Raw genomic sequence first — 72,089 nt, 5'->3', positions numbered from 1 at the left:
CTGAGTCAAGACCGCCAGAAGGGGGCGCAACAGTTCGTTGATAACCGTGCTAGCCATTTCGTGGTATGTTTGTTCAACCATTTTATTTTGTAAGTTATTATGTAAGTTATTATGTTTATTTTATTGAATATGATGATTACTTTTTTATTTTATTTTTAGGAGACCTATAATAATCGGTTGAGGGAGAGATACGGGGACGATATTTTGACCCATCCGAAATTTGATCCAGATTTGTGGATGGAGGTTGGCTCCTCAGGTGGACCCGATAAAAATCTGGTTTACGGGCTCTCCAACACTACAGCCGACAACTTGCGGTCGACCAGTAGTGTTTCAACCGTTGGGAGCTCCCAATCAATATCAAGCTCCCAATCTAAGGAGTTTGTGGCCTTGCAGCAACACACGGCTCAGCTCACCGAGAAATACGATCACCTATCAGCGGAGTACGCACAAATCAAAGCGTCTCAAGCACATCAAAAAGCGGAGTATGAACAACAAAACGCGGCTTATGAACAACAAAAAGCGGCTTATGAACAGTTTCGCGAAATGATTATGAACATGGCAAATAGTGGAACATGTGCGCCTAATCTTTTTTGGCCGTATAACCACCAGGCTCCTCCAGGATCTCCTCCTCCTCCTCTAGCTCCACCTTTATATTAATTTGTAATAAACATTATTTACCTTTAAAACTTCATTTAATATTTTTCTTGAAACATATTCAGTTTGTAATGAATATTATTTCACTTTGTTTTTTTTATGTTTAATATAAATTTTATTTGCATGATTGGTTTGTATTACAATTAATTTATATAGTTTTATATTATATATCCTAAATAATTTTTTAAAAAAATTCAGAAAAAAAACTATTACCAAGGATTTTACTGACGGATTAATTCGGTCGGTATTTTAAACACTCACCGACAGACTTACCGACGGAATTAATCCATCGACATTTAACAATAGCTGCCACACGTACCGATGAATTTACAGACGGATATATTCGGTCGGTATTTCATACACTCACCAACAGACTTACCGACAGAATTAATCCGTCGGCATTTAACAGTAGCTGCCACACGTACCGATGAATTTACAGACGGATATATTTGGTCGGTATTTCATACACTCACCGACATAGTTACCGACGATTAGTGTCCGTCGGTAAATCACAATATCATCGACGGAATAAAAATCCATCGGTATATTTCAAGCGGGAATTTTTTTTTTTGGCGCGCAAATTACGTCTGTAAAACTATCGGCAAATGGTTTTTTTGTTTTGCCGACCGATATAGCGATAGAAGGGGGAATCACCGACGAAAGGAAAGCCAACAGACGTAATCCGTCGGTGATGACGTTGGTAAAAAAATCACTAACGAACTTCTAATCACACACCGACAGAATATTTCTGTCGGTAAAACTATGAAATCTTGTAGTGACTCTCTTTCGATTTTTTTAAACACATATTAACATGGAATGTGTTACAATTATTTTTATGGATCAAATAGACAAGGTAAAACCCGTAAAAAAACTTGAACATGTTAAAAACATAACCTAACCAAAAGATCTATAATTTTTAATTTGAATGTTGGATCGTTGTCAAATTTAGTTAGGAGATTTTACAAGCCTAGTTTTGTAAAAGTGTCAATCATTTTAACCAGTCGAGGTTTGAACGGTTTTCATATAAAACCATGAAAATATTATCTTTTTTATTTTAATTATTTTCCTAGTTAATTTTTAATTTTAATTACTTTTTCTTTTTAGTTTTGGATTATTATGGTTATGTTTGTTTTTGCTTTTATATAAATAGTTGGTGTGATATTTTTGTATTTATTAAATTATAAATATTTTTAAGAATCTCAATAATTTTAAGGCTCGAGAATCATAATTTCTATCATCCTATACCTTGCGTCACACACACACATATTGGAATTTGTTTGAGATCGTAGTCATCAAACTATTACGAGTTCATCGCCACAACACTATTTCGATGGAGTTAAGCGGAACCTGAGCTAATTAAGTCTTATCGAAGCTCCTGAATAGTCACATGGAGAGACATGATCGCCCCCTCCCCGAAACTGCCTTGACACATCACCATCCAATACAAAGATTATGTCAAGCAATCAATTACTAATGGGCAGGACTTTCGTTGAGAGAGAAGCAATCATGGTGATTATCTGATCATGTTAAATCAGCTTTGATCGATGGGCCATATTTTCGTCACTGGAACCTGCAAGCATAGGTGATAGGCATGGTTAATTTGGTGCCATTAGCATACCAAAATAATCCTAACCCTAAATTGTTAGAGATAAGAAGTTGAAGGATGATTTATGAACGAAGAGATAACGTTAGCAACTATGGAGTTTATGATTGAATCGCCTGAGAGGTCGGCACATACAAGAACCACTTTTTGGTGATTGTGCGGCAAGAAAAACACCTTAGTGCATCTTTACTTATTTTTCATGAAGATGGGCGCCATTTTTATCAATTGACACCTAAAAAAGTCGTGGGTACATTTGCTTCTCCAAATTTGGAAATTTATTATGGGTTTGCTTCCACTATATATATATATATATATAAAGGTTTTGACATCAATTAATTCCATAAGAGCTTTAAAAAGGCAGCACTTTTTTCCCTGCCAAATATGTCAAAACCAACAAAAATAATAACTCATTGCTATTTAGCCTATTTAGTAATGCATTGGTAATTATTGTTCTCATCTTTCTATAGCTATATAATAGAAAATATGTAAATTAACACTTGTTTACTTGTATATATCAATTGGTGCATTAATTAATTTTAGCTCCAAGACTGTAATGCTATCATCTCTTCTTGAATGTATATAGCTGTTTGTCTTGCCATACAATTCTTTTTCATTGATGGTTTTATATTTAGGGTTTGGTTAGTAGTTCAGAATATAAAAGATGGAAAGGAAGATGACATGTTTCCTTGTACTTTTTTTTATCTTTTTAACAAAATACATTTCTGTTTTTTTTCTATGTATCTATTTTATCTCTAAATGAAATACAAGGTATTATATGCCTGAATTTAAGGATTATCCTGAATTTATAGGAAGTATATAGGATTATCCTGAATTTAAGATGGTTTGAAAATATGCTTATGTTGGCTTAAAGAGCTAATCTTGCAGCACATGCAAGAAGCATGAAAGTATTAGCAAGCTAGTCAAGCCTACCAAAGAGAAAAGAGAGAGATTAGTCAAATATGGCTTGCCTAATATCACTTTATTAATGTTTCTTACAATTATTATTATGCTTAGTGGTAGGAAGCACAAGTTCAACTTTGCTCTGCCTATTTCTTGGAGTTCCCATGTACACTGGTTTCGTTCTTTGCACTAATTACATAATTGAGTTCCACTTTGAAGCTGGTGGAATTCCTACTCATACATATTACTGACCTGTCTCATCCCCCACTCACTATGTTTATGTAAGTGGCCATTTTCTTTCCACCTTACACAGACATCTTCTTCTAACCCTTATGAGGTCACTTCCTGTCTGTCCCTATTCTGAGGAACACCTACACCAGCTTCATCTTTCATTTCCTTTACTTACATCAACTCCTCCACCTGATTCATTCATGAAACTTCCACTGTGTGCTTCCCTATCTCCATGCCCTTTTTACTAATATTAGCTCATGGATAAATAGCACAAGCTGCCCTTATCAAATATGTAGAACTTGGGCATTCACAAAAGACTCATCACCATTATTTTTCCCATTTCAATTCGAAGAATCACCACTGTGTTTCTCTCTAGAAAGGCATGCTTTCTGTAATTTTTGTTACTATTTTAGCTAGTGGGTACATAATTACAATTCATTTTTTACCAATGAATTAGTTACTGCATGTGCTCGTAGATGATGATAATTATCAAGTGAGATAAATAACAAATGATCATTAAGAAAAAAAAATATTAAAGGGGCATTGGATTTCAACAATACAATGATCATTTTTTCATTCTCAATAAAAAATATTGGCTTGGCTATAAGAAGCAATACAGTTTTTTCATAACATGTATTGGCCATTAATACCATATTAATCAGGGATAGCTCGATCTTTTTATATTTTTAAAATATAATAAAATAACTAAATTACTATTAAAAATAAAATTTATTTAACTAGTGTCTATAAGATATTTTGAGTTTTTACCTTTTAAAGTATAATATAATGACTAAATTATACTTAAAAGCAAAGAAAAAAATTGAACAGGCATCCAAGGGCTTTTATGTATTTTTATTTTTGGTTTTTTAGTTATAATTAAGTTGAATGAGGAGAAATTTTATATTTTAATAAATAAAAAATATTATTTTAAAAATAAAAATAGTTGGTGCATGCAACGCCCGTGCTTTTCGGGTAGTGCATGCAGTGCCATCCAAGGGCCAAATGCTAGCTTCCAAAATGAAATTGAGAGAGATGTATCGTGCTCTTCCCAGTGATGGGATGTGTGTCAGTGGAAGAATGACGGTATGGCTCCGAGTGACTATATTTCTTCTCCTCATTTTCTCTTTGATCACATTAGGTTTCGTAGATGCCCCTCAAAATATTAAATGTGTCCTGTGAATTTGTATTTGTATAAATTTTAGCCCTCATTCTTTTCATTACTATTTGTTTTGTTTTTAATGCTTTTTAAAGTTGATTTTATTTTTCAATTTCCTCCCTCGGTATTTGATTTCATTTAACTTTTATATTCAATTTGGTCCTCATTCTTTTTATTATTATTGTTTTCTATCATTTTTGTCATTCAGTATTTTGATGATTTAGAATTTTACTTCATGATTTTTTTTTCTATGAGGTAATTCTGGTCTCACTTGGGTCACAAATTTTTAAAATTAGCTTTATTTGACTTTAGTTTTTTAGGTCATTTTTAAAATTAATTTTTTTTATTTCATCCTTCAATATTAGGTTATTAAGCCTTAAACTTCATGTTTCTTCATGCTTTCCTTTCTATAAGGTTATCTTGATCTCATATCCTAAGTCGCAGGTTAGTTAAGTTAATCAGGGTTAACTCAGAGGATTTTTTAATTAATTTCTTAGTTTTGTCTTTCATCGTTTAGTTTGCTTGAAAACTAACCTCTACTGTTTTATTCAATCTCTTTTGTAAAGGGTTATCTTGGTCTCGTAACAGAGTTGTGAATATTGCATCCTGACTTGAGTTAGGTTTCCTTTTTATTTTTTTTAGTTTTAAATGATTTTATTTTTCTCTTAATAAGTTAGGTTATCATGTTATCGAATAAGATTGTTGAAAACTTTTAAAAATATTTAGAGGGTATCTTTTCATAATATTGGCAAGTGTTTGCTTTTTTTTTTGTTAGTCATTTTCATTTTTTTATATTTTTTTATTGTTATTGGCTTGCATTTGTAATCATATTATTAAATTAATAAAGCTTATTGAATTCATTCGAATCAATGATTAGGGTCCTAGATTTCTCTTACTCCTTAGAACATATCATCATCATCTAGGTATTTTTTTTATGTTAGGAAAAATTTAACCCGATCTATAACGTAGTGTGAACAACCTAAATAGTAAACTCTTACTAGGTAAAGGTGTAAAACTTTGACCTTTTCTATGTTAGAATTTTTCTAATATTTTGATATGTAATTAACAACGTTTAGATGAGACACTTATCCTGGTTAAACCCAAAATCATGAAGTTTGGACTCCAATCAACCATGATAGGTTCTATTTTTAAATACAACAACTGGATGTGCATATAATAAAGATAACCTATATAATTTTCATTTTTTTAAAATTACATTTTAAATAACCATCTTGTTAAATTAGTGAGTGATCAATACCCACTAAACTTTCACCCATGAATTTAAAGTTAATTTAAAAAACAAATTAAAAAAATCACAATCATGAATGTTCAAATCAAATTTGTGAACTATCTAATATATTTAATCCATGCGATGTTAAAATAGATATCTTTCCTTGTTATTTATTAAAGTTTAAATCCATGTTAAATCTAGTTAGATTGACCATAAAAAAAATGAAAATAAAAATAAAAATTATATTGGAAGTGAACACGCATTAATTAATATAGTTGAGAATGAGTAGGAGACTTAACTTATTAGTTAACTAACCATTTGTTATTCATATGTGTATGGCAATATACAATAGTAAGAGTAGAGATTACAACACTAGAGTAATGCCTATAATATTTTTTATACATATACATTCTATAATATGCCCCCTCAAGTCGAGGGTGGAGGATCGACTCGAAACTTGAAGCAAAAAGCAGTAAAAGAAGCAGTAGGAAATGACTTAGTAAAAACATCTACAAGTTAATCATGAGATGAGATAAAACGAATCTGAATCTCTTTCTTCGTAACCTTATCTCGTACAAAATGATAGTCAACCTCAACATATTTAGTACGAGCATAAAAGATAGGATTAATAGATAAATAAGTAACACCAAGATTATCACATCAAATGATAGGAACAGAGATAGAAGGGATTTGTAGATCTGTTAATAAATACTGAAGCCAGATAACCTTAGTAGTTTCGTCTGCTAAGGCTTTATACTCAGCTTTAGTAAAGGAGCGAGCAATTGTGTGTTGTTTGCTTAATTTCCATGAAATCGGAGTTTGACCAAAGAAAATAAGGTAACCACCTATAGATTTACGATCATCAATACTAATTGCCCAATCTGTATCCGTAAAGCCATATAACGCAAAGGAGGAAGTAAAGCCATATAACGCAAAGGAGGAACTGCGAGTGATATGTAAGCCAGAGGTTGTCATACGCTGAAGAAGATAACGCAAAATGCATTTAATGGTAGCCCAATAAAAATTTGTAGGAGCATGCATAAACTGACAGACTTTGTTAACAACAAAACAAATGTCTGGTCTTATAAAGGTGAGATATTAAAGAGTACCCATGATTTGACGAAACCATATAGATCATAAAACAAAGGATTTGGTAGTATGATAACTTTGGAGGTAGAGATAGGAGTATCAACAAGTTTACAAGAGATTATATCGGCCCGAGTAATGTCAAGTGTATATTTATGTTGTCATAACATCGACCCATACCGGTGAACTGAACCTCAATGCCCAAAAAATAATGAACGGTGCCTAAGTCATGAAGCTTAAACTCTGAGCTCAATAATTGTATTAAACAATAAAGTATAGTAGAGTTGTTACCAATAAGCAAAATATCATCAACATAAATAGGAGATAAATGATATCAGCACCAACAGATAAGATAAATAAAGGGGTGTCAACCTTGGAAGCACGAAAACCAATAGAGAGCATAAAATCACTCAAACGAGTGTACCAAGCCTGTGGGGCCTGTTTTAAACCATATATAAACTTATACAACAAGCACATATGAGAGGAAAGAGCAGAATCAACCAAAACCTGAAGGTTGTTTCATGTAGACCTCTTCATCAAAAATGTCATTGAGGAAGACATTATGGATATCAAGTTGATGAATATTCCAACCATGTAAAACCGCAATAGAGAAGAATAATTTGACAATCACCTGCTTAATAATAGGATTGAAAGTTTTAGAGAAATCAATGTCTTCTTGCTAAGTAACACCTCTAGCAACCATATGCGTCTTATACCTCTTAATGATGCCATCAACATGACACTTTATAATGTACACCCATCAACTGCCAACAGCATTCATCAAATGATAAAAAGGAACTAAGGACCAGGTGTCATTATAACGCAAGATCTGAATTTCCTCGTACATAACACCATGTCAAATCTTATACCTATCAACATCAGAAAATACAATGAGTTCATTGTTAGGTGGAGACAATACCCGATAAATTGGAGCAGTAAAGGTGGTTGCATATGCTATTAACAAGGTGGTTTTTTACCGTTGAGGACGAAGGACCCTAGGCTGCTGACAAGCTGCAAGTCGAGGGGGAGAAGAACCTAAACATGTGAGCTGCTGGAGAGGATAAGAAGAGAGATCAACACAGAGTTCCAGATCAGATAGAAAACCTGTCGAAGGGCCGGAGCTCGAAGTAGCAGAGTTTGGAGAACCTACAGCAGAATTAATCTTCTCTGCAGTAACAAACCTGAAAGCATAGAACTTTGAAGAAGGAGAACCTGTTATTGTATAATGATCATTAGAAAAACAAGCATATGGTGACAGAGTGGTAGGGTTGGGTGGCGATGGGATGGTGGCAGACATGTTGGGCGAGTGATGGGTCTGAAAGGGTTTGGTAGGTGGAGGGACAAAGCTGCTGGTATGGTGGATTGGTGAGGCAATGAGGTGAAAATTTAGGGAGGATTCAAGGTTGGTAAGTGTATAGGTTGTGAAGAGGTGACTGGTTATTGTGCTATCTGTTTAGAATTATCAAAAGAAAACACATCTTCATGAAAACAAATATGACATAAGATTTAAATATGTTGAGACACTAAGAGCGTGTTTGGCAGTGTGGTTGCGGGTGCTTTTCAAATAACTTTTCGTGCCAAAATGCATGCCAACGATGTTTTTTTATTTTTTAAAAATTATTTTTGACATCAGCACATCAAAACGATCCAAAACGTACAAACCATATTAAATTTTAGCAAAAAAAAAATATTTCAAATTTTTTGGGAACGCGGCCGCAGCCGCGTTCCCAAACGGTGCCTAAATCAAGACAACGATAATCAAGGTAAGAGGAACTATATCCTAAGATCACATATGGAGATGAACGAAAACCTAACTTATGAGCATGATATGGATGCAAAAAAAGGAAACAAAGACACCCAAAATATACAAGACCTGTTTGGACCAAAAGAATGTAAGCCACGAAAGTTAGACCTATTTTGGTGGCTGTGATGATTGCTATTAGGATGCCAGTTGCCACGAGAATGACCTCTGTTATAGCTGAAATTGGGGTTGTCCTAAGATGAACAGAGAGGGCGTGGGTAACAGATATGAGTTTACATCCATAGATTAAAGGGAGGTATTATATAGAAACACATAGGTAAAGAGATGGTTGTGAAGGTCGGCATATAACAGCGATTCTGCCTTGGTCACGAGGTTGGTTACCAAGTCTTTGAATTCACCATGAAAGCCACGAAACACATAGAGATTGAAGTTTTCAAGAGAGATAGGCCGGTCAGCAGTAGTCAATTCATCAAATAACGATTTTGCTTGCTGCATATACATAGCAACCAAAGCATTACCTTGTCGAAGATCTTGAAAGGACCCATGAAGTTGCATAATATGAGAATTAGATGGAGACACGAGAGCTTTCTCAAGAGTGCGCCAAACATAATGCGAGATATGACAATTTACCACAAGGTGCAATACATCCATGAAGAGATAGGAGAGTAACACGCTTAAAATAAGTTGATGATGGTGCTTCCAATGAAAAAAATAGGGGTTGATTGCCAAAGAAAAACCATCAGAATTGTTAGAAATATGAGAAAGAGGACACAACACAAGCCATCAACAATATGGAATATGCCTTGACCAAGAAGATATGGCTTCATCTGCATTCGCCAATGAGATAATTTGTGTTTGTAAGTTTCAATGAAACAACTTGTTGAGTGTTGGAAAAAGCAACTATAACTGGAGTTGATGTCTCTATAATATAAAAAGGAACGACAAAAACATGAGAGGAAGAATCATTGTTCTACTTTACATGTAAATGAGGCTGTTGTTGTGGGAAGGCACCACCGATAGCAGCCTGTGAATGGCCAACCAGCGGGGTTGCAACGCCAGTTTAGTGAAGGGAGAAGTCGGCAGCAGCAGCAATAGAGTTCATTTGGAAGAGGAAGAGAAATGTTCTTATGGCAGAAGACTCTGATACCAAATTGAAAATGAGTAGGAGACTTAACTTATTAATTAGCCAACCCTTTCCTATTTATATGTGTAAGGCAATATACAATAGTAAGAGTAGAAATTACAACACTAGAGTAGTGCATATAATATTTTCTATATATATACATTTTATAATAAATATTAGTCTGAGGTTCTATTTGGAAATGCAATTCAACTTGCTTTTCAAATTGTTTTTAAACTGAAAAAAATAATAAATCAATGATTTTTAGGTACTTTCTTAGGGTTTAGATGTGCTTATGTTAAAAATATATGAAAAACATCATTTTGATATATTTTTAATTTAAAAGTATTTTATAAAAGAATTATGCACCACATTGTCAAACACGGTGAGACCGTTAAGTAGACATCTCTTTCATCTGACATACTAGTGTAAACATATTTTTTTTAAGAAAAAAAAAACCTAAAATAGGTGGTGCTTTTACTGTGCACCACCTCACATAACATTATTTATTGCAATAGTGTTTTATTTTTTTGGGATTTTTTCTTTTCTAAATCTATGTTTCTTTTCATAATTTCATTATTTAATATTTAGTTTATTGAAGATAGGGTTTTATGATTTGTTGCGATTTGCTTTCTATATAGTTATTCCAATCTCATAAACTATGTCGCGAGTTTAGCGAGTTTAGCGGGTTAACCTGATTGATCCAAGTTTTTTTTCTTTTTAATTGGTATTTTTTTTTCAATTTTATTATTCAACATTGAGTTGATTAAGAATTAACTGTTTGTTTTATATGAGGTAATCTTAATCTCATAAATAGGATCACAACTTTTGTAAGTTAACTCAGATAGACTTACATCATTTTATTGTGTCTTTTTTTAGATTGAATTTTTTTCGATTTTATTCTTCAATAATGAGTTTATTATAAATAGGATCACAACTTTTGTAAGTTAACTCAGATAGACTTACATTATTTTATTGTGTCTTTTTTTAGATTGAATTTTTTTCGATTTTATTCTTCAATAATGAGTTTATTATAAATTGATTTTCATATTTTTTTTCTTGATTTATATTTTATGGGGTTATACCAGTTTCATGACTTAGATCACAGGTTTGACAGGTTAACCCGAGTTGACTCAGGTTGTTTTTTCGGTTTACTATCTATAAAGTTATCCTGGTCTCATGACCCAGGTCATGAGTTTGGCAGGTTGACTTGGATCTTTTTTTATATTCATTTTTTAATTCAATTTTTTTGTTTTAATTTCATCCTTCAACATTTAGTTGATTGAGAATTAGACTTCATAATTTATTTTGATTTACTTTATATTGATTTACCTTGGTCTCTTAGCGTAGGTCGTGAGTTTGACAGGTCAACTCAGGTTAAATCAGATTTTTTTTTGTTTTTTATATTTTTTTTCAATTTCATTTTTTAATATTGTGTTGATTGCGATTGAGTTTTATAATTTATTTTGATTCGTTTCGTATAGAAAAATTATTATATCATGACCTAAATCACATATTTGAAAAGTTAATTTGATTGAACCGAGTCAATCTAATAAGTTGCTCTCTCAATGTATATTTTTCTTTAAAAAATATCATCTTGAATTTTTATGAGTTAAATTATTTTTTTATCAACCGACAAGATTATTTATAAACCCCTCAAGTCAATCAAATTATATTGAATTAATCATCATAATTTTAATATTAGCAAATTCTAAATGTTTTATTTATATTAAAAAATAAATTAATCACACCTGCAAAGTAGTTTGCAGCGCACAACAAATAATACAGTAAGATGATGAATACGTGGCATTTAACAAAATCACACAAATAAAAAGATGGGTTTTACCCATAAATGATTCATGTAATTTTTTAAAAAAATTATTATAACTTCTTAATTTTTTTTTGGTAATGATTGAATCTGTATATTATTTATTTTGTTTTATAAATGTTTTTCTATTATAATGTTGTTATTTAATATGTTTATATTACAACTTATTTCTGATATATATGACGAAGAAATCTCTATAAAATAAAATAAAAAGTAAAGGTACTTAATTAATATAAAAAAAATGGGAGGTCTCAATAAATAAAATTTAAAAAATAAAAGGACTAAATTAAGTAAAACCTATAAAAGGACTAATGTTTATATATGATTTTTTTTTAGTTTTCTAAGAAATAGAAAACTAAAGCAAATGAATTTAAAAAAGAAAACATTTTTCTTTGAAATGTGCGTTAATTTCTATGTCTTTGATTCTCTGAAAACAAGAAAATATCAAGTCATTTTTAAGGTCTTTTTTTTTATTCACCTAATATTTTATGGTCATTAAATTTATTATTTTTTAATGTAAGCCAAGCAAGACCCCTTTTTTTAGAAAAATTAATCTTAATTATTAGAATAAATAAAAATATTGAAATAAGAAAAAATATTTTACAAAGTAAAAACAAATTGAATTTCTTGTTTTCTATTTTCAAAAATAAAAAGAAATTGACAACTAGTCATCGAAATTAATTCTTCAAAACCGAACGAAATAGTTTTCAAAAACTAAAGTAGTGGTGATTGGTTTTGATTTTTTTTTTCAACAAAGAAAAAGGCCCAAAATTAAACAATATTTTAAAAAAATTAAAAAAAAACGAATAACTGCAAACAATACCAAGCAATTCCTTAATTAACTTTTATTTTATGAGCTTTGACTTATTTTATTTTCTAACCAGCCTGCATCCTAAAGGTCCCTTAACCTTATTCGTTTTCAAAGGGACAATAAAACTAACATTTTAATTAGGTGTACTATGACCATGAAATTTCATATGAGAAATATATTATTTATTTCCTGTAAAAGAACTTGCCGGCAGTGCTGATTGGTCATGCAAAATTCTTCCTTTCGCTTTTTTCCCCCTTTTCTTCCACACCGCCATTCAAAGGGCCACCGGAATCTTGCAGTTTGAATATTGACTATGAGAGCAGGTACTGATATACAGTAACCATCACGAGATACAGTTCATATTCTCATCCTTAATTTCTTGCAGCTAGGAATTCAGAGTTCAAGAGCATCATGTGGATATCTTTTCTTCAAGAACTAGCGACGGTGCCATGCATAAGCTAGCTCCAGCTTGCTTGCATTGCATGAATGTATGCCTGCCTCGATCGTCAGTTCACATTAACGATAAATCATTTGGTAATAATCTATGCCGTCAAGCTACATATATACTAGCTAGTAACTAGCTAGCAGGCATTCTCCATTATAAAAAGAAAAAGGTTGCCAGCATTCTCTCTTTTGTACACTAGATCAAAGTCTTTTTGCTAGGTCGTATATGAGAATCTCTGTGGGTAGGGTAGAGCCAGGCTTTGCCCTAGGGGTCAATTATTAACCCCATACTGCCATATTAAAAAATCTATTAATTTTTTGGCTTCTTTCATGACTGGCTAAAGATTTTCAGCAGCATATAATTCGCCACAAAACTTAATTTTTCTCTCAATCTCATCCATTCTTTATATAAAAGAACTCGTTCATCATTTTTTTTTTAATTTGAAACAATTAAGTCCAATTACTCTCACACCTCTTATAAATGAAAACATTCCAGTACATTTTTATGATTCGATTAATGACTATGCAACAAGAAATTGTGTAAAATACTTGTAATTAAAAAGATTTATTTTCATTGAAAAAGTGTTTGGTATTATGATACAAAGTAATTTTTAAAAAGATTTTTTATTTAAAAATTTATTAAAATAATTTATTGATTTTAATTTTTTTATATCAAAATCAACAAATAAAAATATTAATTTTATATTTTTTTTCCAAATAAAACATGTCTAAAAACAGAAAATATGGTAATCTCTGACGCTCTTGGCATTCCCCATTCATCCATTAACCTCGGTTAAATTGACTGGCTTCAAATTCGTTTGATATCTCAAAAAAAGGGTCCATTTGGCAAGGGTTTTTCTTAAATTCACAAGCGTTGCTATGTGCATGAAATTTATATACTGTTAATATCCATCAATGGCAGCCATTCAGTTTTTCCATGGTGAACAAAGAGAGAATGCTAGGGTTGGCAGTGTGTGTTGTGCTTTGCTTTTTGATCAGTTAATAGTCTTAATTTATTGTACATATACAGACAACCTTACATGCCCAAGAGAAGATACAATGTTCCATGCAAGAAACCTCAATCTTTGTTCACATCCTCCTCCTCTTCTTGTTTTAACAGATAAATTAATTAGAGTTCTCGTTTGATATGATTTCCGAATTATAACTTTTGATTTTGAGTCATAACTTAATTAAAATTATTTTCTTATAAATAATTTAAGAAAAAGTGAATTAAAATTACTCTAATTTATAAATATATTTAGTGAAACGACTCAAAATAAATTTTTTGAATAAAAATTCTTTTATTAGTTAGAATACATAATTTAAAAGTTAAAAAAATTATATTTTTACTTATTTTATTACAAACTTTAAATTTATCTCGAAATCAAAAGTTATTTTTACCAAATATATTTATGACTTTTCTTTGAATTGAAAAATAAAAAAAAACACCTAAAATAAATTATTTATAAATGTCAAACCAAATATAACCTTAGTTTATTTGAATCAACGCTTAAATTTTATAATAGAAGCACAGTATGCACAAAATGTGTAATACTTATTGAAGTGCATGCACTTCCACATGAATGGAGGCCTAGCTAGCTTCGACAAGCAAGACATTACCCAAAGACATTTCAAATTGCCACGATTTCCGGCCAGGAAAAGGTGGATGATAGAATGAAAAAATGGATCGCACTGATGGTTTGGTCATTAAATTAAGATAAAATTTAAAAACAAATTAGAGAAATGATTGATTTGATTTGATCAAATTTAAAACTTGAATTAATTTATGATTAGTTGACCTGAAATAAAACAAAATTGAAAAATCCATTGATTTTTTTTATATATAATTTTTTAGCCAAAACGAGATTGCTTTGATTTATTTTTTTTTATTTGAGTCAACTCGGGTTGACCATTCCAAGTTGTGACTTGAGTTTTATCCCAGGTTGACCCTCGAGTCAGATTTAAAATTATAATAATAACTATTTTTTATTTTTATGTTGACATGGGTCAATGGTCAACACAGCTCATGACTTGATTTTGATCTCGAGTTAACCTCTGATCGAGTAAGGTTTTAAAAATATGATAAAAATAATTTTTATCATTATATATGCTGACTCAGGTCAATGTCATACATGGTCCGTGACTCGAATCTAATCCCAAGTTGACTTTCAAATAGGGTTTTAAAACTATAATAACAATAATAATTTTAATCCTTACGTTGACCCGAGTCAATGGCCAGCTTGGCTAGTGACTCGGACTGAACCCCAAGTCGATCCTCCAATTGAGTTTTAAAGATAATAATCATTTTTATTTTTATGTTTACTTGGGTTAATGGTCAACCTGACTTGTGACCTGAGTTGACCCCTGCTTCAGGTTTTAAAACTATGATAATAACTATTTTTATCCTTACGTTGACCCGGGTCAATGGTCAACCCAACCTGTGACCTGAGTCTAACCCTAAGTTGACCCTTAAGTTAAGTTTTAAAAATATGATTAAAAAAAAATACTTTTATCCTTACGTTGACCTAGATCAATGGTCAACCCCACCCGTGACTCAGACTTGACCCCGAGTTGGATTTTAAAACTATGATAATAATTAATTTTATCCTTACATTAACCTAGGTTAATGGTCCTGACATGCTACCCAGGCCTAGCCCTGAGTTGACCACCAAGTTGAATTTTAAAACTATAATAATAATAATTTTTATCCTTATATTGATTTAAATTAATAGTCAACTCGATATATGACCCGGGCTTGACCCTAGTTCGACCATAGAGTCGTGCTTTAAAACTATGATAATAACTTTTTTATCTTTATGTTGACCCATGCAGGTCAGTGATCAACTCGGCCCGTGATCCAAGTCTTACCCCGAGTTGATATCTAGTCAAGTTTTAAAACTATAATAACAACTATTTTTATATTTACATTGACTCGGATCAACTAGATTAATCGTTGTGCAGAGAATTGGACAAACTTATCCTACCCCTTTTAATGGGGCAAAACTTCCTCCACTAAAACAGCCTTAAACATGACAAAAATTAATCTTTATATTCAACGATGCAATATGTAACTTCATAAAAAATTATCTTGTCCAGTCCATCAATATCCAACCTATCAACTATTACCTAAAACAAGCTAATAAAACGTGAGATAATAAAAGAAATCAGTAATCTTTTAGTTTGATAATTAATTACATAAAATACATATTTGATTGACAAAGATTGTCCTGCATCAATTTCCATGACTACAGGCAGGAAAATTGTAAAAAGAGTCAAACAATTGCTCAACGGAAAACAAAGACACCTCCGAATCACGAAATGGTCCAGTGGTTCTCTTGGCCTTATATTGGAATTAATAAATCGAGTTGTTTAACCTGCCACCACCGTCAGAGGACATACGGCCACCGACTCTCAAATTGTCCATGATCAGAATGGATGTCACGTTATTTTCTCATGGCTGGTCACTTTCGGGCACCAATTTATATATCAAGGTTCAATTCATTAAACAACAGGAGATGACAAAACTACACACGTGTCTGCATACATTCTAGGAAGTGTTAGTTATACAAGGTTGGTTTTATCTCTTGCATGTGATTCACTAGTTTCAAACATTAGGTTACGATGAAACTAGTTTTATAACTCGTGTTTCATTTTGAGTCACATATTTTTTTATCTTTTACTATATATATATATATATATATATATATATATATATAGAGAGAGAGAGAGAGAGAGAGAGAGAGAGAGAGGTTTTTGCAATATATTTTTGTAGCTAAAGTTTTTTTTTTTAAGTGTAACTAAAAAACTTTATACACATATATTATAAAATAAATTGAGAATTATATATGATAATAAACTAAATAAAAATTATTAACAATAACTAAAAATAAAATTGAAAAAAATCAAGAAACAAATATAAATCAAGATATTTAATCTCGTAAGACGGAATATTTACTTGGATGTGTTTGCTAACTTTTATTTATTAAAATAATTTTTTTATTCAATAAAATGATAATAGAAATAAACACACATATTAAATTATTTAAGTAAAATAAAAGGAAAAAATATATTATGTAAGGCTACACATATTGGAAATATTATTTCAAAATAAATATTTTTTTGTTTTAAAAAATAAAATTCATCTATACAAAAGATTAAAATTCATTTTGGTTGTAGGAAATGGCTTGAACGGTGACTTTGATCTCTCTCATTACTGAAATCCGACAATCCATCTCTCTCTCCTCTTTCTAATAGGGGAATGAGAAATAATAAAAATAAATTTTTGTACCAAAATTATGTTTTAAAAATTTAAAAGGATCCAAATTATATAATTTACATTATTTTAAAAGTTTGAATACATAAGAGTATTTGTTTCCTGAAATCTATAGCACCCATTCAAGATTAGCGTTTTTTTTCAATCTAGTCCCTTTGCTTCCAATTTCACTATTGATTAAGAAATTTAAAGCAACTGACTTTTAATTAAGATTAAATCATCTAAAATTAAACTTTGAGGGCTAAAATAAAATACTAATAAATATATAGTTGATCCATAGTGTTATGTAAGTTTATGAATAGGGTCTGCTACAGTTAAAAAGTCACGAGTTTTAGTTTCTTACTTAATTATTAATAGTTTTTTGGCAATCAACATGACACATATCTTTTGTCAAGGCACATTTACCATGTTAGATACAGTCTAGCTTTATTTTAAGGTTTTACTACGTTAGGTAGAGTCTAGCTTTGTTTTAAGGTTTTTTTTATTAATTAAATCTGATATTTGAGTTTGAATTTTGATTATTTGAAATATTTATTTATTAATTTTATTTATTTATGATAGTTTATGTTCGTAACACTCTTCCTCTTTTGACATTAATGATCTTTTCAGATTTATTAGGTGATTTATACTTGATATCATCTTTTGTCTTTGATTTTTTTATTCGAATTCAATTACCCTTTTTTTTTTCTTAGATCAACATGAGGTGGTAATGAGTTTTACGCACATTACAAGCCTAAAACATTATCATTCGAGCAAGTGCAGCAGTTATTGTTCATATTATTGATAGTTTTTATATATTTATTATTAATAATATTATTGATTTTATTTATTAATTGTCAGAATGAGAACTCTATCTTGTTTGTTTCACAATAATTGAAAATATTGTTTCACATTAAATTTTTTTGAATTTATGAATTCAAATCGACAAATCATTGTCAGTAAGGGAACAGTAAGCAGATCATTTTGGAGTAGAGAGAAAAAAACGAGGAGACATGGAAACATGAGATGCTATAAATGTTCTGCTCCCTTTAAAACTTGCAGGAGTGCTTGTCTCCCACACCCCCAGACATTGAAAGACCTTTCTTTCCCTCTGTCATGACTTCAATGCCAGTCCAATACATGGAGATAACCATCCTTTTAAAGCCTTATATATGTATATATATATGTATATATATATATATATGTATATATATATGCACCGTTTAGCTAGAGTCAAGGAGACTTCATTTCCGTTCATTTCCGTTCACATGGAGCCTGGAGATCGAAATAACCTTGACTCTAGCTAAACGGTGCATATATATATATATATATAATTAACTTCTAATGACGATTATTATTGACTCTAGCTACGAACATGACTTCTATGTGCAATGAAATGTTCTCTCGACAGGTAAAGTAGAATATTGCTCTACAAGATCATGGAAAAAGAAAAGCTTTAATTTTTTACAGAACAAAGCAAAGCTATCGATAACTTTTGACAATGTTTGAAAACGTAAATGAAATTGTGTGTTTTTTAAAAAAAATTAAAAGAAAACTTATTTAAAATTATTTTTTTATATTTTTAGATCATTTTAATATACTATGTAAAAATAATATTTTTTAAATAAAATATATTTAAAATTATAACTATCCAAATTTACCTCGGTATTTATTTATCTATTCTTTATATAGTCTAATATAGTATTAATTGTTGTTTATGTTTGAACAACAATCGTCTATATATATAACAAATCATTAATATTATCAATCATTGATATCATTAAGAGTATTTATATTATATTAATGTATACAAAGTAGTAGTGTGTGTGTTAATTATTTTCATAAAAGTATTATAATTTTTTAATACCTTTTCTTAAAAACTATAAAATATTTTTTTACAATAATGCTCACTAATTAAGGATAGGTTATGTATGTCTAATTACTGATTTATTTTAGTTACTTTTCTTAAGGGTTTTAAATGTTTGTACGAGATATTAGAGTCTAAATGCGGATTTCACTGGAAGAGAAATATGGGAGGAAAGTAAGAGAAAATAAGAAGAAAAAAGCCAGTGTTTTGTTAGTTAATTAATTAATAGTTAAGGGAGGGTTTTAAACTTTTTCAACACGACAGGAGCTTGAATGGAAGATTGATGATCTATGAGGACAAGAATTTAGTTTACCTTTTGCATCACAAGCATGCATGCCAACTTGAGTGTCCCATTGACCTTGCTCAGAGGAGGAAAAACGTTTCTAGCAAGCAACTTTATAAATTTGGATGATCAATACTGCCAGAGACTAATCGAAGTGTAATTCCTATGCATCAACCATTGGAGAGAATGGTGGCTAGTCATCACATGTGGACTCCATATATAAAACTTGTTAAAGCAGCTGATGGTACATTGTATGTAGCATGTAGTTGAGTCAGAATCCCATGAAGAGGAAATTGAGAGCTGCAAAATCTTTTATGAATGAGAGGTTGCTTGTTTGTCACCTGGACAAAGGACTTGAACAGGATGGCAATATTGTAATCTTTTATTAATAAACATGGCTCGTTTTAATGGTCTGGTTTCGATGATTCCTGTGCATAAAAAGCAGATGAAAGCTCCCAGATGAAAATTTGGTGCAAGTATTATTTCCAAGTGTTATAGATATATCGTAAGAATCACATCGAGGTTATATGTTGTACGTAAACAATAAAAGAGGTTTACAGCCACAAGCTTTTTCAAGAAGTTGAGGAAGAAACCAGAAAAGAGTCGATGATCAGTACTGAGTCAACATTTGTCAATATATAGAAGCAAGGAACTGTTGATCGTTTGAAATTATGATGAAGAGGAAGAAGTTTCCCATCATTAGAGGATGCCGCGAGAGTTTTCAACTAAATACCAACACAATCATAAGGCCACATTCTAACACAAGTGCATTTTTCCAGAGGTAAATTCACAAAGTCGTCGATGCAGTTTGGACTATTAACACAGGTTATAGAGGACGATTAGGTCAGCGAAACCTCCTTTTTAATTACCTTTAAAAACAGGACTTAATTCCCTCTTTGTTGGGCAAGTAATTGTCAATGGTCAAGGACATAATTGCGGGTGCTTGAGAGATTTGTTCCTATGACTCTGGCTTTTGTTAAACCAAACAAACGTAGTTGTCTTATCTAGTGCTAATATGATTGCTTGTGGAAACACCAAAAACTAACCCAGAAGGTAAAGTCATAAGTACTTGCTTTAAAATCATTGTTCCCAACTTTTCTAGAATAATTCGTTGGATTAATGCTTCAGTTCTAATTAGAGCTCAACAAAGTGATTCGTTAGCTTCTTACCAACAACAGCAACAACAACAAAGGTGATTTACTAGGTCATATTTTTTTAATTACTGCTGATGTGAAACTTTTCTTGCCAGTGCTTTAATACTCGCCTGGAGATAACTCAGGGAGCTGTGTTTGGAATGGAGTTTCAGAAAATTTTTAATTTGTTTTGTTTTGTTTTATTTTTAATTTTTCTAAATCTTTTTAATATATTAATATCAAAAATAAATTTTTAAAAATAAAAAAATATTAATTCAATATATTATTTTAAGAAAATATCATATACATCACACTAAACATGTCCTTAATCAAGCCAATAGTCAAAGTGGGTCATCGCAAATGACGAAGCCCACACCAAAAAGAAAGAGCTGTGGTACGACAAGGGTAATGGGTCCATAAAAAGTGGGTGATGTGTTGGGGGATGTGGGACTAGCTAGGACTCAAAATTGTTGGGCCCCAATTTTGTTTTCTTTTTATTGTTGCTGTCCCTCTTTCGGAGGTAAATTCATGTTTTGACCCATCAACGTGTCAACAAACATCCTTTACTTCCTTTCAAGCACCGGCCAGTTTCTGAAACTCTTTTAGTATTTATTACGGTGGTTTTTAATTTAGGCTTTTAAATATTTATATATAGCAATCAGTAGCCTCCAAGTTTTTGCATATTAAACACATAAAGATTTAAAAAGTTATGTTTTAATGTGTGACATTTTACATTCCCCGTGAAATTTCTTTGTCTTATATAAAATTATTGGGATTTTATTGTGACGAGGCGGCTCATTCTTATTGAAAAAGATGATTGAATGGTTTATTTTCATTAAAAAAATATCCCTTGAAAAACAAAATGACAACGTGCATTTAATGTACTAATTGAGTAGATTTTTGGAAACTGGGATGACATGAAAAGTCTATCTAACGGTAAGGGTGAAGAGTTATTTCTTTTATAACCCTAATCATTCTTGCTTTTTTTTTTATTTACTTTCACTCTTTGTAACCTCTATAAAAATAGTTTTGTTTTATTATGAGAAGTTGTCATCTTAGGTATCTTCCACCAAATATTTATTTATATTTCTATTTTAGTCAGAAGAATATACCTAAAAGGAGTTAGATTTGACCTTAGAAATAAAAATATGACTACCTCCGGTAAGGAATTCGGGTTCCAACTTGAAACTAGAAGAAGTAGCAGAGGATGGGGGTCCATCAAACTGGACCCCAAAACTAGAAGGAGCGGAACCCCAGCACCCACCTCTGGTAAAGGGAAGGTAGTTCTCTTCGTCAAAGAAATTCTTTTCATATTGTTTGTCATACCCTCTCGCGAGAGCGCGATATTACGGTGACCCTTGTCGAGGGGGTTGAGATATCTTTGGTTAGATAAGGAGTCATCACCTAGTATTATGGTTACTAGAAACCCTAACTATTCTTTTACAGATTCTAGGCAAGGGATTGATTGCATAAAAGGTAAATATTAACACCTATATCACGCCTAACCTAAGGTAAGTTGTATTGTTTTTCTTTGTTTACTATGGTTTGAATTTCTATCAACCTACTATAGTGAGTTTGCTATGATGAACAAACCTTGGTTTCTTAGTTCAAGAACTTGGTCTGAAAGGTTCAAATGTTCTCAATTATCTTTGAGGCTTTTTTTGGAACAAACTTGTAATTTTTTTCATAACCACGTCATTTCAAATAATATTTCAAGTAAAATTCCTTACAGTTTTTATCTTTATATTAGAAGTGAATGAGTTGTATTACTCCAAATAATATTTCAAATGTTGAACCCCCTATATAACTTTTTTTTATCTTTATATTAAAATAAGTAATAATAACTTATTATCTCTAATAATATTTTAGATATTAACTTTTTTTTAGGTTTTTTATCTTTATATTAAAAGTGGATACTATATTTTTTTTCAAAAATAATTTTTTTTATATTTTTCAAATATAGGCCAAACTCCTTTGGAATTTTATAAACTTGTTGTAAAATCCATGCAAGTTTTTTTAAAAACATACCATAGTATTTTAGATTTTTAGAAAAAAAATGCTCAAATACTTTTTAGGATTTTTTGCCATAAGCAAATAAATTTTGATATATTTTTAAGAAATTATTTTATTTTTTAAGGCCTTGTCTGGCAAAAATATATTTTCCTTTATCAAGAAGGTTGAAAATCAAACAGAACCTTACATGTCTAACCTGAATTTGATCCGAAATCTTTGATTCAACCATAAACCAAACCAAAGATCACTTATTTGAACAAAAAAAAAAACCAAAATCAAAACAAAAACCCAAAATAGATTAAACATGCAAAAACATAAAAACATTTTTTTTTTTGTCAAAAATGGATCAAAACCCAGAAAACTCAAGAATAAGAAAAACAAATACAGAACATTAAAAGAGAACCCAACAACATGACTCTCAAACCAACCAGATATGAACAATCCAAGGACATAGACATGTTGAGAAGCAATCATTAAATCATGATCAAACCTTCAACATCAACGATTATCTCTTATAAACTCAATTTGGCCAAAATAGGTTTTGGCACAAAAAACAAAACCCTAAAATTAAAACTTAAAAAATAGTTATTAATGCAAACTAACCCTAGATTATTAATTAATCAAGTCTAATAAAGTGTTTAGTGTAAAGAAATGGACCAAGACTAGTCCAAATCATAGATCTAAAGTAATGTTCTTTGGGAAAAATATGAAAAACACAAACCCAGATTTTGCTCAGAAATGCATTAGCCACTACCAAACCTAGAAAATGCATTTCAAGCCTTAAAACCAAGTCTTTTTGGTTCACACAAACCATATTGCTATACAAACAACAACAAAACAATAAATCATAGAAAACATGCATAAAATTTCAATTTTCAAAATTGTCATAACTAAACAAAAAGTATATTAAAAAAAGTGGGATTCAAAATTAACATTTTAACACTTTACAAGACTCAAACAAGACATAAGAGCCAAGAACATGCATTGACAAGCCTAAAAAAAAACCCTATTGCCATGTTTGGCAGATTCCAAAAAGTATTCCATTTCAGCAAAAGAAATATCCAAATATTTTTTAAACATCCAGAAAACATTAACAACCAATATATAAAGTAGAATTAAGCAAAGAAAAACAATATTTTAATGCATTCATAGAAATCTAAGATCGATACAATGTAACACTAAAACAAGCTCAAAACATCATTAAAAATACAAGAAAGAGCTAGAGGTGTGCTTATAGACATCACTTGCTATGTTAGATGAAGGTTTAATACCTTCTAAGCTCAAATAGTGGCAGCTGCTCTTTTGCTCTCTTTTGCAAACCTCTACCTCCATAAATTTCTACCATTTCAAAGCTAAAAAAATCATTGTGCTAAACTCATGAACTTTCATAAATAGGATATTTTTATTATAATTTTCTCTCATTTTATCTACTTTTAAGCTCTAATCTTCCATGGGTTATTTATAGGGTTTTGGTGGGGGGTTTTTTATGGATTCAATCAAAAATTGATCATAATTAATCATTGTTTAACCCTCCAATCAAAATGGGAGGGTTTTGAACAACTTTTAATAATTAGAAGTTTTGTACTTGGCTTGGTTTTGCAATGGTGGTTTTGGTTTTGGTTTTGGGGATTCTTAGTAGTTTTGCTAAAATTCAAAGAAATGGGCTATTTCTAGTCTTTTGATCTTGATAAAAAAGTTTTCAGCCATTTGATAAGAACCCACTAAGAAGGTTTGACGTGTGAATACACAAGAAAAATAAGTGATTTTTGCATAATAGGTATCACGGTCATGGCTGACTGAATTGACAACTTTTGAAGCCTAGTTGGAGCAACTCCGACATCATCATCATTGGAAACCACCTGAAGGTGGTGGAGGGGGTGCACACCTTTTGTTTGGATCTAACCTTACTTGATTTGGATGTTTGTGTCTTCATTTTCATTTATTTAAGGTATTAACTCAATTAGCCTAGAATATGCAAATACAATGATGATTGATTAGGGATAAGATGTTAATAAGTTCACTAAAGAAAACGAGATGTAAATGTTTGATCGGAGTAGCATATCCTTGTAGAGGTGGTATGTCTCAATTAAATGGTAGTGATTAAAAACCCTAGGGTAGTCGGAGATGCCATATTCATTCACCTAAAAATTTTTACTTGATTAGTTAAAAACTGCTAACAGAAGAAGATGAAAAATGATCGAACGATGTGTCACTCAATCATTTCATTAAATCTGAGTGACATATAGTCTAGGTTAAACCTTAAAATTATAGTTTTTAATTTGATATTTGGCCAATTTCAATTTAATCCCTCATCTTTTGATTTCTTTTAATTGCACTTGTAACTGTCTTCCAACTTTCAGTTTCGTGCAATTCACCCATGTCAAACTCAATTGCTAACCCCAAAGTTCAGTTTTTTTCAATTTGATTCTTGGTTCTTGATTTGTGTATTTTGACCTTCAATTGATTAGTAAACTTCTAATTTTCTTCAATTTGACCCTTGGTTTTGCTGATTTCAATCTATGAAGTCTTGTGCCTTTTACAGTTTGATCATTGGTTTTGAATTTCTTTAATCAAGTCTCTAATTGCCTATGAAACTTCAATATTTATGCAATTAACCCCTTGATTTGACTAAATTAGCTTCTTAAAATTCACAATTCAACCCCCAAACTTTAATTCCTTTCAATTAAAGCCTCAATTAAACTCAAAAATCAATTTTTCTTGTAATTAATCCCTTAATAAAATCAACTAAACCCTGAAATTTTCAAATTGAGTTCTTAAACATCCAATTTTGAATTTCTCTTACCAAATTCAATTTTTTCAATTCTAGAAGCCTTCACTAGTCCATATTGGACTGTTAATTTTTCCAACCTTGTATATTTTGATTCTTCCTAACCAATCTATAGTGATTTTTTGGGTGTTTTTCATGTTCTCTCCATTGATATATTGTTTTTTAACTTTTTTAAAAAAATGTATTTCCTTTTTCTTATTCTTTCATTTTTTTTCTCTTTTTCTTTTTTTTGTATATTTGTGTAGGGCACTAAAATGGGTAACAACATCGTTGCTAAGGAAACTCAGACTACCTCAAGCCTCTAAGGACAATTCCTATAGCACGTTAAGTGTATAGGTGGTGGCATTTATCATGGTTAGCAGCCAAGAGAGTATATAACTCAACTTCCTGTTAGGGTTGAGTGTATCAACCAACTAATCTTGGGCTTTTCCTAATGTCAATTTGAAATTAAAGCCCCTATATGCATGTATAAGTTGTGGTATACTTTCACTCTCAATAGGTTTATGAGGGAAGTATTCAAGTATTACGAGTTAGGTCCATGCCAACTATATCCTAATGGATGGATAATCCCAATTGCCTTTGATAAATTCTTTAAGCTTGTTGGAATCAAGTCTACTCTTAAACTCATTAAAAACTGTTACCATCTGGTCATCCGGACCAATGGTGGCAATGACCGATATTAGTTTTTTTTACCTTTGCCAACAGACATGCAAGAGCTATGAAGAGGACTCTATAGGGCAAGCCTGTGATGTCAAAACATACAGGGGGAGGTGACTAATATTAAGGTATAATGGGTTAGCCAACCCTGGAGATAGGATACAACAAATCTGGGGTTGCTTTTATTATTTGATGGTACCTCCCTCTAAGGTGAATGGTAAGCCTTATTTGAGCTTGGATGAGGAGAAATCATGTGTTGTATAGGTATCGAACTCAACCAAATATGGCATCAATAAAATGACTAAAAGGAACTACCAGACCACACTATAAAGTATGCAGCTTATTTATCATTTGTTTTTCATGTTTCTAAGTTCATTTTTTACTTTATTTTTATGCAGGGTTAACAATTAAAGGACAAGGAGAAACTTCAGCTAGGTCTATATAGGGAAGTTTATCTATATTAAAGAAGGGGTTCTCATCTCTTGATGTGAGTGAAATTATGATTGAAGAAGAGATAAAGCACGACCCCATCAACATATATAAGCTTACTATTCCTAAGGACTCTATTCTTAAAAAAAATGGCAGGAGCTAGAAATCCTATAAAAATTAAAGCTAGGGGTAGTCATACTCCCTAGTTAGGGGTCACGCAGGTCTAACCCCTCTAAAGTAATTGCAGGTGTTATTGCCCACTTTAGTAAAAAGATAGTCTCTACCCTTATAGAGATTAGTGTTCTAGCATCAACTGTAGAGGCTTCTTTGATTATGAGAATCCATCTGTCTCCGCCTTTAATTTAGGTTGTATAGGCTATATTTATTGGGACATATTCCTAGGATGCTCATGTAGAAGCTTTATAGAGGTTTGAGGATGGTTTTACTAGACTTGTTCTTCATCGAAATCCCTTCACTTTCCTCACCCTAACTGAGGAGGAAAGGCAAGCCATGAAAGCCATTTTTAGTGAGAGGTCTAACCTTAAAGAGGTTGGCCTTAAGGTGGTAAAACAGCTAAAGAGGGTTCTCATTGTTCTATCAGATATCTTGTTGATGTGTAATGAGAGTTATAACCATTATTTATTTTATTTTATCATTTTTATTTCTAACTATATTATCTTTGGCAGACTTTCATGATGTATGCCTATTCAAAGAGACACTAGATAGCCAAGAGGAACCATGTAAGGAAGGCTATTACCAAATATTAGGAAGAATAGAATGCCCTTCAGTGGCTGTTGCGATGTCGCGGTCGCACAAATTAATTACCCTAGCTTCAAACACAACACACAAGATAGTATAGAGCAAGCAAGGGGTTGATCCCACGAGGAAGATTCAAGTCAGATTTTTATGCTAGATGATATGCAATTTGGGGGGGGTTGGACTTTATCTAGGCTAAAGCAAAAGAAAACAGAAAACTATCAAACTAAATTTAATAAAATTAGAAAATTATCAAGAGAACAAACCTTGGTCACAAGCACACATCCACCTACAGAAATCAGAACTGATCATGGAAACAAAACATCAATTTATATTCTGAATATTTATCTTTTCTTAACATTGGTTAGTTAACGGATCCGCCGTATAACTAGCCCTAACCATCAAACAACCACAGTGTCCGCACTAGTAATTTAATTCAATGGCAGCCTTAAGAACTAGATAAGTTGATTAATCAAGAAAACATAACTGTCCGCAGTCTATGTTTGATTTGATTGAATGTTCTCCCTAAGATTAATAACGTAGATCCGCCATAATTATTAAACTCAGTTGCTTCACAAGTTCATATACCACAACTCCGGTTTTGATATCAAACTTAACAATAGATTGTCTACAATAATAACTTAGAGTCCGCTCTAGCAATTAAAATAAACAATCATAGGAAAAATAAGCATAGGAGAACAAACATATTCATCATATAAACTAAAAAGAAAAGGTAAAATAAATCTCACAGTTCTTGAAATCCGAAGGTTTCCGTGTCCTTGCAACCAAGAAAAAGTGTTTAGCCTTGCATGTTTGTTGAACAACTAATCAAAAAGAAGGAAGAATGCATAATTTAGGGTTTCTTAGAGGAAGGGGGCGTTTTTCTCTCCTTGGCTGGCTGCCCCACTTCTCTTCTCTCATTCTTTTTATATCCTAGGAAACCCTAGGTCTCTATTTTACAAAATAGTCCTCCATTAAGTAGACTGTTTACATTTAAGTACTTCAATAACTATTTTCCTAAAAAAGAAGAAATAGCCTTGCATGAAATCTTCAAGCTTTGACTTAGAGGAGCTAAATTGCTGAAATAAAAACTTGGATATCGGTTTAGATGCTTCGGAATGTAATTTGGACTCGTTTCTTCACGAAACCTGTTTGCTGGCAGAATTCAGATGTCATCTTTGAAAAATCATATCTCCCTCATATGATATCTTTTTTGGCTGAAATTTTGAGCGTTTATATAACTTTGAGTCATGAATCCAACAAAATTGAGTTTGAATCAATTGGACTTCTGTAGCTCCAGATATTCAAGTTGGAATGGCCGAAGGTCAACACTGGCAGATTGCGAGATTTGACTTTGAAGGCTGCGATTTCCATGCTCTTCCTTATTTTATTTTCTTGCCTTAGATGTCCAGAAAGGTATGGATGTTACCTTTTTAATTCCACTGGAATCACTTTATTTCAACCTCTAGAGCTCACGCTCTGTACAAAACATTGACTGAAGGTCAAATCTGTCAATTATCTCCAATTTACTCCTTTTTGCATCTTTCATCCAAAAGTGGCTTCAAAACATAAAACAAAGAATATCAAGGCATTTTATATATAAAACATAGGCAAAACACTAGTTAAATATGGGTGAAACTATTGAATAATATGGTTGCATCAGTGGCTAAGAAAGGAGAAAGTTGTTGTGGAGGTTAAACAAAAGAACTTCAAGATGGCTTATGCCTCTATGAAGAATAACATGAAAGGTGTTGTTCTTTAGCTGAGTTATACCGAAAAGTAGCTTTAGATGATTTTATAAGAAAATGGATGCCCTAAAATAAGGAATCTTTGAGGTGAAGGTCACTTAAGATGGTATGAGGGTTGAACTCTTTATTATCAAGGAAGAAGCCCAGAGCTCTCAGGCACGACTAGAGGCTTTGAGGAACTCTCCTATAGAGTTTTAGTTATTTTTTTGGATGGTCTATTACTTTGTCCATGATGTTTAGGGATGAGATCTTCCTTGTCATGTCCAGCCTGTACTTTTTCAATCAATCAAGATGATTGCAAGTGGGCTTTAAAGTTGCCTTTCATCCAGACTTTGCTGATATGTTTTTTATTATGGTTGCAACTACCTAACATGGGGAATGCCTTGTGGATGAGCCTGGCCTAGATATTTAAGTCATAGCCCTCCATCTTTCCATAGCCATGTCAACAACTCTAGTCCCATGGGGTTTATCCTTTATATATTCTTTTTAGTTTATGAACTTTATTTTTAATATTTCATTTCTATGTTATAGACTTATATCAAGCTTCATAGTAACTTTCATGTAGAGTCCAATGCCCTTACTTAGAAAAAATTTCAAAAGTTTGTATGGGTTTAACGCTTATACTTAGAAAAATATTTGGGAGTGAATCCTTTAGACCGTTTGTATAGATCTAACACCCATACTTAGTAAAAATTTACCTAACCTTAGTAGGATTTAGTAAAACTTTACCTAACATTAATAGGATTCAGTAGGATTCACCCTCTACCTGGAATCAAGAGGAAATCTAGGTTGCAAGTATATCCTTATATGTTTGAATGAATCCCTAACGAGTTGGTGAGATACCCTTAGGCATTACACTAAAATTGATGTTGTTGCACTAAAGAGACCAAATCAAATCCTTTAGAGAGTTTGGGGCTATTTCCCTAAAGGGACCATATTAATCCATTCCAAAGTGAGTTATGCATTCGCACTAGGGAGACCAAGTTAATCTCATCATTGGTGAGTTGTGTAATCATACTAGAAAGATTGTGTCAATCCCTTTCAGTATGAGTTGTCCAATTGCAATAGGAAAACCAAATCAATCCCATTATTGGTGAGTTGTGCAATCATACTAAGGAGGTTATATCAATCTTTTTTAAGGTGAGTTGTGCAATCGCACTAGGAAGACCAAATCAATCTCATCTTTGATGAGTTGTGCAATCACACTAAAGAGGTCATGTCAATCCATTCCAAGGTAAGTTGTGCAATCGCACTAATGAGATCAAGTCAATCTCATCATTAGAAGGTTTTCAAGGTTATTTCCTTAAAGAGACTAAGTCGATCCCTTCTTTGGAGAGTTGTGCAATCGCACTAAAAAGATTTTTTTATCAATCTCTTCCAAAGTGAGTTGATGAGAGGCCCTTAGGCATTACCTAGAGAAAATAAAAACATTGTTACATTGAATATGTTAATTATATATATAAAAAACTTACATGTTTATTCAATGACTATGGTATATTGTCATTACCCTTTAAAGTGCTCAATGACTTGGGTATCCAATTTTAGCTAAGATTATGGTCTTAGTTTCATAGGTAAGGAGAAACAGAGTTTCTCCGGTAGATGTCTTATGGGTAATTGACTCACTTTTTCTAGGATAGTTGCCATAAATAGTTCACTTGTTTTAAGATTTGAACCAACATTCCATTTATACTTGTTGAAAGCTTTTAAGCTCTCAAGACACGACATTCGTGAAGTTGACAAAATATGCAGCCTGTATTTGCTTTTCTCACCAAGTCTTTGGACAAATAGGAGAGATTATATTCTAACTTAAAGCAATAAAAAGGTTTTATAACTTTTTTATTCTCTTACAAACAGTGCACGTTCAGTATTTGTAGTAAATTGTGCCTTCCAAGCTAATTTGGAACATTCTTAATCATTGAAGTAGTTCTTCATGCTAAAAAAAACTTAATTTGTACCATTATCAGGATCATAAAAATATACACCATCCTCATGATTGAGTGATGTTATAGTTTTGCAAAGTTTATTTTAACTGGTATAATAGAGTTAAACAATGATAAAAGTTTAACACAGAGGTCATTGAAACCCATGATAGAGGCTGGCTTTAAGTTATTGTACCAAGCTCATTTGGTTTGATTATTTCTTTGAATGGTTAGAACCACCTTAGTAAGGAGTCAGACTTGATTGAAGAGTTGTTGATGCTCTAATAGAGCAGTTGTGCCAACAACTATAGGGGGTTCGTAATGCTTTCCATCTCAGACATATCTTGATTGTCTATTATTGATAATGATTAGGGATATCAAAAACTAATTGTTGATGGCTTTTTGATCTTTTTTGCTAATTGGTGATGTTCCAAATATCTAATATGCTTAGGAAATAGGTTTTTTTAAGTTGAATAAGGGGTAATCACATGTTCACTTTAATATTACATTCTTCATAGTTCACGAAATTGATGGTTGGTGATAAAAGCCATGACACCTACAAAAGAATCCCTTTTAGTGAGATTCAAAGACCCTCTAGTGATAAAATTAATTACTTTTAATAAGGGATTATAATAAATAAGAGAATGAGCTTTTAATTATAAGAACAAGAGTGTTTGTTCTTAGTTATGCATGATAAATGCTTTGAAAATAAAAGTATGAACATTTTAGAGAATAAAAAAAGTGTGTACCCTTTACTTCAGTGGTTTAGAGGGTATATATAGCCTCTGAACTTTGTTATGTTTCTTGAATAGAGAGGTTTGAAAGTCATCTCCTCCTAGTAGTATTAATGAGGGATAAATATCTTTTACACAAAATTATTGAGAGATAGATATCCCTTACACGATATTAATAAGGGATAGATATCTCTTACACAATATTAATGTTGATAGAAATATGATAGGCTCTTAGAAGACTTTTATACACCTAGAGATATAGAGAGATAATCATTCTTGACTTTTAACATTTTATGTTAAAAGACAAAAGAATAAACAAACAAATCATCGTGGCCCAACATAAAACCTAAAAAGATTATCGACTCTATGTGTAGCTGAATCTAGGAGTGTTTGGTTTGGCATTTTGCTAGACTCACATGCACTTGGGATGAACACATAGCTGAACCCAAGAATGTTGGGCCTGGAAGCAAGTCAAACTCATGTCACTTGGGCTTGGCATTTTATCAAGCCTTGGCATTTTACCTTGTATTTGACCCTTTAAATCATGGACTTTTAAGCAAAAAAAAAAAAAAAAAAAAAACACACACACACACACACACACACATATATATATATATATATATATATATATATATATAAACACACACTGATCTATCATAAGATACACGAGATGACATGCCCGCACGCTGCCGCGGGCTTATAAAATAAATGTATTTGATAGTGTTATAATTGTGAACCAGCGCTAGATAAGTAATAGAAATTAAAGGCATGATGGAGCAAATATTTCATGATGAAAAAAAAAGTTGTGTTGGTGATCCAAAACTTAGAGATTGAACAAAATGATTTGTAGTAATTTACAGTGTTTTGTGAGGAAAGATACAGTGCTTTCGCCAATATTAAAAAAAATCGACAAATATAATTTTAAAAAATAAAAAAATAAAATAGAAAAACTAAGTGGAAAAATATCACAGCAATCTACAGTATTTTAAAGAAAAAAATTACAAAGCAAAATTTTAACCAGGTCAATATTTAAAAGGTAAAATCAACAAAAATAATTTTGAAAAAAAAATAAATGAAAAAAAAATAAAAAATAAGAAAGTAGAACAAAAAAAATGAAAAAAAATGAAAAAAAAAAGGGAAAAGTAAAAAAAAAAAAGGAGAAGAATCATTGTGGATTACTGTTGTAATCCACAATGTTTTCCCCACACGATTTAATTATATGTATAATATATCAAATATTTATCGTAATTTTCTATAATTCCAAGAAAAAGGGCTTGGTTGGTAGGGAGAGAGGTTTTTTTTTTCCCCCTTGATTGCTTTTACTTTCTCGATGTCATTTTCTCGGCAAGGCAATCACTCCCTTTTAAGCTTGAAGTATAAGCAAAGACTGGAGTAAAAGAAACCCTTGGACAAATTATAGACAAAGCCTAAAAAAGATGGTCCTTGGGAAATTATAAAAGATATACGTAAATATAAAACTTGTTTGTTCAAATTTACGTGCTAGGTCAAAGATTATGGGCTCCGAAAGTTGGCCGAGAATTATTGAATTAACTCTTTTTTTCCCCCATCTTCTTTATTTTATCCAAAACACTTTTACAACTCTTAAAATCTTGAAAGTCAGAAGCGTCTAATTTGAATACTAGCGAAGAGAACTACGTATATGTTTATTTAAATGTTTTTGAATAATTTTAATATATTGATGTTGAAAATGTGAAAAAAAAAAAAAAAGAGTTTGAAAAAGCATTAAATTTAATAACCTTTCAATACAAATATATTCTTACAAAAACGCTTATATTAAATTAACCAAACACATAGTTAAGCATCGGCGTGGCTTTTGTTGGAGTTGTCAGCCATTTTTGCACCTTCTGCTAGAAAGAGCACCGTTTTTGTCAATGATTTTTTATGTCCCTGTATTTTCCAACATGGCCGCATTCACCTTGCCTTTCATTTCAAATTCAAAGGCAGACCATTTCAGACAATATGGTCCACTCTTCCAGGAGGTGGTGTGCAGAGTACAGCAAGCAATTGCTTCAATGGCGCCCGCATGTGCTCTAACTAAAAAAATCATTGCCAAGAGTAAGATTGCTGCGTGTTGGGTTGTAAAAAAATCAATTGCTTCAATGACCGCATGTGATGCTTAGGGAGATTTTATATTTTTTTTAGTTTCCAAATTTCAACATCCAGCTAATATTTTTTAAAAGAATTTCTAAAGATACCAGTTTGATAAATATTTTACAACTTAATTTTCAATTATATATCATTAGCAAAAAAAATTTAATATTTCTTGATGCCTATAATTCTCTATTTATTTTATTAAATACACATATTAAATTTATAATTATATTTTCTTCTTGTTGCTAGAAACTGTGTTTGACAATGTCTATAAATTCTTTTTTTGCATTAAAAAAAAAATATATTTGATCCGATCGCTAATTGAGCATGCATAAACTAGCTATCCTTTACTAGACTAGAACGATGGACTTGGTTTGAGTACCGAAACATGAAGCAATTGCTGAGTGTCCTAATGGGCTCCAACAGGAAAATCATTGCCGAAGAGTTGACGATGAGTCCCTCTACCTGAAAACCAGTCTGCAATGCAACGTCCCAGAAAAATCATAACAACTTGTGAAATAGGAATTGATTTTATCCTTTTAATCTTCAAAACCAGATTTAAAGTCAACTTCGACTTAGGATTCATGGATCGCTTCAAATGATAAAATGGCTTGCTTTAATGTTTAATTCGCAAGGTTGTCCTGACTGTATATAGCTTTATAATGTTTATGAACAAATAATGAAATAATAGCATAAAAGACTTGTAATAAACATGCTAATCTATACATCCAAGCATGGGAGACTTGTAATAATCATTCCTCATCTACTGAAAAATCTGGTTCGTCCGGCTTCTGCAGTGAGCTCAAAACACTTGAATCTGAGCCGGAACGCTTAAGGACACCCCTTCTAGCGCTTGCTTTCAGCCTTGCTGCATACATGGATAAGCCAGACCCTGGTGATGTTAATTCAGGATCGGCAGCTGTTGGATTTTCTCTAGCTCTGAGGTCAGTCGCTTCCTTCCGTTTCTTATACCGGCGCCATGCTGCTTGTATGAAACAGGCAGCCCATGTTCTCCAATGGTGTGAGTAGAACCGGAACTTTTGTCTTAGTTGCTTGCTGTGAAGTCTTCTAAACTGCGATGCTACAAACTTCAAGTCTTCTGCACTGAGGGCAAATGCCTCTACTTCCAAAATAGCTTTAACTGTGCGTGTAGATGATGGGAGGATGATACTTGGGCGTGGGTCTAATGCCCATGTCAATAGTTCCTCGCCACAAAAGTCACCTGGACCAAGTCGGCAGGAATTGAAAAATCCAGTTCGGCCACCATTAGTTGTGTAGGAATCAAGGTTGCCGCGAATTATGAACAGCATCTCATTGACAGGATCACCTTCACGCACAAGAAACGTGCCTTCAGTGCACAACGCTGGTTGAAGCCTCTCGCATATTGCATCTAGCATCCTTTCATCCATTTGATCAAATAGCGGAACCTGCGTATTTCATAAGGAAATACATTTCAATCATATAATAATAGTAGGCACAAACCACTAACTTCCTCCTCGTTAATGCACTTCTGAGTACTTCAATTCTAAATTATGTGGTCCAGGTCTACCTTGAATCGCTGCATAAAGATCTAAGCAGATAAAAGACAATTTCTGCCTTTTGTACTGTGTATGGCTTGAATTAAATTGCTCTTCAGAGTTAAGTAATCGATTCTGTTGTCAATTAAACTGGTCCAACAGAAGTTATTCTGTCCTGTCAATGCTATTACAAAGTTTTCTTTTCAACCACATCATCCATGTCTAGTTCTACGAATAGATTAAGCAACACCCCTGTTGAGTTGAAGTGTAACTGTGCATGAAGGAATGTTCGATACAGTGACTTACTCTCCGAACTAAATCAAGGCAGAGATGGCGTTTGATGTCTCTTCGCAGTTCCATGGGCAGGCCTTTGAGAACAGCTTCTTCATCAACGCCCCTAGTGGCCACCCACTTATACTGATCGTATTTCCGAACAGACTGCTTCAACTCATGCGGTAGCTGCCTGTGATGCATCCATTGTTCGGTATCAGTTCTCTTGATTCTCCACTCTTCCAAGTGAACTGTTGTTGATTGTAGGTATGTCTGCAAGTACAACGTATACCAGTAGTGAATAACATGTAGTGTAGCAACCCAAGGATTTCTGAGAATTTAAAGAAGCATTTCAGAGAACGAAAGCAATGCAAAGGGACTAAAAGGCATTTTCTGAATTCTCTGATGTCATCAGTTTCTCGGTTCTGGGAAAAAGTCTAAGAATAAGGGTCGATGTTAAGGCAAACCTAAACAAGTTGTGCAGCTTCAGTTTTTAGGACATGGGAGGATTCATATGGCATTATAAATTTGCTACAGAAATCTGGCATTGATAAAAATGTGAAGAACTTACTTGCATATTCCCTATAAGCAATCCGAAGAGAACTAGTCCAAGCGTTGCAATGATGATGGAAAATGCTATTTCACCCACATAAGTGCTTGTTGAAAGATTTTGCCCCAGTGAGCTGCATGCAGGGTTGATGTTAAGGAGCATTGATAAAACAGTACCATTAATATCTGATTTTTTATTAAAAAAAGTTGAGTTTGGATTTTAAATGATGCGCTTAAATCCTAGCAGTGATCCTCTGGGTTACCTGAGGTTAGAATGCAGATTACCTGAGGTTCCTTAAGCCCCACCAAAAACAGTAAAAGTATTTGTTGAAGAATGATGCAGTCGTAACATCAAATGTCAACGCATCACCATATATTCCAAACTGATAGTAATTATTATCTGGGTTGCAAAAGTTTGTGATGTTGCTTGATTTGAACCAAGATTCTCTTTGAGGACTGTCATGCACCCGACGACAATCAAAGAATCCATACTCACAAGATAACTTCTCTAGATTACAGACACTTCTCCAGCATGCTTCCTGTCGCTCAATCGATAGAAGATACCAGCAAGCTCCTAAAACCTGTTTTGCACCAAGGAAATGAATAGGTTGAGGGTCTCTATTTAGCTTATACGCAGCCACACACATTGCTTTAACTTGTAGCTCAATTGACCAACCCAAAGCCATTTCTTTGACCAGAAATAGCTTGTCATATGCTTCATCAACCCTAGCAAAGACAAAAAAAAAAAAAAAAAAAAAAAAAAAACAAGAAGAAGAAACACTAACAAAGCTGGACAATTCTGACAGAGTCATCAAGTGATATAGGTATGCTCTCTCTGTAAGCGAACAACAGAGCAGGTGCACTTAAAAAGAGTTTTTTTTACTCTATATCTCTAAATGTTAAAACTACTATGAAGAGACAGCTAGAATTCTCCATTATTCAAGACAAAACCTATGCTAATCTAAAGCTCGTCAAGAGAAAAGGTTACTTCGAACTTACATGGCTAGCCAGCATGTAAAGCATCAGGTTGTAAGCAGCTCCTGCCCATGCTGTTTCTGTTACAACACCAGTGGTCTTGACAATATGCGATGAGAGTGGAAATATCAGAAAAAGTCGTGGGAGATACTGAAAAATGACGATGAAACGAAGGACATTTTTTGTGTTTCTCATCGTTGAACCACTAAGATTGGGGATAACAATCCAAATTAACACCTGCAATGTACATAAAGCAACAAGATTAACCGGTGGAACCCTTTTTGTGCCTGTTTATATGCCAACTAAAAATGACAGAGTTGGCACACCTGAGGAAGAGGCAAGGCTGCAATAAGATCGATCCAGAAATTCTTCTGTAGGTACCTTAACGCAATCTTTTTAGAATCTATAACAAGTTCTCCTCTCCCAAAAACACGAGAAGAAGGCGCGACATAAGCAGTACGAAAACGAATTAAAATCTGAATCATGTAGAAGACATCAGATATTGATCTAACAATTGTAAGGCCTACTTCAAGGGGAATGCCAATATCAATACATAATTCATTCCAGACTTCAGGCAAGTAAAAGAAAAGTGGATCAACAAACAAGGAAACTAAGCATGCTACTAAAAAGATCTTAGTCCATCTCCGTATCGATGCTCCTCGAGGATCCAATATCTTTTTCTTCACTCTATCATAATCCTCAGAGAAAACTCTAGACAGTATTTTAGCTTTAAATGATTTTCCAGTCTTCCCAGACACCTCCATCTGAGACATCGTCTTCCTACTAGAGTCTGACATTTGTGTTCCATCAATGTTGTATTTAAGCTTAATTGCACCATCTCCATTCACTGCCGGTGGTAAGCTTAATTCAAGATCATCTCTAAACCTGAAAAATCGTTACATGCAAGTCTCAAATTTAGGAAGTGATCGAGCCCATGAATTCAATTATCTAAATTGGACAGCAAAATTAGCTAGCACTTGGAGACTTATTATGTATAAAAGTTGGGAGCAAAATTAGAAATTTGATAGAATTAAAGAAGTGGAAAGGCACAAACCTTACAGATTTTGAATTCCCAAAACCCATTTTGTTCCACTGAGAATAAAGCTGTGGCCTCAACTATGGGATTTGATCTGCAATACAAGAAAGACGAAGGTGTGGAAATATAAGGGCAACTAAAAATCATTTATTGGTTGGCATATATTGCAGCGCTGAATCAACTGAAACTGACAAGACAGTAGTTTAAAGCCACAAGAGGCAATCAAAGAGGTAGCAAATCTATGGCCTCATCTTAAACCAGGTATCATGTGAACAAAATATACAAAAATCTGCATCAACTTGGACATCAAGCTGGCTAGAAAAAGACTATCCTGCCTTTTCAGGAAAGATGCAAACCAAACACGTGAACAAATTTCTTTTAATGCTACCTTAAATCTGCAAACAGTTAAGACACACACACATACACCCCCTCATTGAAAGGATTTTCCATAAATTCAATGTATGTTGAATCTGTAACCTTTGATAACCGTAAAGAACCTTTATGCTGTATTGAATTATGACAAGTTTGAAACACAGCCCCTAAGATTACGGCACGCACCCTAGCCTGTGCTCAAAAACCTGCAAATACATCATCCATCATACTTATACAAGTGTCTGAAATCAGACCAAAAGGCAGAAGCTGTGATTTCTTGCCTTATAATCGAAGCATAATTAACGAATGTAAATTTAAAACCGTTTCACACCATGAGGGTATTTGTTCTGCATTAAGCGTAGGAGCATACATAGATTCAAACAAAAACATTTTTTAACAGGCATTCAAATGACAGCAAACCCACAAAACACATTGATTTTGTACTGTGAACATAGCAGAAAGAACGATATTAACACTTCATTAACAGAGAGAGAGAGAGAGAGAGAGAGAGAGAGAGCTCTTGCATTGCAAAGTAGTCCTTTCATTATGCTCAATTCCATCTGCTATGCTTCTCTCCAGTTGTTACTGATTTTCAGCACAGATAGAATTTAATTTTCCAAAAAAAAAGGAAATCGAATATGAACAGTTTCCATTATTGGAATATCATATATATATTAAAAAAAAAAACCCTTCTTCTAATTCAATCTCCTCGTATGCCAACAATGTTGGCTATGGCTATAGCATGTATGAAATAGTAAACATATTTCGTAATATTGTAACAGCTTTGAAATCTGAGAATACAAAGCAAACGAAAGGGAAGCTAAAAAAGAAATTATATAGTAGTTTTATGAAATGAATTTTTAATGATAAAATCGAAGGAAAAGAGTGGGAGAGGCAGAAGAGAGGGACAAAGAGACACTGACATGTGAGCGTGTCCAAAAATAGGAAGAGGCTTCTGTTCTTGTCCTTGGTTTTTTGTACTCACTTTCATAGTTAACTTTGTAAAGATCCGAGGAGTTGACTGAGATAGATTCTGATCTCGCTTGCCTATGGCATCTTGACACGTGAATCTGCCATTGATTCACGCTGTTCTTCACCGCAACTAAATTTAATGGCGGTTCCACTCCATTGCCAGTAACTCTTCATGCATGAATTCATGAGTGAATTATAAATTTGGTACCTTTAGTCTTGAGAAACAAATTATTTAGTGTGTTTCGTTTTAAAAAATAACTATTTAGTCCTTTTTAAAATTTTATGTTTTTTTCCAATTTATTTTGTTCTTAGTTGTATTAAGAAATAGAATACAAAATAAATAAATATTATGAAAAGATTGATGAGAAAATAAAAAATTGAAACAAAATAATATTAAATTAAGCATGGTCAACACTAGCCAAGGTACTAGTTAATTAGTTTTTGAAATTAGAAAGATTATTTAATTCATTTGGCAGAACTAGAAGGACTAATTTATAATCTACTTATAAATTCATACTATTAATTTTAAAATCAACAATTTAGATTTTAATGGATCATAGCCTGAGGAGAGTCAACTTCAACGAGAATTATTGTCCTAACCTAATTTAAGTGGCCACTAAACAAAATGATAAAAAAATTATAAGTAATTTCTTAAATAAATAAATAAATTGTAGGTTCAATTCACATAAAAAAAATTAAAAGAAAAACAATCCTAATTTAATTTTTTTCTATAAGTTTATCACTGTCTCATAACTAAGTTTTAGTAGATTGGCTCGGTTTGACTCAGCTTATTTTTCTAATTGAATTTTGTTTTTAATTTTATCATTCAATATTGGGTTGATTGAGAATTGAACTTAATAAATTTTTTTATTGCTTTTTACATGATTATCCGAGTCTCATGATCTGAGTTTAAGATTTGATAAGTTAACCTGAGTTGATTCGAGTAAATCCAAGTAGATCTAATATATTGTTATCTCAATATTTAAAAAATAACATCATTTTGATTTTTTTAGTCAAATTATATTTTTATCAGTCATTCGGATTGTTTTTAAACATGTGTAAAGTCAACTATGTCACATCAATTCAATCTTCATATAATTTTTTTTTTGCTAGAAAATATGTTAATAATGTCTAAATATTCTTTTATGTTTAACAAAAAATTGAATGGACTCGCAGAGTAGCACGTATAATTATCTAGTTGTATTGCTATTTGTTTACATGTGACTGTTAAAAAGAATATTGGAGATGCTCATAAAAATAATAAATATGATTCATTAATCTTAGAAAGCAAGAAACTTTTCACCTGGTATTAATTGAAATATTTTAAACTTGATAAGACTCTGAATTTCCATAAGATTTCAACTATTTCTTGACTATGCCAATGATTAGCATAATCAAGAAATTGAGTTAACCATTTATACTTTTATTGAGAAGAAAATGTAATACCGATTAAAAAAATTGGAAAATTTCTTGACTATGCCAATGATTCTCTCTCTCTCTCTCTCTCTCTCTCTCTCTCTCTCTCTATATATATATATATATATATATATATATAAACAAAAATAAAAGATCTTTAGTTTAGAAAAAAAAATAGTAATGCAAATAAGCCAAACATGGCCTTTATTTTCAAAGTGAAATATTCAGATTTATTGGTTCTCCAAAATTTTAAAAAATAATTTCTTAAAATAAATTTAAGTTTTAACCAGTGCAAAAATGCTTCTTAAAATATTTTCTGATAATTATTTATATGTAAACATTTTTAAAAATAAAAAAAAATGTATTTTTATCTCCTCTCGACCCAAATTCTCAACTTTTTTTTTTATCAATATGATCAGTTATACAAATAACCAAACCCTAAGTAAATCAAAGATTGTTTAGCAATTTTACATTTTTTTATTCGGTTACTTGTAGTAGTAATTAATATCTATATTGTTACTGCATGGAAAATTAAATACCCTTCCACAAGCAGACATACAGACAAGAAGTTTCTTGAACCTAACCAAGCACCTTGCTGAAGTGAATGGGAAAAACACACACACACACACACACACACACACACACACACACACAACCCCTGTGTTAGCATTTAATCATGGCCATCCAACGGTTGTTTCCCGAAATAATAACAGGCTGGATTTTATACGTTGATGGCTAATGAAGGGACCAAGAAATCAAAGCCTCAAAAAAGAAATCATGGGTGCACGTGCTTTGCGTTAATATTTTATTATTGACCCGGGTTACGATGTACATCAAATTATTTTTATTTTTATTTTTATTTTTATTTTAAAAAATATTCATATATTGTTATCTTGTTTTTAAATATTGGTCTGACAAGTGTATTGAATGATAATTTTTTTTTAATATTGAGATGATAATTAAATCTATAATTAATATCATGAGATCATAATAATTCTATATAAAATAAATCAAAATAAATTATAAAAATGAATTCATAATCAATTTAATGTTGAAGGATAAAACTGAAAAAAATATTAAATTAAAAAAGGATAAAAAAAATTATTCGAGTCAACTCTGGTTAACTTCTCAAACCCGTACTTAGGTCATGAAATCATGATAACACCACAGAAAAAATTATGAATCTTAATTTATAACCAATCCAATTTGAAAGATGAAATCGAAAAACAAATCAATTAAAAAAGAATAGAAAAACAACCCAAGTTAAACCGAGCTAACCTGTTAAACTCGTCACATGGATCATGAGATCGGGATAACTCTATAAAAAACAATTTGAAAAACATTAAGAAGCTCAATTCCTAAATAATCTAATATTGAAAGATTAAATTGAAAAATAAATAAATAAATAAAAGATTGAGTTGTTGGAGGGAGGTAAATGGAAAAAAAAATATTCAATTAAAAATGACAAAAAAAAATTGAATCAACATAACTAACTCACAATCCGGGTTAGCCTAATCAAGATAAACCCATTAAAGCAAATTGAAAATGATTACGATGCCCAATTAAAAAGTATTCAATTAAAAAATGATCCAAAAAATAAATAGATTTAACCCGGTTAACCTGTCAAACCAGTGATTTAGGTAATGAGATTGTGATAACCCTTTAGAAAGCAAATATAAAATATTTATGAAGTCCAATTTCTAACCAACTTTATATTGAATGATAAAATAAAAAAAATCAATTAAAATAAAAATCAAATCAAGTCCACTCGAACTAACATGTTAAATCAGTGACTTAAATCATGAGATCATGGTAAATTCATAAAATACAAATCGAGAAAAATCATAAAACACAATTCTCAAAACAACCTAATATTGAAAAATGAAATTAGAAAAAAAAATTAGATTGTTAAAGAATTAAATTAAAAAAAATCAAATAAAAAACATAAAACATAAAATACTATTCTAATAAATAATGTTTTATAGATTATTGTTTTGCAACACCCTTCATTTATTTATTTTTTTGCAATTGTTAATGTTAATAGTTGTTAATTAATGTTAATTTTGACCCACAGGCCAGAAGTTCAATATGTTAGGTTTTTTCTGCTCTTTTTTTATTTTTTATTTTTTTTAGCAGGTACGGAGATACGAACACAGGAAAGAGGGGAAGAAAGTACAAAAGAGGTACTAATCACTGATGGGTGTCGGCTTTGGCACCTCCCTTCTTAACCCAGCTCATAAATACACAGTCGCTGGATCTAAGATTGTCCCTCGAATAGGCACAAGACACCTGGCAACAACACGGTCTCTTAATGAACCTCATAAAGCATCAAAAAGATGCCTTTTGGGATGCTACCTACGGTTAAAAATCATTGTCCATTAATTTTTATAATTAAAAAGATATTTCTTGGAAAAATATAAAGGGTAATTCATTTACAATTTACTTCACTGCCTGAGTCAAGAGATTAGAAGGAAAGAGTTCAGGTTTCAGCCGGGTGTACCTAAATTTCAAGTCGATCTGTTGGGTTAATTAGATTTTATTAGGTTAATTTTTCAGTGGATTTTTATTTAAATTCAGACTGATTTCCGGCCTGGATCAACCAAATCTCAAGTTAACCCACTGAACCGATCCAAGCTTCGAAACTATAATTAGAAGTTAAGGTCTCTATCAAAAAGCAAGTAAAAAAAACGTTTTTAACATCTCAACTTTCAATAAAAGCATTGCTGTGAAAATTATGGTTCCCTTCTATTTTAACTAACTTTACACTTTTTTAGATAATATAACTTTATATTTATTTTCTTGTAACTAAATAATGTGATATTAAAAAAAACCTAAAACTCCTCAAAAAAAATATTATTCACATGTCTTGATTTACCATGGATTGGAATAATAAAATTACTATTTTACCATTCTAGAAAAACTAAATTATCTATTAGAGATAATTGGATATTTTAATAGGGTTAATTGGTTATTTTAAAATTACCCAAAGCAACTTGGTTTTATATTTCACTTGCACAACACAATAAAATGAGTTTATTGCTCTTACAACAAGAGATTCCTTACCTTACCTCGTGAGCTTGTTTGGACTTTTATTTTATTTTATTTTTTTATGATTATTACGTGGTCTTAGAGGTTTTTTATTGCTATTTATTTTATTTGAGATCATTTTTAAAATTGATTTTTTTATGATTTAATCCTCCTTCATTTTCTATTGTTTTTTTTTACCATGGCAAATTTTTTAAATTGATAAATTTTTTTTTACGATTTAATCCTCCTTCAACATTGAATTAAGCTTTTTGATTGAACTCGAGTTTACGATTTAACGAGTTGCGAATTATAGATATTAACTCAGAGTTTAAGAGATTTGTTCGAGTTAATTGTTTTTGTTTTTTTTTAAGCTCATGTTTTTTCTTAATTTTATCATTCAGCATTTGGTTTAATTGGAATTAGCCTCTGTTTTTTTATTTGCTTTATTTAAAATTTTTCTCTAATTTTGAAAATGATTTAAATTATCTTGAGTCTTTTTATTTGTTGCTCTTTGTTAAATTTAGCTTTCTTAAAAAAATATTATTTTAAATTAAATTAAATCAATTTTTTAAATATAAGTATGTTGTGCACACTTCATGATATATATATATATATCTTTTTTGATTATTTTTTTAGTTGAATATTTTTTTTTATCTTCTATATTTAGTTAATTAGGATTGGGCTTCCTTTATTTTTTTAAAGTTTTATGAAATTATCACAATCTTATACTTCGAATCACAAGTTAAACCATGGTTAGCCTAGATCAAGCTAATGTATCACCATCTTAATATTTTTTTTTCTGCAAATAATATATCGTTTAGTATATATTATTATCTTAATATTTTAAAAAATTTTACTTCCTAACATCTTTACACCTTTTTTAAGATTAGAAAAAATTAATCTGACTTACTCTAATAACATACAATGCATTGTGGTGGAGCTAGAAATTTATTTGTCAAAGGGAGGTTAATAAATAAACTTGGATAAAATTTATTCACGCAAGACGGATTAAGGAATTGGAACTGGGGCTCAAAAAATTGGATGTATAAAACAAAATTAAAAACACACTCAAAGATCAAGGGTTTTTTTTTTTTGACAGCGACAACCCAGTGTTATACTATAAAAAAAAATATATGTGAAAAAATAAACATTATATGATAATAGTTATATTATAAGTAGGATTAATTAAAAAAAATTAAAAGATAAAAGTTACTGCCACATATAAAAAACCATGCATATAAGATGAACTTTTAAAAAGGTGTCACATGACACGTAATTAAAAAACAACAACAATTCTTATAAACATGAGATTATGAAAAAAAATCTTGAAATATAAGAGGTTATCAGCCATTGATAAACAATTAATTAAAGCATCAATCAACTAACTTTATAAGATGGATTGCAAGTAGGATTGACAACAACAATCGACAACAACTCAAATTTAAATAACTTAATTGTAGTTTTATCAGGTTTTTAGGATTTTTCAATAATAAATGATAATTCATAAATGATAAGTCTATATAAACGATAACTTTATAGGTGATAGAATAATAAATAATAATTTTATAGGCGATAATCAAGTTTCTTTGTAATTAGTAAGTTTGTAATTTTAATTTTATAACCCAAAAATTACCAAAAAAATATTTCGTTATCTAGAAGTTTCACTTCATGGATGTAATCAGAGTATAAATCACTTTATAAATATAAATATTTATTTTCTAAGTTATTGAGTTTACTTTACATTCAAATTGTTTTAATTATTTGGTTACTTCTTTCGTTGAGTGGATTTAATTATATTGATAATCATAAAGTTTTATAATATAAATTTAGAATTATTTAAGCAAATTTAGTACTAAATTCAAAGTTTAAACCAGTTAATTTAGAACTTTAATCTTACATTGCAAAGTTCTTTCGACAAACATAAAAAGAATTTACATCAAACACCATGCATGTTAACCCCTTCTTAGATCCGCCTTAGATATGTTATGTCTTTTCTTTACAAGGGATAGATATGTCTATTTTCTTTTTTTCATAAGGTCATCAAAGCACAAACTTTGCTGCATTAGTTAACAGCAAGCAATAAATTTTTTTAAAAAATCATGATAATTAAGTTGATTAAAGTAGTACAAACCATGCTAAACTCTTGTCTACAAATTTCCAAGTTTTGGTCTCCTCTTTCCCTTCAAATCTTTCAAATAACGAGTCAATACTCGAAGAAAACAGAGGCCGTTGGTATGATGAGGCACGTTAATGTACCAAGAGAGGTTTTGGCAATATTGCTCCCGAGCATTGCTAGACTTTTTCTGAAGTGCTGGTATCACGATCAATAATTAATATCCTTGTCAATGGAACCACAAAAGTGAAGAATGTTGATGCTTTCAAGACTGCAGCGAGCCCAATAACCCCATCGGTCATCGTAAATCAAGTGGACATAGAAGAGAAACGCACTGCTCATAAACGCAATTCCATACATGGGGAAAACTACAACCGGCCGGGCTCATAAATGTTGAAAATAGGTATGCAAAACCAAACAGTATAGCTGATGAGGAGCTCCATAGAGTAACTTTCAACAGCTCTTTCTTGGGTTATTCTTCGTCGGAAGGCAATGGATTAGACACTGTTAAGCAGTGGTCTAAGAGAAAATAACACAAGGTGAGAAAAGTTATAAACGCTACCATTGGGATGTCATTGTTGATAAATGCACGGCATATGGTGCCTGTGCTATTGAATGTTAGGTGAAGGTATGTGATGGTTTGTGTAAATCTCAAGCTTTCACTACCACTGTTGCATTTGTTGCTAGCAAAAAAGGAATGTTGGGTTCTCACTGTTGCAATGATCTGGCAACATTTAAAAAAAAAATATTGATTTTTGATCGTGGTGGAAGAAAAGGGTCGCTGGAAATTAATGATGCCGGTTATTTGCGTGGTGGCCGGAAGGTATAGCTGTGTTCTTGTATGAATGAATGGTTTGTGACAATTCCAAGAAAATACACGGAATCACCATGGAAGAGAGGTTCTAAAAAGTCTATCCAACAAAAAAAGTTAAAAAGCCACGGCACATATATCTTTCCAGATCTTTTCATGACAGCAGCAAAGAAAGTAGCAGCTTGATTCCAAGGTGAATTTGCCCCAGTCAACTCTTTTTTTCTTTTTTGCTTGGAACTTGTCTTAATCAATAAATTGCAGAAATAAAAATCAATCCAAGTTCAGAACCAAGAGAGTATTTGTGGCTTTGTGCCCATCACTATTTGGACTTCAATGAAGTTTGAAGCAGGCAACAATTGGCCCGGTAGGAAGGAGGAGTGTGTGAATACTTTTGCTGAAAATAAGCGAAATTTATTTGAAACCGGGAAAGAAATTTATTTAAAATAAGGAGGAGTTTGTAGCGTAATTCGTTAATAAATAGACAAGTCCTAGTTTTTTACCTGCTAGAATTTTAAGTTAATTTCTAGCGCAAGAAAATAAAATAATTGCATTTTTTATGTATTTTTATACATTATAATTGTTTTAATTGAGAAACAAAAAGTTGTTGTTTATATTTTATAAGATAAATTAAAAATATCAGAACTGGTAAATAAAAAAAGCTTAAATACTAATTTAGCGAGAAGCTATTTTTTAAAATTGAAATAAAAATAATTGCACAAGCAAATATTTTACACCTGTTCTTTTTGTTTTATACATTTTCATATATTTTATTTTAGAGGCTAACTGTAGTTACTAATAACAAAGTATTTTTATTAAGAGAAAAATTAGAGACAAATTAAACTAATCTCTCAAAGCATTATGGAAAAGAAAAACTAGGCCTTGTTTGTTTTTTAATTTCAAAAACGTTTTTGAACAAAATTAAATTTTTTATTTATTTTTTTCTTTACTTTAAATTAATATTTTTTGGTGTTTTTAAATCATTTTGATGCGTTAATATCAAAAATAATTTTTTTAAAATAAAAAAAAATATAATTTTAATATATTTTCAAATGAAAAATACTTTAAAAAATAACCACAAGCACACTCCTATATAAAATGAGTCCTGATTTAACTTTTTCCAATATATTTACAGAAAACATCAATTTTATTGAACTCCTCTAGAGAATAACTCATTGTTACAAATTTCGAGTTTTTTAATAGCTAAAATGTGATTATCCCACTATTTTTTCTCCTCTCTCAACTTCTAGAAACTAAAAATAAAGAAAGAAAAATAAGTTGACTAAATGATAAGACAATTTGAAACTTCAAGAATGAAACTTGAATTTCCCGCACCAAAATCTAAATGAGCATGTACTTCTGCTCTACTTTTGCTCTTCGTCAATTATGATTATTATTTTAACTTGTATTTTTATTAACCCCAACTAAATTCTGATTTCGCAAGAAACCCTCTTTAAACATCCCTCAAAACTCACCATGCGGGAGGTAACGTAAATTGGAAGGATTACACATTAAAAAAAAAAATACCATTATATTGTAAATATGGATAGAATTGCAAAAATTAGGAGTTTGAGGATCAAAATGAAAAAACATGTCCATAGTGGATTGTGATGGGTGAACAAGGATTCACCTATCTATTTCAGTTTATGTTCTAATAATTCTAGTAAGGCAACTAACATCCAGGTTCCTTTGCAAAGCAGATTAAAAGCATTGTAACCTCAGTTTTCAACATTTTAATGCTGGATTTATCATAAATAATAGAAAAGCAATCCAAATGAGATTGCCTACGCGACAAAAATGTAACAATTACAGAATAATCACCTTGGTATAGGGAGATAAGTGACCATAAGATGAGACTAGAATACATTACAAAAAATTCAACACCACTCCACTGGTGTAAGAAGCTGGCTTACATGAAACACAGGCAACAGAAATATATCGATAGTAGAGATTAAAAAAGGTAAAATGTAGAGACAGGTGAGCATTAATCAGGAAAATTGAAAGTTCTCACAAAAATGGATGATTATTTGTTGTTTAAAGAGGGAAAGAAAAAGAAAAAACAGCTAAAAGGTGACCTATATTATACTAGCAACATTACTACAAAGGGGTTCTTTCTAATCCAGTGAAGCTGAAGCAGCCTCTTTCAAACAAGCCCTCATTATCTTGTCCAGCTTTGAGCAAGCATCCAAGCAAAGCTGCATTGCCTGTTTGTGAAAAGCAAAATCAGTACAGCCAAATTGCACACACCTTAGATTGCATACTGCCATGAATGGGATATGGTTTTTCCTATAGCTTGACAAATGATGTTTGCAGTTTAGATGACGCACCTCATTCAGTTTTGCAGTTGACCATTCCCCTGTAATAGAAAGCTGCGTGACCTCATAACGAGAAGGCATGCAAGTGATCATCAGGCTTCCATCTTGAAAACTTTCCTCTTCCAAAATTGGATCAATGATGAGGTTTCTACCAAGACAAGACTGCAAAACAAAAGAATCTAATTTACAAAACATGAAAATTTGATGGGAAACAACTGTGAACTAAACAAACGAGTTCAGGTCATTAAATCAGCTGGATATATCTTGAAAGAAGTAAAGAAATGCACAGCATTGTAAAGACATCTGAAAGCTTGATGAGCCATCCTTGCACTAATATGTTTCTGCTGCGTCACCATCAACTTAGTCACAAACAGCCACAGAATATTTCTACAGAGTCAAAGAGCCAAGCAATACCAGGCTATGGAAAAAATAAATGCATTAAGGCAACAAATATTAATGAGACCACCTAAGTTTTCTGATCTCCATCTATTCATAAAAGCCGGGTCAAAGCACAATCGCCATCAATGAGTAGTTATTTAGCAAAGTGCAATAATTTAAATGTCTACAAATTTTCATTCCAATAACCCAGGTTCAACGGGACTTACGACAAGATGGCCTTTTAAAAGTGACAAATTCTGAAGTGAACAAAGGAACAGGCTAAGATGAACAAATGTCAGAAAAAGACAGTTCAGTTAATTCCCATTTCTAGTTCAAAATTTGGGAAAACTACCCGTTACAAAGTGTTTTACCCCAAAGACTAAACTACATCGAACACCCAAATAAAGTTTCTACTACTTAAGATATTAAAACACTTCTTACTTCTATCAATTCTCAGCAATAAATAAGTACGTGAAAATATTAACTAAAGCTCAAACTAGAAAAACCCCACATTTTCAAAACAAACAAACAAACAGAGATAGTAATAAGAGATTTTAGATTTAACAAAATTTATCACATATTGAACTCAATCAGTAAATATTTTGGGTAATGAAGGAGAAGACATATACACAAGCCTGGGGGGGGGGGGGGGGGGGGGGGAAGAAAGAAAGAAACCAAAAATAAAATACTAGAATTGGAGATCATATTTGAATAAAGAATTCAACTCCTAAAGGGTAGATTTAAGGGTCCCAAGCATTCTCATCTTTAAGCATTCAGCAAAACGAGTTGGCAGGTCAAAATATTGGAAGAGAACAATGATCAATAACTACATTGCGCATGATTTTTTGTAAGCTCTGAGATTTGCCGTTCTGTGTCCCATGATTAGGGTTGGTTTATCCACATCAAACAATAACCAAGCAGACTAATTAAAATAAATACTAGAAGATATTTTACTAATTTGCAATGGATAACTGTGTATATGCATATAAAGTAAGAACTTCATGATAGATAACAACTAGAAACAGTGTCAGGAAACCTCAAGTCTATGCATGATGCATACCACAGAAACTCCAGCAACAAGGTCATACATCATAATCCCTGCATCCGCCAAGGCAAGGCTTGCACAAGATATTACAACAGGTAGATCACCTGCAAAAACATAATCTTGTTAACGAGTTTAAAGAAAAAAAAATTTAATAGCCACTAAAATTGTATTGAAAAAACAGGCTGTAGAAACAAGCAAGCAAACTTAAAAGGCATGAAAAAGCTTTGGAAGGTAAACAGAAGAACAACATTTCCAGTACGAGATTTGCATAGCAAGTCATAAAGGTGGTTGTGCTATTCTGCAAACTAGACATAGCATTCTTTTCCAAAGGAACACCCAGGCTAGGCATACGTTTTCTTAACCTGTCTTTATTTTCATTCTTCACCCCTTTATTCCCCCAAAACAGACCCAGATTTAGAGGTTAGTATGAAAATGTAACTCACTGCCGCCAGATTCTAACACCAATGCAAACACATCTACAGTTGTCTTGGGAAAAGTTTCCAACATGATTGCGCCTTCCAAAGCCTTATGAAGCATGGAAGAGAACTCTTTATTATCTGATCCCTAACAAAAAGGGGCATCATATATCAAAAAAGATAATAGGAGTTTGAAGATGAATATCAAAAATTTTATAGATGCATGCTAACATACCAGTCCACGAGCAGGGGTGGCAAAAGTGGTACAGCTAACATTGCAATTAAGCCTGCCCACATCACTGTACACCATTGCTTTCTTACTTTCTCTAGGCCCAAACCTGAAGCAAGAAATGGCAGTACAATGTAAAATTAAGTTTATATTATGAAGGTTGCTGTATTAATTATATCTCATATCATGGTTCCATCATGTCAGTATAACTAAAAAAATGAAGGCAATACTCACACAGAAACGATGACCTTTGTATTTCCAAATTCAGCATATGCAGATCCTGCAGCAGAATTCACCGCACCAGTCCTGAAAACTGCAAACGAAAAACATTTCAGTTCAAGTAAATTAGACAACAATCATATCATGCCTGCATAATCCCAAAACAGATAATTTATGTGTATGGTACATACAAGCAGATAAAAAAAAGTTGAAATATGAGCTACATTCTCTCAATTAAGAATCAAAATTTCAACCTCAACATCCTTACAGATCCAAAATAAAATTTTCATTTCAGTGCTGACCAACTACATTCATATTTTAGACGGAGGTCATCCATTTGAAGTAGAAATTGATGGGATTTAGCATCTATGGCAAAACGACTCTACTAATAGAACATGAGAATCACTTTCATCCACGGGTGTGCTCAACCCACCACTGAAAAGTTTGCACCCAACAACAAAAGAGGCAGAGACAGGCAGGCAGTGTAAAAAAGGCATAGCTAACCGATGTAAATATATCATGCCAAGTAAATTAAACAAGATTTCTAAAAAAAGACACAGAAACCTCAATTTCTCGAAACTTCATGCCTACAGTAAGAGAATTCAAATTATCTAAAAAAACAAATGAAGAACCAGCAACAAGGAACCAATTCAACATTTTTTGTCTTAGCATAACACCATTACACAATCAAAAACCAGCATCTTTTTAACGGATGATGGAACATAAAGATGGAAGATAATAAAAAAAAAAATTAATTAACAAAAAGAAGCCAAAAAACTGAAATTTACAAACTTTCACACTCATTGACACCCAAAAGCACATATTAACATTGAAACATCAAAGCTGACAACCCTTCATATAATTATAAAGGAAAGAAAAGAAAGCACAAGAAGAAAGCAGAGATAGGGAAAGCATGCCAGCATAAGTTCAAACAATCAAATCACAACACCCCAGAAGATTAAAAGAAAACCCGCTTAAAAAAAGTGACCATTCAGTGTAATCAAAGAAGATGGTTAAAAGCTAATTACTACTTGGAAAATTATAGAAAAAAAAAAAACAGTAAAAAGAGAGAAAAGGGAAATATATATATACAAGCAGGTCGGCACTGCTGGAAACCACGACCATCGGGACGAAGCCAGTCGACATCAGAGTCAGAGAAGAATGAAGAACGTTGGGTTTTCTTGGTGGGAGTGGGAGTGTAAGTGCCTGGGGCAGCACCACCTGTGGAAGCCATTGTGCTTGCTTTGACCTTATTTTTGCTCTGGTTTTTCCTTGGTATTCTGTTCTCGCCTCGCGGCAGCCAGAGGGAAGCAAACACGAGAGCTTTTTTTTCGTAGGCTGTCCTTTTTTCTGACGGCGTCGTTTACATGAATAATGAAGCATGAGAATTTTTATTTTTTTTCTTGGAACAAAATCCCATTCATTTACATTTACAAGCACAATTAAAATAAAGACAGCTAGGATGAAAATCAGCTTATATTATACGATCATAGTTTAAAAATAGGCTCTTTCGGAGGAGGATTTTATTTATGTATTACTGGATGTCAAAATTCTCCTGTTTGATATGATATGCGTCGTCCTCAAGGGGTGTAGTGTGGTGGCAAAGAGCTTAAGATCTGCACAGTAGGTTTCGAGTTCGAATTAGGGCGTACACCTCTTGTAAGAGTCTGGGACAGCCGGGGTTTTACTCACTTACCTGGATCCACAAAGTGCGCTTTTCGAAAAGTGAAGTTTCCTCGAATCCAAAAAAAAAAAAAATATGATATGGGTCGAACAAATCCTCTTTTTTTTTTTCTAACACATGAACGGGGATGAGGATGTATAGCATGCCTTTACCATAAGAACAACTTGAATCTAATTTAGTAGATCCATTTGTTACACGATAAGATAACACAATAGTGTCTTAGAAGTTATTATACCTGTCGTTGTAGGTCGAATATTTTTTTAATAATAAAAAAAACTTCAACATTCAACATGTTTTCTCATATAAAACATTCTAAATGAAGATTAAAAAGCTCGTATAAGCATCTAATTAAGTAAAATGAGAATTATATATAAAAATAAAAAAAAATTATTAATAATAATTAAAAAAATTGAAAAAATCAAGAGATGGATGTAAATCAAAATATTTTATCTCGCAACTTGAACCATTTATCTAGTTGTGTTTAATAAATTTATTTATTAAAATTAATTTTTTAATTAATCAAATGATAATAAAAATAGACACACAATTAAAATTGATTTAATAAAAGAAAAGAAAAAAAATTATACAATGCTGCTTAATATATTAAAAATTAACAAACAACTAAAACAAAAGGAGAATTTATTGTAGCCCTTTTCACATTTTATTTTTCACCGCTACAATATAATGACTATTTTGTTATTCCCATAAAAAAAATTGCATGTTTTTGAATTAGGATTATTTTGATATTTTTCACAAGGTGCATTAATCATTAGTCAAACCTATAATTAGACCACACTTTACTAGTAGAAGACCACCTCCAAAGCATTTTTATATTTTAAGAAAAATTATGGATAGTTTTAGCCTATCACATTATTCATTGACTAAAAATTATAGATATACTTGGAAGCAATCCATAGTATTTTTCTCATTTTGCTCTTGAAAAAAGAATTTTTATTGATTGCTTTGGGGGGATAGTTATTTTACAGGATATAAATGTCAATGTATAATTTTTGGAGGGTGTAAACAGTTTTTTTGTAAATTTTTTGGACTTGAAAATACTACATTGCCCTTGAACAAAATAAAAGAAAAGGAAAAAGATATTCCTGTTGCTCAGGGATGTAATGAGATTTTCTATGTTTTTTTGCAGAACATTAATTTTTTAAACCTTTGCTTTAAGGGCTTTTTTGTATTTTCAAATATGTTTTTATGTTATTATCAAATCTTCTTTGGGGTATTTTTTGCTTTTCACACATGGTTGTTTTTATTAATTTGGGGTTTAAAAGGGGTTATTTTGGTCTTTTAATATATATAAAAAGAAAATTACTGACGTGTGTTGCGTAGACATAGATGAGTGAGGTGTCCTATCGCATTTGAGCGGCGCATGCTATGCCTCATAGCTGGAAACAAATGTCATCCAAGGTGCTTTTCAATTCCTCATGACTGAGTCAACCATGCTAAGTGGCGTGTGTATGTCTATTTACACCGGTTTGGTCTCAATCTAGTTTTTTCTTTTTCTTTTTTTCATTCTTTTTCTTCCTCATATTGCATACTATTCATAAAAAAAATTATATCATCCCTTCAAATTCTTTTTTCCTTTTAGTCCCTCTTCTTTTAATTTCAAATTTTTTTTATTTACATTGATTATTTCTAATTGGATTTTATTTTTGATTTCATCCTTGGTCATTTGATTTTTTTTATTTTTTATCAAATTTGATTTTCATTCTTTTAATTGCTATTTTTTATTTTGAATTATTTTTTTAATTGATTTATTTTTTCAATTACTTCCCTCAACATTTATTTTCATTTAATTTTTATGTCAAATTTGATTCTAATTATCTTAATTGCTATTTTTTAATCATTTTCTTAATTGATTTTTTTTTAATTATATCCCTAAACATTTAATTTCATTTATTTTTTATGTCAGATTTAGTTCTAATTCTTTTAATTGCTATTTGTTTTGTTTTGAATTGTTTTTTTTATTGATTTTTTTCCTCAATTTCATCCATCAATATTTGTTTGATTAAGAATCTTGCTTCTATATTTTTTTGGGGTTTGCATTTAATGGAATCAATCCAGTCTCATGAACTAGATCATAAATATAAAAGATTAACCCGAGTTGACTTCAGTCTTTTTTTAAAGCATTTTTTTCAAATATTTTTTTGCCAATATTTTTTTTGTTTTCCTATTTGGTGTCATTTTAATTTCATGTCTCAGGTCATGTGTTTGATTTGTTGATCCAAGTTGGTTGTCGGGTTTGCTAGAGGCTTTTTTTGTTATCTTTGTTTTATATCTTTCTATCATATCGTCAAGTGTTCATTCTTTACATTTTAAGTTCAATTTAAGTTATTTGAAATTGTTCAACTCAGTCGGCTCGATAACCCGAGTCTCAAATTTTCTTTGAGTTATTTAAAAATACTAGCGTCATGAAGTTTTTTTGTGTTCGGGATAATGTTTGCCAACCCAAAACATAGTGATTAACCTAGTTTTTGAAGATTCACCTGGTTTTTTATCCTTTATTTTTTCATTAATTTTAAAAATAATCCAAGCTTTCTCAAATTTTTAAATTCATTATTTTTGTTAAACTTATGCCTTATTTTAAAGGGAGTTTGATTTTAAATTAAATTAAATTAATTGTTTATTTTTTTAAAATATATCACCTAACATACCACTATCTTCATATTTGTCTTAACATTTTTTTAAAGTTAAAAAATAAGCTCACATACACGACTCACATACACGACGGGCAAATCATTTTCCTCCTAACTAAAAAAAATATTGATTTGTTAGAAAGTCATGTTGGACAAAAACATGTTGGGTGACATATTAAAATGATGACATTTTTAATTGACACGTACCAGTCATGGTTAATCTGTAAAACCTGTAATGTAAATTAAATTAAATTAATTTAATTGATATGATGTGGGTATAGGATTCTAACTTTGTTATATTTTAAACGTGCTAGCAAGACATAATTTCTATATTAATTGAAAATATTATTTGGATATCTAGCTTATCTATATTTTAGTTTTACCAGATAATTTTCTTTTGATTTTTTATTTAATTAATTAGTGTGAGTGATTGCTCATAATGTAGCAGGTCCAATTGGAACTCCAATATTTTTTTTACATGTGGTTCTCAATTGATTTAATTAAATGCATGCCTGAACTTTTTAATTTATAATTATGATGTTTTTTCAAAAAACATGTGCTTTTATTTTTCTAATAAAATATTACAACCCATAACAAGGTGTAGGTTAACTATTTATTTAGTTAAATACATGCATGGTATTTTCAATTTATTATTTAGTTTTTTTCCTCGAACAAATATTAAGAACATGGCCATTTTCATTTTTTTTGCTATTTTTTTAATTCCCCACTACAAAACGCAAATTAAATAACTAGAACAGTCTATATTTTGAATGAAAAAAACACCATAAATAATATTTTTGGATGTGGAACGCAGGTTGCACCATAGGTGCACCATGTAGCCAAACAGAATTAATTGAGATTTATTTGGATACATATCAATGTCCAGTTTCATTCGATTCAGTATTTTATTTCTTGAAAATACCAAATCAGGCAATTGAACGGATCATATGTGCTGGCTTTTTTAAGGTAACAAAAAATTTGATTTAATTATGATTTAGTCCTTGTAGCTTAATGAAACTAATTAATTAACCCTCATAGTTTAGAAACCAAATATTTAATCCCTACATATTCAAATTCCATATTCTTTTCAATTTTGTCTCCCTTTGAAAAATAGAATAAAGAAAAGAGAAGCAGGGAAAGAAGGGAGATCTTGATCAGAAAAGGACTTGTTGGAACAAAAAAGAAAAATTGATGATGAACTATTAAATATTTCTAATACTATAGGGACCAATTAATTAGTCTCCATAGATTATATGGACGAAGTTATAATTAACTCAATAAATATGATTCACACCAACTCTAAAAAGCACAAATTGGAGAAGCTATGTTACAGGCAGAGTTGCAACTCAACATTCATCAGCTAAACATAGCCAGAGAATCACATAAAACCAAAACAAACAAACAAAAAAGCGATACAAAAGAAAATAAAGTTATCACAACAGTTTTGGGCCAAAAATCAGAAGATAAAGTGTCAATGAACTATGTTTTCTAGTTTCTTCTCACGAACCAAGTATAACTAAAGAAATGCAGCTTTAGGGGGGAGGTGGCACAGGCTCAAACAGTGGAGGGCAGCAGCATGAGAAAAGGCCGCAGCAGCACAGAAACCATAAACTGCAAAATGTGAATATTCCCAGTAACCAACTAATAAAATACTACAATGTCAAATTCTAGCTACCAATGTTGCAGTTTCCTCCAGATGTATAAATTTAAAAAGAACAAGAACAACTTACCATGAATCCAAGCATCCTCCTTCATGGTGTGGTGGACCAAGCAATGGAACAGTAGATGGTGGTGGTGGTGGTGGTGGAGGAGGATCCATTGGTGAGTTAAGACGAGGGACAATACTTCAACTACTGAGGTATTAGCTGGTATCCTCTCTTTGTGGAAGTTAAATGGTAGATATTAATTGGTAGAACATTATGCAACATCCTTTCTTCAGGTCACTCCTTCAACTACCATTCAAAGTTAGGCAATAGAATTGCAAAAATGGACGACCCAACTAATTATTAACACTTGAACAACTCAAGTGCTCAACATGGCTACCACTGCACATGGACACCTACTGAGACTTGACTTACCAAAATATACACCAAAAAACACATTACAGAACCAAGTTGCTTCCATGGCAATATAATATTTGATATTGAATTTGATTCAAGAAAAAAAAAAACGTAGTCATGAAGGGTGCCGACAATTCAACTTCCAAACTCAAGAAATTCATTGGGATAAAAGCTAAAGATTTTTAAAGATCTTGTGATAGAAATTATTTTGTCACCTATAGCCCACCGAAGAAAGATTTGTATTTGGTACAAAAAAAAATTAAGTATGACCACTCCTATTTCTCAAACTGTCATGACTGGAAATAATCTATCTACGAAGTTGTTGTACTTGATTAAAAAGAAAGGTTTTTAATCAGAATCAGGAGAACTCAAACTTGAGCTTGAACATCTTGGCAAGCCCTAACTTGAAAGCTTGCTTTCTATCAGAATTTGCCACACTATGTTTTTCTTTCTTGGTTTTTTTCCTTATTTAAAGCATTTCACCAGCAAACGAATTTGACGTATCACATATGTACCTGAGCACTGTTTCTCATACAAAAAACTAAATCAACTTCTTTGTAAGATGAACCGTGAAGCCATATCATATTACCAAAAAAAGGAGTTTTCTATAAATTTTTCTGTACATGAACAATTAAATACAAATCAATAAAGAAATGACCAAAAACTTGCATTCTTCTCTATGTAAGAAACCAAAAGTTGTACTGCCAACCTGCAAAGTACCTGAAAAAAATATTTTTTGCCTTCATAGGGAGCAGCTTTTTCATGGAGATTTAACATTAGCCATGCAGAATGATTCTAGCCGAGGCTCAGTTAAGTCCACGGCCTCATCATCCGAGGAACGCAAACTCTGAGCTTTTGAAGTCAAAAGGATTAACCTCTCCATATACTTGATTGAATTATTATCTGCCCCTACATTGTTGCTTCCAACAAAAAGGTCATGTTCTACATCTAAAGCTGACTGTTGAATTGACCTGTCTGGCTTCAGTACTTCCTCTGCATCAACAGGACCTTCAGCTCGACTGTCGGGTTTTTCTTTGAATAGCTCAGTTTTCATTCTCTGGATTGAAGACATCTGCATAAGACATAAGCAGTGACATTTATAACATTGACCAAAAGGATAAATGTACATGTCAGGGGAAGCATTCTAGGAAATTTCAGACAGTAAGATTGGTAAGCAGGGACGCGTGCACTCAACCACTGACATAAAGAAGCATGCTTTGCTTTCATCTGTGCTCTCAGAATCTTAGATGCAGCACTACATTTACCTCCTTAGAGATTAACTAAATGAATAAATGAGAGCTGGATTTGATACATAATCAAAAAACATAAGATTCTGATAAGTAATTTTTTTTCAGAAATTCCACTTCCAAAAGGAACACAAAATTCAAGAAATTGAACACAGAATTTACACCGAGCATTGAGATGGTTCTCATTGTTTACCAGGAATAGTAAGAAAAAACAATCGCAAATAGTTGTCACCATGAAAGAAAGAGACATAGTAAATAAAAAAACTTGACTTGCTATAATACATTACCTGAAAAAGATTCACAGGAATGTTTCTCCTTTTGGATTTTTCTGGTGCTATAGTTGAGAGGATTTGTACCACCTCACCCATGCTTGGCCGAGCATCAGGATCCAACAGCAGGCACTCCTTTGCCAGGTAAGCCATTATTTGCAACTCTTCTTCTGGGAAATTCCCTTTCAAGCGTGGATCAGGCAACTCTAGTAATACTAGCCCACTATCCTGGAGAAGAGGAGTAGCCTGCAATAGAAGAGGAATATAAACTACATATCAGTAATAGTACTCTACAGGCACAATTATGCTTAGCATACTTGGGAGCGCGTTTTCTATGTTTACATAACATCAATAATGATTCATCTGCCAAAGACATCTTTGCATCATCAAGGAATATCACAATTTGGGATAGTCAGGTTGAGTAGTTTTTTGAGCTACTCAACCTGCGGGTATGAAATATAATACATGCAACAAAATCAAGATTCTTTTTACCCATAAGACAAGGCTTTCTTCTCCTTTGTTGGTTGATTTATGGATTGGTTGCCGACCAGTGATAAGTTCAAGAAGAACTACCCCAAAACTGAAAACATCTGACATAAGAGAGGCTCTTCCAATCATTGCATACTCTGGTGCGAAATAGCCAAATGTGCCCTGCATTCTTGCAGGAGAACTGGGACTGCTGGGAACTCCATCACCTCTTAAACGTTTAGCCATACCAAGATCAGTAATCTGCACATTTTGTTGTCAGTGTAAGGTAATGGATGTTTGATTGCATTTAAGGCTTCATTGTTCAACTTAGTTAATTTGAATAAAAACATTTTCATATCTAATTAATATTTGACAGTTGTCTCATCTAAATTTGCAGTCAGAAAATTTTTGTTATGGTATGAAAAGGATGAAAAAGGGGGTAGGATTGAAGTTCAAGTCCCATCCCTGCTAAAATATGTCGTGTTTCTATTTGGAGTAAATATTTTCAGCAGAGACCTAAAGAAGAAGATTCTTACTTTTGCCCTCCAGTTTTCATCCATAAGAATATTGGTTGATTTGACATCTCTGTGCAAAATTCTTGGAGCAGCTGATTCATGAAGATATTCTAAACCCCTTGCAGCTCCTATTGCAATAGTAACACGAGTTTGCCAGTTCATTTTTTCCCCTAAAACCCCATCCAGACAGTCCCTCAGGTTACCATTAGGCATGTATTCAAATACCAGCAACCTCTCAGAAAATTTCCCTTGGAACTTCGAGCAGTAGCCAAGCAAAGGCACAACATGACAGTGATGGAGCTTCGCTAACAGCTCAACCTGTGCAAAACAACATGAAAAGGTTGTATGTGATTTGTGGAGCACAAACTGATCTGCTGTTTACACTTCAATGAATAACTAAATACAGAAGTTGGTGTTTGACAATAAGGAAAATGGGGTACCAAGCAGAGGCGGTACCTCTGTTGAAAAAAGGAAGTCTGCATCAGGACCACCTTGAGCTTTCAGCCGCTTAACTGCCACAGTCCTACCGTCCTTGAGCTGACCACGATATACATAACTACTTCCTCCAAGTCCAATTAGATTAGAATGGGAGAACTTATTGGTTGCATGTTCCAACTCAGAGTACGTGAAAAGGATTAAATTTCCATGTATAATCTCTGTTTTGCTCCTACACAAGAAAGAAGCCTTGCGAAAACACCCTGAGAATATGAAAAAACACTTGAATGACAAATCATGACAAGCAATAGACAATTGATATGTCAAACTTTGATGGGAACCAATTTAAGTTGATCATTCACCTGTAACCATAACAAATGCTACCTACCTGATATAGGATTAATGGGGGAATCAACCCTGATTTTAGTTTCTGACACTGAAGATGCTCTGTGACTAATTAAGTTAGTAGCACTATTGCAACTCCTTTCCCTGTCTGACAAGAATACTGGTGACTGGATAAGGCACTTGTCCTTTCGGTAGATATAGCATGTTATTGAAGCAAGAAATGCAAGAGTTGTGAGTATGACACATAATAGTAGGATGACCAAAACTATCTTGCTGGAAAAATGTTTTCTTGTATCTTGAACATCAGTAAGAGAACCTGTTAAGAAGCAAGCATATGCGAATAGGTCAGGCTATGGATGACTCATCTTACAACTAGCCAACGGTTTTAAACACAAAATTGAACCAACAAAAAAATCATAATTAAAAACATATCAATATGTCATTTGAATAAATACAAAAATAGAGTAAAATTTTGTTCTTATTATATAGTATCTGGACAACCCGATTGATGTTCTTTATGGTTATTGTTAATCCAGCTTCAATAGAAACTTGAGAGAAAGAACAAGGTTTTAAGTGATTGGATCAGTATGATATAGTCAAATTTGTCCCTGTAACAAGAACATGGAGAAGAAAAAGAAATAAAATACAATGATAATGTATATGAGTGTGTATAAGCACATTATGTATGTAAAGCGTGGCCTATCTCACTTAACATCTGTTACTATAATGCACTGTAGAGATGCACAAAATAAATCAAATCATAAAGATGTGAATTGTCCATCGAAGATAGCTCTTAGTTGCACCTTGTAGCGAAAACAGCCCTAAAATCTAAAACCTATTGTAGAGAAATATAAAAGACAAGCACAATCAATCATACAAGAAGCACAAGCAATCATACAAGATAACTCACGGAATTCAGCAACTTAGACTTACTTCACGGGTGAGACGACCAGGGAAATTCACTTTAAAGAAGTAGAAGGTTACAAAGTGTCATACAAAATTGTTCTCACACCTAAAATTCTAAAATAACCCAAAACTCACTTTTTCACTTCCTTGAGAATGTAAACACTCACAAATAAGTCTTAGCCTAAAATATTACAACTTTAGGTTTTTATACGAACCAAGTATGAGTATTTCTTCTCTCATTGGGCCCACAATTTAAGACAAACCCAACAAATCTCTACATTGACTTAAAATTAAGCCAATTTACGAAACTTGAACTCCTCTTTAATTGTCTCTATCAAGCACCTCTCAAGTACCACACAAACCAATCAAGTCCAAGCAATGCTTGAACTTGACTGCAGTGATTGGTTTTGTCAACATTGTTGCAGGAGCTGAGCAATCTTCTTTACTGTTACAAAACACCTATTCAGATTTCAGCTTCATTATCCCATATAAAACCTAATGTTGAAACAGAAACGTAGATTATTGAAAAACCTGCTAGATCCATGATTGAAACAGAAAATAATTCAAAGCTAATTAGGGTGTTCAGAGAGATCATTTAGTTGTTAAGCTTTGCTGCATGGCCTTTCTTCCTTATAACATCAAACAAGTTGTGAAGTCAAAAAACTATCTAGAAGATATTCTAGAGATTATACACCATGAAAAATCAAATTTTTAAATATTTACTAAGCAGCATCCAACAGACTAAATTATGCAGAAAGAAAAACACTGCCACAGGAACCAAGTACCAGAAGTGCAGTTGCAGGCTGTAAAACAGGTAGTATCTTGAATGCCAGTGGCAACTTTTGGTAACCCATCGGAAGAACATGTACATGTCCACATACCTCCACTTTGTCCACCATCTGCTTCGTATGAGATTAATCATTCAAATACAGACAATATAATCAATAATTTTCAAACAGAAGAGAATGTGTTCATAAATAGCCAAGACCCAGAAGTTACTCATGGTATTAAGTTTTAAAAATGCATGGATCCAAATAAAATTAGTCTTTCACCTATCATAAAAATGTTCATTTCAAGAACAATAAGTTAAAGCATATCAGAGAGTAATACAGTCCCTTATGAATCTGCAAGTGGAGGTCCCATAGTATACAACTTAAAGCAAACTCAACTATTATCTATGAGAAAAACCTTTTACTTCTTTTTATGGTTGCCCTGGTCACCAAAAAAAAACAATTTACAAAAATTAAGAATCAGCAATCATTTATTAATTTCCTTGTTATTTCCTATGTGAACATAATGTTATTTCGTAAGTGAACATAATGTTATAATTAAGAATCAGACTGAAACTGTCATGACTTCTTTGGTGGCTATACAAACAGGGTATGTTTCATGGTTTTTTTTTTTTTGGTGAAGGGGAGATTTCTCGTGGCTAATATTTATTAGTGTAAGAATGAGACTAGTAGAGCATGCTTTGCCAACTACTGAAAAACACTATTTAAAAGGTCAACAATTTTAGAACTTCTGGATGGTTATACCATAATGAGCAACGGCATACCCGGACTGCAATCACAGGATGTAGAACAATTAGATTTAATATAGCTCTGATTTCCTTGATATGATGCTGAACATGTACATGTCCATTTGTTGATGCCTGATTCAGCTGAAAGTTCATCTGCACCATCCAATTAACTAGAAATGAAACATATTGCATTTATGTAGATGATGAAAAATTAAGTGCAGCTCAATGCATCAGGCCTTTACACATTAAAAAATGCAGCAAATTTGCAATCAAAGGAACATCTAATGCAGTCTAGGCATCTCTGAGCAAAAACCTTCAAGTAACAGGTTCCACTCTTGATGCACATGTAGTAGCTATGTTGACGCATCTGTTGGAATGAAACCTTTACTTAAACATGTTTGATGAGAGATGCCTAGCCTTCCCAGGCTCATCGATATACCAAGGAAACTTGTAAATGGGATTTATAGTTTTAACTGTACTAAAAGGTGGAGAATCGAATGCTAAAGATGGAATGGATTAATTACTAACCAGAAAAACCTTGCTGGATCCAGATTAAGCCAATGAGAACGGCAAGAACAACTTTCAGCTGAAGCTTCATCTATTCAAACACTAGCATAAAACAAAAGTGCCAGTCAACTCCATGTCCCAATCAAGAATGGAAATTTTCTACTTGTTCAACATAGTAACAGTTAGCTTGGCAATACCAATATCTATTGGCCTTCCAAAACAAATCTAAATCTGGTAAATACTCGCTGAAAAGAAAAGATAGAACAAGCTAAAAGACAAAAACATCAGATCACAAATTTTAGTATCTAGGGACTTGCAAGGCATCTGAGATTGATTCTGCAAACGTCGCAGGAAATTATTCTTCCTACAACTGCAATAGGACTAAAATAGTTTGAAAGAAACAATTTTTCAGGATTTTTATAGGAACAGTATATAAGATTACATCATCCAGTGCTGTGTGTGTGTTGTGCTGGTTGGGGCCTAAAAGACCGACTAGTATTCGAAAAAAGAGACTCATAGTGGAAAACAGAAACCTTCATTTGCTCATCCAACTTCGTCAATCATAAGGAATCCAATCTGCACCAAGCATATTATAGAAAAGCTTAAGATTACATATGATTGAAGTTGATAACTCAAAACATGAAATATAAAACTCCAGGAAGGATAAACGAGAGTGATTGGAACTTCTATAAAATGAGGAAAAAAACTTAAAACCTATGGAAAAATTGCATGCTTTATATCAAATTATCCCTACAAATTCACACGTTCCAAGATGATCTGGACATCAATACAGACACTGGGTTCTCAATGTAATATTGCGTACTGGCACCAACAATTCTAGAAACTGGTAGTTAGAAATTGGTAGATTCATGGTTGGCCAACAAACACTTTGCTTCCAATGATTTTCAACACACTAGGCAAATTATTGAAGCAAGAAATAGAAACACTATGCTAGATTGTTGCACTTAATTATGGCACTAACGACACAATTTAATGATAAATGCTCCACGGAAATTATTAGTCGGTCATCTACAGTTTTAAGAGTAACATCTAGCAAGATGGTGAAACGCAAGAATAGATAGCCCTTAAAAGCAAAAGTGTCCATAGAAATGACGGCAGGTAGACCATTCACTAAAAGGGGAGCCCTGGTGCAGTTAGTTTACATCAAATACATAGCACAAGCACTTAGTGAGGACATGACCCTCTTTCAGAGCTGAGGCAACCCAGAGATACCTCCCTCAGCCAACTAATGTTTATAAACGACCCACCTAGCCTAGCTAGCTACATGCATTTGGTCGGCAGAAATCCCATCAGGAGTAAAACATGCTCCATTCCAAATTAAACCATTTCCAAAGTAATTCTAAATTTACTTGATCGGTAAACAAACCAATCACAACAAGTGAAGTAACAAGTCCAAAAGAGAGATGAGAAACAGAGATTTGACAGCCAGATGGATAGTGATAAATACATCAGGAAAGAGACTGATAATTATTAATAGTACTGGTAAAAATACTGATGAATGAAGATTTGAAATATAGCAGTAGTATAAAAGAAACAAACCCATCAACCTCTTTGAAAGCAACTGAATTTCAAACATGAAAGTGACTCTTCAACCATTTTTAATCGACTAGCTTTATATTGGAAACTTCTTTTTTTTTTTTTTGTTTGCTTTCATTTCGTGAACTAGATAAATCCATTTTACAAAACAACGGTGATGCTCTACGATGCCAAATCCCATGAAAACATAAACACATGGGTTCCTCGCGAGGGGTTTGGGCTTCGGAATAAGATAGGTACACGCTTACAATTATTATCAAACCCAGTCCGGCATAGCCTTCTATAGATAGACCTGTTAATTTCGAGTCCAATCATTTAGAAAGTTAATCTCGTAAATTTTATTTTGCATGACACGTCAATTCATGATATTATCAATAATTTTTTTTACTTAAAACAATATAATTTCATAAAAACTCATTCGATCTAGAAGTTAATCAGTTCAAACTGTGTTCTTGAATAAAGTCATGAGTTAAAACAAAGCTTATAACTATGATATTAATTAATGATTTTATTTTTTAATTAAGGATAGAAACAAATCATCCCATCTTACAAAAACCTTGATAATACACGCTTTAACCTGTAGATGTGGTCCTCGCAGTAGTTAGTATAATTAAACATACAAAATAACACTTCTAAATTAATAGTATCATTATATTGTTGTTGTTGTTATCAATAAAATTATAAAATAAGGTGTTTTTATTGTAGCTACATCACTATTTATCCTCTCATATTTTATAGTAAATTATAATATTGAAACTTTTAGCAATTTTTGATTTGGTTCTTCAATATTTCTTTTGCACAATTGAGCTCAAATTATAGTCAAGTTACATGTTTTTTTTAGGGTTGAGGGTTGAATTGCAAGACGGGTGACTAAAGCGCAATACACAAGTAACATTGATGATGCGTTTGAATTTGTTTATGAAGTGCATTTTTGTCCCCTATAATTTTTTGCTTTGCATTTTTCAAATATTCATTTCGATACTAAAATTCAATTTCATCATTTTCAGTCCTTGTTAGGTGAGAGGAGAGAAAGGCAATCACCAGAATCCGGTTTAGAGAAAAAAAGTTTTCATTTCAATGATTTTAGCCACCAAAATATTAAATTTTTGTTTCATATGGTTCTATACAACGAGGGGAATATTTAAATTAGGTGTTTTGATACCTTGAAAATACCTATAAAAAAAAACATATCTGAGTTAGGGAAGAAATTGGGTTCCAAGTTTATTCTTGGTTTTGGACACGTTTCCTGCATTTTTGGAGGTTAAGGATGGGTTGAACAAGATTATGAGAGTGTTTTCTGGGTGTTTGGGATTGAAAATTAATTAAAAATTGGTTTTTAGACGACAAAAACCAAGCATTCTGATTTTACAACCACCACAATAATTGAAATCTATGTATGTTAAATGATGCGTCGTCTTTTTTTTCAAATTAAATTGCGGATGATATGTCGTCTATCCCCATTATCGTACAAAAAAGGATCACAAGACTAGGCCCTTTAGTCATAGGTCAGGCGCTAGGCATGACATCAATCTTTGCTCTTTTTCCTTTTCTTTAATATTTTTGTATCTTTTTAAATTAATTTTTATTTTTTTATTTTTTTTCTCTATGATTTTTTTCCTTATTTATCCTTTTTAAAAATAGTTATTAGTTTTTAATAATATTAGATTTGTTTAATTTTTTAAGAGATTCATATTATTCATTTATAGTTTTCTTAATATTATATATATATATAGACACATTAAATTTATTTTTAAAAATAAAAAATACTTATTTATTATGATATTTTTTTATGTGCAACCTTGTATAGAAGTTTTTGCTTTTTATTTTATATTTATCCAATAAATCTTATGTATTTTTCCATTTCTATGTTAATTTGATTTAAATAAACAAATTCATTAAATACAATAAAGTAAATAACCCATATTACAATATTAAATATCTTGATCTATATTTTTTTTCTTAGTTTTTTCAATTTTTTTTCTTTAAGAAAAAAATTGTGAACCCAAAATAGGTTTGTTGGGGTGTTTTTTTTTTTTTTTTCCTGAACTTGACTCTTTTTTTTACCTATTTTTTTTCTCATATTCTAAAAAAAAATAGTTTCATAGAAAAGGTCTAACAAGTTTAACTTTTTTATTATTATTATTTTGTTATTATTTTCAGCATCTTAGGATTAGATTGGTGTTTGGTTTAGCGATCGTCTATTTTTGTTATCATGTAATTAAATAAAAAATAATTTTTCAAAACACAAATTATAATTTCACTAGAGTCAATAACTCAATTCATAAATTTGGTATGCTAACCTAGGTTACTTGGTCCATAGGTTTGATAGTTCACTTATTGGCCAGATATGCTTTTTTTGTCATTTAATTATTTTTAATAGTTTTTTCTTGATATTATCTTTTGATATAGTACAATGTCTAGCAACCTATCATAATCCTTTAAATATTAGAAAAATCATAGATGGTTTAACTTAACTTTCAGTGATGAGTTTCTCAGTGTAATTATTATCTCTTCCTCAATAATGTTCGATTAAGACATTATAGTATGAAGTGTGTCTACTCTGTCAAATCATGTGTGTTCTCAACACCATAATCATTAATTATTTGAATAAAATTTGAAATTCATTTCAAATTTCATTCCATCTTACATAAGGATTTACAATAAATACTATTTGAGAACAAATAAAATATTTTCACTAATTCACCTAAGGTGATGAATACTCTCTTTATTACTTAAATACCTTCATATAGTTAATATTATAACCAATATTTGCTCATTTGTTACCCTTGATTAGAACAACGTGTAGCAGGATCAAAACATAACACTCTTTATATAAGATAATTTAGTGATCTCAAGTCTAAGGATCACTTACATAACTGTTACGTGAGCCTTTCCATAGATATAAGTGATCTCTCCATATGAAATTCTCATGCAAGTTAGTTCATTGTATAAGTCATCTGATAAGTACCTACATATTAATTCTAGATATTCCTTCATAAAAGGAAAAAATAATAATAATATGTATTGACCACAAACATTTAGGAACAATGCTTTGATGCAATAGAAATCTCATAATTATAACAACTTTATAATGTCATTTGCAAAGCATTTTTGTCCCTAAGACTTTATCTTTACTCTAAATTCATTAATTAAATATTTGATGAATATTAAAGATAAATAAGCATATATATATATATATATATATATATATATATATATATATATAAACAAAGTCAATGCCATGAATAACCAATTAATTGGTTATATGATATATACACTAACACACCATTGGTTCTTATTCTTGGTGATGTCATTGGTGGAAGGATGAGTGTTTGGTAGGTGCCTTTTAAGATGACTTATGGCTAGGCAGTGACCATTAAAGAGAGATAAAAATGTCTATACTAGTATATAAATTTTGGTGTAAGCTAGTAGATAGTGCATTCGTTGTTATGACATCTCAAAACTAAAAATACATTGAAGTACGTGCTTAGCATCATGATAGACAACTCATTCGTGGCTTATCCTAAATGGAATTAAGGGAACATATTGTTTGGTCTTGGAGGTGGCAAGCTTTTCTTAGTCGAATAACCTAGTGGTGGCATGCCATTTAAGACAGACCTAAATGGCATGAAGGTACCAAGTCATTTAGGCCAAACCCAAATGATGTAAAGGTGTTAGGCTATTTGAACCTGACCTTAATGACATGGATTTTCTTTTAATTTTTAATGCATTATCATCCCCCCTATCTTTTTAAGAATTTATGTTTAAAAGACCTAACCAGTAGAAGTAGAAGGAAAATAAAGAATATGTTATCTACTCATGGTTTTTTTTAACATGCTAACATGATATATAAGAGTTTGCATGAAGATTTTAATAAGACGATAAAAATCTCATCGTTGAGATTTTATTGGAAACATGGAGATCTCATAAAGGAGATTATTTTTTAGAGATATAAATACCCATTTGAAGACATGAAGAATCACTATTACTTTTATTAAGAAGTTCAAAAGATTTTTTCATGTAAATGGAGATACAATTTATAAAGATTATCTAATCTTAGTTAATGCATCAAGATAAGGCTTTGCTCTGACCATTAACTTTAAATGTTTCATTGTTCTTTAAATTTTTTAATTCCACTATGCTATAAAGATATATTTAAACAATCTTAAAAGGACCACTCTAATGTGTTCTCAATTAGTCGAGAATTAAAAAAGAGGACTTTCATTCCTGGTGCTAAGTTCTTGTAAATGAACTTCTTGTCATGATACACTTTAGTCCTTTCCTTGTATATATTAGCATTCTTATAAGCTTTATTCCATAGCTGATTTAATTATAGGAGTCTCTTTTCTCAAGCTTTGTCCATATCAAAGTTGAGTGTTTTAATTACATCAAATACTTATTATGCATTCAATATATGTTCATTCATCTATGTTAAATTTCAGTCGGGAATAATGTTTTCATCAACTCAAATCTCACAATCAATCACCATTTATAATCAATTAGGGTATTAGCTTAATTAATCTCATAAATAATACAAAATTAAGATCAATGAATGAAATCAAAACTAAAATAAATGATCATTCAATTAGAGTTCATAACAATCTCTTCTTAATAACCCAATAAAGATTTTAATTGTTCATAGTAAAAACTTGATGCTTTCAATATAAAACCTAATTTGATTTTTTTTTGTTTCTTTGAAACCTTCCTCAAACTGCTACTGTTATTATAAAATAATTATCTTATGCCCAATGTCCTTTTTTCCATTATCTTTTTTCAAGGCCTACACTTATGCTTGTCTTGTCTCCAAGTTAATTTGTCAATTGTCCTTCTCAATACCAAACTAATTTGGATTTTCTATGGCAACTTCCGATGTTACACTCCCAAAAAATCAAGCCAACACCTCATTTTCCATTTTCATTTCTATTTGTGCTATTGTCCAACTCATTTTTAGACTAAGAGAGACTTTTTTTGAACTTGGAATCTAATTAAAGTTGTAGCTCTGGATATGTAGATGGATATTGGCTTTCGAATCACTCAATTTGGACTCAAGATGCTCAAGTTATAGGCTTGTAAATATTCAGTGCTCAAGCATAAATTTTACTCGAGATTTCCAGCCCAACCTTTGGACTAACATTTGTTGGCCCAAATGAATTGGATTTTTATAAACCCGACCTTTTTGGAAAGCTTGAGATGTCCTCTAAAACCATTGTTGAAGACCAAATTTTTAAGCCAATAACTTCTTCTATAGCAAAAACATTGAAACATCTTTTAAGTTTATTGCATAAAAAATAAACTATATATATAATGTACGAAGCTTTTTAGAGCTTCTAATACAAGACAATGGTACAGTGTGCAAAATCATTTCAACAACATTATATGGATCTACTTAGGTGTGGTATCATAACCTAGAGTCTAGCTTCATCCTTAACTTTCAAAATCTCAATGTTAAAATCATCCCCCACTTTAGTATAAGTATATCAGCTAAAAAAAGCACCATTAAGCTCTTTACTATCACACAGTAATAAGATGTGAATAACATAACATATCTTCAAAGGTTTTAACAAAAAAATGCTAAACGTGGAGAATTTACTCAAACTCATTACCACTAAAATCCTGATCAATGAGGTTTATAACTATTTTTTATAGAAACTATTGTACAATCTTCCTAATAAAAATTAATATAATATAAAGCAAACGATAGGAAACCATATTGAAGTGGAAGAAACAAGTGTAACCAGATAAGAACACCCTTATTTCTAGCCATAAAGAGCATAATCTTCTATGTACCATCAATCTCGTATCATCCCTAAGGCAACTAAAAAGAATATTAAATGATCCATTCATGATCAAATGGCATTCTCTAAGCTCATGACCAAACTTCTAACCACCACATATACTAAGGTATTAACCATCATTAAGGGAGAAGAATATATCGGATACCCTCTTGAGAGAAACATGAAGAAAGTTGAGGTTATTGATCTTTTTAAATCATCAAAACAGTAACATGCATAGTAAATTGTCTAGTCAATACATTAAATAAAATATTTGGTGAGAGGCAACCAACAAAAATTTGGTATTATCTTTTCCTTTTAGTTTTATTTTGCTAGTTTATTATTATCATCATCTTATTTCATTCCTTTTCTTTTATTCTCTTTTGAATTTATAAGTTCATCATAGTTTTCTAAGTTATCATTGGCAGAAAAATGATTTTAGAAAGATGAGTGTATAGCACTCAATGATAAAATGAATATACCTCATATAATAACGGCAATGTTCATTCTTAAAAGCTTGTGTGGTTACTAATTTCAATTTCGCTTATAGATCTTTTTAGACACGGAACATGCGAGTGAGATATAGAGGAAAGTTAATGACAATAGCACTTTTGTGGTTAAAACCTGCTAGGAAGTGCTCTTTATAGAGGAAACAACTCCTTCAAAGAGTTAGAGTATAAATGTTCTCATACCTATTTCCTTTTAATTTGTTCTGACATATTCCTTTAGAGAATTGGATTTATCTTTATGCATTCAGTGGAGCTACGTGTTTGTTTCCTATTAAAGGAGTGGGAGAATACAAAGTTATCATTGTGTAGTTAGAACATCATCTTTGAGCACTTTTATCTAATGGAAATTAGTACCTAAGGTAGGGAGTTTAGTTACTCTCTCATGTCATGGAATTTCTAACTCGTTAGCCATAAAAAGAAAATTTTATGATAGGTGTGAATGATAATGAAGTAAATTTTATATAATTTCTCATAG

At 31.8% G+C, this 72,089-nt stretch overlaps 3 protein-coding genes across 10 annotated transcripts; all 3 read right to left on the bottom strand.

Annotated features, from left to right (window-relative positions):
* Positions 1 to 34,116: 34,116 nt before the first annotated feature.
* On the bottom strand, positions 34,117 to 39,040 carry LOC133679380 (protein CNGC15b). Of its 2 annotated transcripts, none has more exons than XM_062101959.1 (8): positions 38,761 to 39,040; positions 37,883 to 37,958; positions 37,155 to 37,713; positions 36,853 to 37,065; positions 36,139 to 36,434; positions 35,876 to 35,987; positions 35,341 to 35,577; positions 34,117 to 34,944 (listed from the first exon to the last, which is right to left on the bottom strand). In XM_062101959.1, the coding sequence occupies exons 2-8, from the start codon at positions 37,909 to 37,911 to the stop codon at positions 34,270 to 34,272; spliced, it is 2,121 nt and encodes a 706-aa protein (XP_061957943.1). In that variant the 5' UTR covers positions 37,912 to 37,958; positions 38,761 to 39,040; the 3' UTR covers positions 34,117 to 34,269. The 2 variants fall into 2 exon arrangements, with proteins under 2 accessions (XP_061957943.1, XP_061957944.1); XM_062101960.1 differs by lacking the exon at positions 38,761 to 39,040 and adding an exon at positions 38,342 to 38,731.
* A 9,338-nt stretch (positions 39,041 to 48,378) lies between these two features.
* On the bottom strand, positions 48,379 to 52,540 carry LOC133679615 (exosome complex component RRP41-like). Its single transcript, XM_062102266.1, has 7 exons — positions 52,267 to 52,540; positions 51,190 to 51,268; positions 50,962 to 51,064; positions 50,754 to 50,874; positions 50,326 to 50,414; positions 48,900 to 49,049; positions 48,379 to 48,776 (listed from the first exon to the last, which is right to left on the bottom strand). Exons 1-7 carry the CDS (start codon positions 52,406 to 52,408, stop codon positions 48,687 to 48,689), a joined length of 774 nt encoding a protein of 257 aa, XP_061958250.1. The 5' UTR covers positions 52,409 to 52,540; the 3' UTR covers positions 48,379 to 48,686.
* A 4,229-nt stretch (positions 52,541 to 56,769) lies between these two features.
* On the bottom strand, positions 56,770 to 65,454 carry LOC133679189 (receptor-like serine/threonine-protein kinase NCRK). Of its 7 annotated transcripts, none has more exons than XM_062101715.1 (12): positions 65,346 to 65,454; positions 64,311 to 64,353; positions 63,799 to 63,879; positions 63,307 to 63,423; positions 62,537 to 62,650; positions 60,889 to 61,161; positions 60,522 to 60,763; positions 60,087 to 60,383; positions 59,575 to 59,811; positions 59,101 to 59,328; positions 57,237 to 58,638; positions 56,770 to 57,117 (listed from the first exon to the last, which is right to left on the bottom strand). In XM_062101715.1, the coding sequence occupies exons 3-11, from the start codon at positions 63,866 to 63,868 to the stop codon at positions 58,327 to 58,329; spliced, it is 1,890 nt and encodes a 629-aa protein (XP_061957699.1). In that variant the 5' UTR covers positions 63,869 to 63,879; positions 64,311 to 64,353; positions 65,346 to 65,454; the 3' UTR covers positions 56,770 to 57,117; positions 57,237 to 58,326. The 7 variants fall into 7 exon arrangements, with proteins under 7 accessions (XP_061957699.1, XP_061957698.1, XP_061957700.1 ...); XM_062101714.1 differs by lacking the exon at positions 65,346 to 65,454 and adding an exon at positions 64,492 to 65,029; XM_062101716.1 differs by lacking the exon at positions 65,346 to 65,454 and adding an exon at positions 64,532 to 65,029.
* Positions 65,455 to 72,089: the final 6,635 nt, after the last annotated feature.

The sequence above is a fragment of the Populus nigra genome, chromosome 19 (assembly GCF_951802175.1).
Source record: "Populus nigra chromosome 19, ddPopNigr1.1, whole genome shotgun sequence".
NCBI classification, from domain to species: Eukaryota; Viridiplantae; Streptophyta; class Magnoliopsida; order Malpighiales; family Salicaceae; genus Populus; species Populus nigra.
The sequence above is the reverse complement of the archived record's forward strand: the minus strand, read 5'-3'. Positions and strand labels throughout refer to the sequence as shown.

Excerpts from the sequence above, each read along its gene's own strand:
- LOC133679380 (XM_062101959.1), bottom strand. The coding sequence starts at position 37,911 with ATGGGTTTTGGGAATTCAAAATCTGTAAG. Across the intron at positions 37,714-37,882 it reads GGGAATTCAAAATCTGTAAG|GTTTAGAGATGATCTTGAAT; the intron begins GTTTGTGCCTTT and ends ACGATTTTTCAG. Across the intron at positions 35,988-36,138 it reads TGGGGCTTAAGGAACCTCAG|CTCACTGGGGCAAAATCTTT; the intron begins GTAATCTGCATT and ends CCCTGCATGCAG.
- LOC133679615 (XM_062102266.1), bottom strand. The coding sequence starts at position 52,408 with ATGGCTTCCACAGGTGGTGCTGCCCCAGGCACTTACACTCCCACTCCC. Across the intron at positions 51,065-51,189 it reads ACAAAGGTCATCGTTTCTGT|GTTTGGGCCTAGAGAAAGTA; the intron begins GTGAGTATTGCC and ends TTCTTGCTTCAG. Across the intron at positions 50,875-50,961 it reads CCACCCCTGCTCGTGGACTG|GGATCAGATAATAAAGAGTT; the intron begins GTATGTTAGCAT and ends CCTTTTTGTTAG.
- LOC133679189 (XM_062101715.1), bottom strand. The coding sequence starts at position 63,868 with ATGAAGCTTCAGCTGAAAGTTGTTCTTGCCGTTCTCATTGGCTTAATC. Across the intron at positions 63,424-63,798 it reads GATCCAGCAAGGTTTTTCTG|ATGAACTTTCAGCTGAATCA; the intron begins GTTAGTAATTAA and ends TGGATGGTGCAG. Across the intron at positions 62,651-63,306 it reads ATCCTGTGATTGCAGTCCGG|ATGGTGGACAAAGTGGAGGT; the intron begins GTATGCCGTTGC and ends CATACGAAGCAG.